Source organism: Podarcis vaucheri (genome assembly GCF_965113315.1).
Source record: "Podarcis vaucheri genome assembly, chromosome: 12".
Taxonomy (NCBI): domain Eukaryota; kingdom Metazoa; phylum Chordata; class Lepidosauria; order Squamata; family Lacertidae; genus Podarcis; species Podarcis vaucheri.
The window spans coordinates 9,002,057-9,074,145 of NC_138750.1; positions in this window are offsets into that span (position 1 = coordinate 9,002,057).

Consider the following 72,089-nt stretch of genomic DNA (forward strand, 5'->3'; position numbering starts at 1 on the left):
ACAATAAAAAGTATAGAGTTGACTAATGGATGTAGACCCCCGTATGACATTTATTATTTTAGTAGCTGATTACTTAACTACATTTATAAGACATGCAAAGCAACTCACCTGATGTTCATTCCATCCTCCATTTTATCCTCACACTAACTCTGTTACTGTGATCCGGCTGAGAGAGTGCGGTTTCGTCAAGGTCACCCCTAGGGAGCGTCATAGCTGAGTGGGAATTTGCACCAGGGACTAAGGCAAGGCAGACAAACCTAGACAGCATCTTAAAAAGCAGAGACATCACTTTGCCAACAAAGGTCCGTATAGTTCAAGCTATGGTTTTCCCAGTAGTGATGTATGGAAGTGAGAGCTGGACCATAAAAAAGGCTGATTGCAGAAGAATTGATGCTTTTGAATTCTGGTGCTGGAGGAGACTCTTGAGAGTCCCACGGACTGCAAGAAGATCAAACCTCTCCATTCTGAAGGAAATCAGCCCTGAGTGCTCACTGGAAGGACAGATCGTGAAGCTGTGGCTCCAGTACTTGGGCCACCTCGTGAGAAGAGAAGACTCCCTGGGAAAGACCCTGATGTTGGGAAAGATGGAGGGCACAAGGAGAAGGGGACAACAGAGGGCGAGGTGGTTGGACAGTGTTCTCGAAGCTACTAACACGAGTCTGACCAAACTGCGGGAGGCAGTGGAAGACAGGAGTGCCTGGCATGCTCTGGTCCAGGGGGTCACGAAGAGTCGGACATGACTAAACGACTAAACAACAACAAGGCAAGGCAACACCATCACAACTCTTTACACTGTTATATCAAAGAATGCCTAAGAATTCTGATGATGCAAGAAAATTGGGGGCAGGATCCACACAAGTTTCTGAACCTGGCTTTCTCGTGGGCTAATTCAGTTGCTCCAAGACACTCCCGTTTGTGGCACGTAATCTTCTGTATTCCACATCCTATCTTTCTCCACAGAGCTGAATCAAGGAAGTAATAACCAGAGGTGACCTAGGCGCAACCGTGGCAAAGAGAAAAATAGGATTGTATATGTGCAGCATTTATTACCACTGGGAAGTGGTGCCTGTCATGGAGGGTTGGACATTTAACAAGACAAAGGAGCTTTTTCATATAAGATCCTGATTATTTTTTGTTCTTATGAGGGCCAGGTGGGACTCGTTTATCTGGGAAGGTAGCCCATCTAGGAGAAGAAAAACTTTGATCCTAAACCTCCACTGTCTTACAGGATCTCTTTGGGAGAAGAAAAGGAGTAAACACTGCACAAATCTGGAATGGAGTCCCTAAGACGGTTGGATGGCGCATTGTATGCCTCCTTCTGGCAACTCCTGCAGCCAAGATGGTGCCAAACGTCTTGCTCTGCTTCCCTTTGGACCACATCAGTGAGACTGAGAGGCAGGCGCTTGTCATCTGGGCAGCCTAGGACCTCTACACACACTGCCCAGGCTTGCACTTCAAGGAGGTCACTTTGGTTCTGCTAACATGGTGGTTTGACTTCAACTCTGGAGGCACACTCCGTTGTCTCTCGAGACAGATGGATGCCAACACACAACAACACACCAAGGCCATTTGTCTTCATGATAGTGGTGATGGTGGAGAGTTGGGGAAGGTGCCCTGTCATCGTAGCTCCAACAGTCTGATTGAGACATTGGCTAACAGTTAAAGCATTCGGTTTTTCTGAGCAACTCAAGTGTTTTTAAGTTGAAAACTTGCGATTTAGTTGACTACCACTTCGATCCAGCTGAAATCGCTTGTGTTTCTTAAGCAAAGGATTCAAATACCACAACTGGTTACCTCTGAGTTCTACTGTGTTCAGTGGAGTTTCTCCCTAAAGTGCGCTTCATTTTTGCTCACTTTATTGGGAAGCAAGCACAATTGAGTTCAGTGGAACTTACTCCTGGGTAGACATGTACCAGACAGCACTTTTAACACACACACTGAAACTGTCCTTCTGTATTTTGAGCCAATGTTTGTCCCTTCATATGAACAAGGTGGACCTCTGATTTAAATGCACACTGATTTGCTTGCTAATGCACTTTCTCATAGCAGAATATTTCTCTTTAAGCACAAGTGCATGTGTGTGGGAGAGGATTTCGTTTCCTGATGGTTTAATCTGTGATAGGATTAAAGTAGAACGGCTCCTTTAAAAAAAAAGTGTTCCCTTTCTCCTTTCCCTCCCCCCTCCAATTACAACACTAATTTCAGTAATGGAGCATTAATAGAGTAATGGGCTGGCGAAGCCGGCCTGAAGGAACTGTAGTGCTCAGCACAAATTGAGTAAATAAACCATATATTAGATTTCTAAACAATACTTTTAGTCCAGTCCCTGGGGAAACAGAGTTGTCAAGTCTTACTTAAGTCAGCCCTGCAAAGTGTATGCAAAAAGAGCCATCCATTCATACTTTGAAAAACAACAGTGACTTAAAGCAGCAGCGTCGCTCTTTCTTCTGCATTATTCTAGGGATCCAGAGACAGGAAATGAAGAGAAAGGAATCGGCCAGTTACTCCAGCTTGATTTATTTGCCACTGGTATTCTGGATGCTTGCTTTCCTCTCTGTTGTCTTGGTAGGAAAGTGGTTGTATAGAAGTGTGCTGTCTTTTGGTAGAGAATTTGCTGCAGACAAATGGTGGAGGAGGTAAGGTCGGCAGGTGAAAAAGAAGACAGGGCTTCTGGACCTTTAGAAATACTTAGAGCTGTGACACTACTGTTAAAGGTTCAGAAGCCCTGTCTGCATTTGCCTCTGGCCACTCTGCCCAGGAGTACAGCCACAGCTGGAAACCATCATAGAATCATAGAGTTGGAAGAGACCACAAGGGCCATCGAGTCCAACCCCCTGCCAAGCAGGAAACACCATCAGAGCACTCCTGGCATATGGTTGTCAAGCCTCTGCTTAAAGACCTCCAAAGTAGGAGACTCCACCACACTCCTTGGCAGTAAATTCCACTGTCGAACAGCTCTTACTGTCAGTAAGTTCTTCCTAATGTTTAGGTGGAATCTTCTTTCTTGTAGTTTGGATCCATTGCTCCGTGTCCGCTTCTCTGGAGCAGCAGAAAACAACCTTTCTCCCTCCTCTATATGACATCCTTTTATATATTTGAACATGGCTATCATATCACCCCTTAACCTCCTCTTCTCCAGGCTAAACATGCCCAGCTCCCTTAGCCGTTCCTCATAAGGCATCGTTTCCAGGCCTTTGACCATTTTGGTTGCCCTCCTCTGGACACGTTCCAGTTTGTCAGTGTCCTTCTTGAACTGTGGTGCCCAGAACTGGACACAGTACTCCAGGTGAGGTCTGACCAGAGCAGAATACAGTGGCACTATTACTTCCCTTGATTTAGATGCTATACTCCTATTGATGCAGCCCAGAATTGCATTGGCTTTTTTAGCTGCTGCGTCACACTGTTGGCTCATGTCAAGTATGTGGTCAACCAAGACTCCTAGATCCTTTTCACATGTACTGCTCTCAAGCCAGGTGTCCCCCATCTTGTATTTGTGCCTCTCATTTTTTTTGCCCAAGTGCAATACTTTACATTTCTCCCTGTTAAAATTCATCTTGTTTATTTTTGCCCAGTTCTCTAATCTGTCAAGGTCGTTCATGGTGGGGCTCAGTCTTTCAGGGACCTACCAAGATCTGTTTGTCTGTTTGTTTAGCTATAACTGCCATGCAAGGGTCTCTGCAGAACGTCCTCACTTCACACAGAGCCTGGCCACATGCAGAAGAGTCGCCTGCGATGGCTTTGGGAGCTCTAGCCCTGCTGTCACTTCAGGCAAGGGGCCAGACAAACTTAAAGCAGTGCGCAATGCCCGTGCCTTGGCCAGATCCCCTGTGATGTGAGACCATGCCTACAAGGACCCTTTTCTCTTTTCAAACCCTTCTCCACTCTTCAGGGGCTGTGCTGAACATGCCGGATGAGAGGAAAGATGAGGTGTGGGGCTTGGGCAGTGGGACTTACTTCTGAGCAGTGACGGATTTACGTATAAGCTAAACCAGCTATAGCTTAGGGCCCCACTCTCTTGAGCCCCCCCAAAAACATTTAAAGGAAAAAAAACACCTGGATGTACATTTCCAAAATATAAGATAAGTTCAACAATTACTTTGATAAAATACATACAGTGGTTACATATGCTTCAGGCTACAGACGCTTCAGGTTACAGACTCTGCTAACCCAGAAATAGCACCTCGGGTTAAGAACTTTGCTTCAGGATGAGAACAGAAATCGTGCTCCGGCGGCGCGGCAGCAGTGGGAGGCCCCATTAGCTAAAGTGGTGCTTCAGGTTAAGAACAGTTTCAGGTTAAGAACGGACCTCTGGAATGAATTAAGTATTTAACCCATGGTACCACTGTATTTTGTTATGTGCAAATGGCTTTAGATAACTATTAGGTCCATAAATTACCATATATCATATATTCAACACAAAAAACAGCAGCAGTTTGTTGTTGACAAAGGACAGCTGGACATGTAAAGGGCCCCATTACCTTCAGTAGCTTAGGGCCTCGTCAAACCTAAATCTGGCCTTGCTCACACAGTAGAAGTCCGTCCCAATTTGACTGGGATCTGTTCTGCGGCATCGTTAGCCTTGTGGTCAATTCTACTCTGACTTTGCGCACTGCTTCTGATGCCCAGCAACTCCATGTGAATGAATGGTGCACTATTTGCAGCATATTCAACACTGCACTTTGGCTAATGGCTGCAGACTGCGAGAAATGTGAGTTGACATGCAGCATAACTAAGACTAGCACATGATGTATCGCTTACACTCTGTCATATGACGGGACCTCTGCTGCTCGTATAATGAGATTGATCAAACTGACACCGCCGAATTAATTGCTCTGGGTTTCTCTGCAGAGCCGAAGCCCTAGAATGCAACAGGTTTAGCGATGCCCTCTGTCCATTTGGGATATTTCAGAAAACCACCTAACTAACACATTGTTCTTTGGTCCACCTTGGCAGTTAAGAGGGGGGAAAGGCTATGGTGTACTTATGCAAGGATGCTGGTTTCTGGTAAATGGAAGCATTTAGCCCAGCTAAGCTGGGTTGATTTAGGAATGCAAGAGGTTTTATCTACACAAACACACACACATACCCAAAATCAATATTAAGATGTACAATTGCTACTATGGTATTAAAAGAATTAGTTGATCTACATGCCAAATGACAGCCCACTTGATAACAGGGATTAAGTGTCCTGGGTTTCCAGGCTGTGGGTCCTGGGTCTGCTCCTTTGGTCCCTGAGGCAGAGATAATCTAATTAGGACAACAAAGACCAGGTCGATTTAGAGAAAGCGGGTGGGGGGAGGGGGAAAGGTAGAGGGCTGTTAAGTGTGTGTGTGTTGAAGGAGAAGGGCGGGCTGGTGGGGGTACAGCTAGAGACATGCTCTGAAAAGTTCCAGGGGAGAGAGACGGACCCAAAAAACAGTTTAATCTCCCTATTTGGCTCCACAAACCCTGGGGAACAGATACACTGACTGCACCACGACCAGCCTAGCAAATAAATACATAAAAAACAGCGAGTGCTTTCAGCACACTTACTTGCCACCTAATTTTGAAACTGCACATTATGGAGCAAATGCAAGTTTCCTACACCTGTGTTTTGCTTTTAAGGAAAGAATGATGAGAAGTGCTTCAGCCCTGGCTATTTCCCCCAGTTCCCCGCCCAGAGTAAAAATTGCACGTTCAGTTTGCGGCTGTTGCTGGCTCTTCATTCATGGGTTTGGGAACGCATATTGACCAAGGCAATGTTTTTTTCACCCTAAGGCAGTCTTCCCTGTGTGTTTACTTGAACTTTAGCTCTGCTGAACTCAATGGCACACAAGAGGCAAGTTTTGCACAATAAGGTAGTAGAGTTTATTGGCCTGTGCCACCTTAGGCTGCAAATGGATGGCTGCATTTTCTGGCAGCCCCCCTCTATGAAAAGCTCCCTGTTTGTAGAAAATCAGTATATCAGGAAGAATGGCTTACAGAAGCCCTTCCTTTAGTGTGCTAGTTTACTGTATATAGGGGCATTTTTCCGCGGGGAGAATTCTTAAATATAACCTTTCACATCTGCAGTTTGAAGTGATAACAGTCTAGAATTCTGAAGCCTCAGCCTTCCTCCTCTTTCTGTGTAATGGGTAGAATGGTTCATTTTGAATTCCATGTGTGCATTTATAAGGGCAGGCTAGATGTTTCAGTGAATTGGTTTTGCTCTCCTGCATCCTTGTAATGTCTAGCTTAACACCGCAGGTGACATTATCATCCCGTGTGTTTCCCTGTCACTGTTGCTTACAGGAAGTGAGATGAAGTGCGGGCAAGGCAATGCACAGTGCAACTTACACGTCACACTTATTGTGAAACTTGATGTTTAAAGGAAGAAACACACAAAACAGGAGTTGCTCCACATCCTTTGAAGTGCTCAGTTTTACCCTTCCTGAGGCTTACTCAGAGTCAATGAATTATGTCTAATCACAATTAAATGGTGGCAGTAAATTGTGTAAATGTGAAATAGAGATGCTTATTTGTAAACGTGCAGTGAATATGTGCCATAGAAGCACTTCTTATTGGGGTTTCCACCCCACCTCCCCAGCCTGGTCCTCAGTGCTGAAGAAGCATGAGTTTCCACTTGGAGGTGTTTGCTGCATAAGTGACAAACATGTTTCACTTTGTAAAGTTTGAACTGAGCCTCAGAGATGCATGTGAAGAGAGGCAGCTGAGGAACAAATGGGATTTTTGTTCACTTTTATGATGTTAGTGACTAACCAAGGCAGCTTTGTGTTATTATCCTTAAATGGAATAAGTGTGATATTTGTGCAGTTGCTACTGTCACCGTATGCTCGCCATCTTCAGGCCTTCTGGTTCCTTCCATCAACGTTATAGAGTTCATAAGGTGAAAGGTTGATATAAAATGTGGCGACTGATTAGCTTGTTCACCTCACTCGATTTCTCATTCTTTAACTCTTGGCAAGTGAAATGACTGCCATGAGAAGAGCTTTGCCTCTGTGGTGACCTCTGATGAGAGGGACATTTTATCCCTGGTGCTAGATCTGTGATAGCTCATTCACACATGCACGTTGTCACTGTTGCAGGCACCAAGCTATCAACATGTATGTGGGAAGCAGACTCAAGTGAAGCCAACTTATGGAAAAATCAAATTTGGGATGAGGAACAAACTCCACCCACCTATTTCTGCATGTTTCCTTGCTGTGTCCACAACATCTGGTTGGCCTTGACAGTTTGGGGAAAACTGTCCCACAAAGCAGAAAACGTTTGAACAATGGTTTCCTTCTTGCGCTAACCCCTCATTCCTTCCCATCTCCTTCCCTGTTGCCTTTCCTACGGTCCAGAGACAAATGTTTGGAAAAGGCCGCAGAGATGAGGTCATTGCTGGGTGCAAAAGTGACAGGCAGGAAAGCTGGCTACATCACCCTCTGCTTGGTAAGCCCTTTTTCCCATGAAGCAGATGTGAGGTTATTTCCCTCTCCCCAGCAGCACAGAGACATCAGCACTTTGGAGACTGTGCTGTTGTGGTAAAGCTTCAAGAGTGCAGATAAGACCCCGAGACGTGGAGCCATCAAAATGCGAATGTCTCGCGCTGGGTTCACATTCCTGCCTTTCTTTCTTTTTTAACTATTTATTTGAATCAAGGCACAAGTTTATAAACAAGAATTCAAGAGGCGGCAGACCCCTGGACGCAGCGAGAAAGGGCACAGTGTGGCTCATTAGTTGCTGACCCAACATAATTCTTCATTTCATTTCTGGGGCTGAAACCATAGGAAGCATTGGGGAGGCAGTTTATAAATTCTTCAATAAAGAAACAAACAAATTATTTATTATACCCCACCCATCTGACTGGGTTGCCCCAGCCACTCTTGGCAGCTTCCAAGAAAAATGCAGAAGGAAAGTGAGCGAATCAAACATTAAAAGCTTCCCAAAACAGGGCTGCCTTCAGATGTCTATGAAAAGTCATATAGTTGCTTAATTCTTTGACATCTGCCGGGAAGGCATTCAAAAAAGGCCTTCTGCCTGGTTCCCTGTAACTTCACTTCTCGTAGTGAGGGAACCGCCAGAAAGCTCTCAGAACTGGACCTCGGTGTCTGGGCTGAATCATGGTGGTGGACATAGGTGTATGTCCAATGAGTTCTGTTTTCTTCCATATTACCCTTCCTTCCCGATTCTTCAGGGCATTCAAGCCAGCTTTTTGAGATTGGCTGAAGAACTCTGCTGCACCCAAAACTGGGTTTCTTCCTCATAACCAAGTAATAAAGTTGACACAAGCTCCACTAAGTCCAGTGTCTGCCTCCCTAATTCATTGGGTTCAGGGCAGATTCCTCTTTTTCTTTTGGCTATACATATTTCTCCATGCTGGCAGGCAAGGGCATTGAAAAAATTTGGTGAATGGTGTGGCTTTGGAAGAGGGGTCATGATCTGGGGAGAGTCCTGAGGACCAGATAGAGAGACATTTGAGCCCCAAGACTGAGCTTCCCCACCTCCAGTTTGTGACTTGTACTATGGTTGTGCTGCTTGGTTTTTATTCTTGCCCGGGTCGTATTCCTTGCTTTTGAGACTTTATTATATATATATTTTAAAAAAAACCTATTGGAAGCTTCTTTGAGCATGTTTTGTTGCAAAAATGACTCAGAGATGTGAAAGTCAAGGCAACATAAGTCGGTTGTTAGGGACATGGGTGGCGCTGTGGTGTAAACCACTGAGCCTTGGGCTTGCTGATCAGAAGGTCGGCGGTTTGAATCCCCACGGCGGGGTGAGCTCCCATTGCTTGGTCCCTGCTCCTGCCAACCTAGCAGTTTGAAAGCATGCCAAAAAGTGCAAGTAGATAAATAGGGACCACTCCAGCGGGAAGGTAAACGGCATTTCCATGCGCTGCTCTGGTTTCATCAGAAGCGGCTTAGTCATGCTGGCCACATAACCCGGAAAAACTGTCTGCGGACAAACGCCGGCTCCCTCAACCTGTAAAGTGAGATGAGCGCCGCAACCTCAAAGTTGTGCACAACTGGACTGTCAGGGGACCTTGACCTTGACCTTTTTTAAGTCGGTTGTTACAGAACACAAAGGAAGATGCTTTATATTGAGTCTGACCATTGTTCCATCTTTCTCAGCATTGTCTGCACTGACTCTCCAAGCATTTCAGGTCGGAGTCTTTCCCCAGCCTCCCTGGAGATTGAATCTGGGGTCTTCAACATGCAAGGCATAAAACCAGAATAAGAGCTTGCTGGATCAAGTGAATGGCTCATCTCGTCCTGGAGCTCTTAACAATCTCCTTTTGTTTGAATGACCCTGAACAATTTAGCATCATCAGCAAACTTGGCTGCCTCACTGCTAACCCGTAACACTAGATTGTTTAAAGCAGATGTTCTACACTGAGCTACACCCTTTTCCAAGCACATCATTCCTTGCTCCAGATTAATTCTAGTAACTATACGGATCTATGGTTATCTGTGGTTGTTCCTTCCTATCTACGGAAGGCCAGTAAAGGTAAAGGGACCCCTGACCGTTAGGTCCAGTTGTGGCCGACTCTGCGGTTGCGGCGCTCATCTCGCTTTACTGGCCGAGGGAGCCGGCATACAGCTTCCAGGTCATGTGGCCAGTATGACTAAGCCGCTTCTGGCGAACCAGAGCAGTCCACAGAAACGCCGTTTACCTTCCTGCCAGAGCGGTACCTATTTATCTACTTGCACTTTGACGTGCTTTCAAACTGCTAGGTGGGCAGGAGCAGGGACCGAGCAATGGGAGCTCACCCCATTGTGGGGATTCGAACCACTGACCTTCTGATCGGCAAGTCCTAGGGCATCCCTTTCGGAAGGCCAGTACAGATTCCTAAATTCCCTCTGTTTCTTATGTTCAGGTGTGACTGCCATTGTTTATGGAGCCAAAACAGTACTGTCCACCTATGGTAGGAGAAGCCAGTGGAGCTGAGAGAAGGAACTCCAGGTCTATAGAAGCAAAAACATGTCTTTGGAATTCTGCCCCCCCCCCCACTTAGGTTTGCAGGAATATGAAAAATCTTTAAGCAGGGCTGAAAAGAAATCAATACGATCCATTTGTGCTCAGTAGAGCAGGGTATAGCTGATTGACTGGGACTCTGAACACGCTGCTCTGTTTTGTTACATCTCCCTCTCAGATCTTATACAAAAGCAGTATCATTCAGGTCTTAATTTGTGCCAAGTGTCACTCCTGGTTTCTGTTTTGAACGCTGAACCTTAGAAAATATGGAGCAAGGATAGGCAGTTTAGCCCTGACATATGTGAAAGATAACTCCATCAGGTCAGCGGGTGCTGCTTCCAGGTAGACGCATGCCACCTTGATGATGGACATTAGCCAAGCTAGAGTGCACCAGTTCAGAGCTATTTACATGAGAATGGGGCTGGGATTTCATTCTCACAGACTACCCAGATCATTTCTGAAAGGCCATGTAGTAGCTGAACTTAGGCAACTTTGCTTTGCTTAAGAGAAACGCAAGGGGAATCAGCAAAACTAATTAGAGATAAGGGAGATAAGGTGTCAAAACAGAAGACCACCAAAGAACTGGGGCTCCCAGAGGAAGCGGGACAGGAGCCAACAGGTAACAGAAGTGCGGCTGATTATCACAACCTAATTCCTTTCGCTTGGACAAATCCTGTTGACACCTGTGGGAGTTTTGTAACAGTAAAGTTATGGCATTTGGCTGGCTGAATTGGGTGCTGTTGGCACGTCTACTTGCAAAGAAAATAAGGTTGCACACAGAAAAATCATTGCACATTAATGAATGATTTGAGCACACACTAAATCACACAGCATACATGCCCAAACTGGCTTCCCTTCTCATTTTGAGGGCTATTGTGAAAGGCACATGTGTGAAAATGATGGCAGTGAATGCAGTGCCGTTAAAAAATAAAAGCACTGAAAACTTAAATATGGAGGCAACAGATCTTGCTTCCCCTTCCCCTTTTGGCAACCAGCTAGAATGCCAAACACAGATAAACATCCCCCCCTCCTTTATCCAAGACCTGGAGACTTCTCCATCATTTGTCGTTGATGTATTCCAGTAGACAGAGTACTACAGAGTAGGGTGCCTGAGCTTACATTTACCTTTTCCCTCAGTAACAGTACCCTACATGGCTTTGTGCCATGCCTCTCAGCTTCAGTTCCCTGTCTAAAATGGAAATCATGCTGGCCAACTTTGTAAGATTGTTGTGAGGACCAGCTAGATATATACAGTGGTGCCTCACAAGACGAAAAGAATCCGTTCTGTGATTCTCTTCGTCTAGTGGTTTTTTCGTCTTGCGAAGCAAGCCCATTGACGGATTAGCGGCTTTTAGCGGCTTTTAGCGGCTTATCGGATCAGCTGATAAGCGGTTTAGCGGCTTAGAAAAAGGGGGGAGGGGAAAAACCCGCAGGAACTCACAAGACATTTTCGTCTTGCGAAGCAAGCCCATAGGAGATTCGTTTTGCGAAGCACCTCCAAAACGGAAAACTCTTTCGTCTAGCGAGTTTTCCGTCTTGCAAGGCATTCGTCTTACGGGGCACCACTGTAGTAAGTGGTCAATAACTTTGGCTTTGGGACCTGAAGGGAAGCCTTCCTCCATCATGGCGTGCATGGAGGATTGGCATTGTCAGGCACCTGTCAAGGTCAAGGCCCCTCCAATGTCCACCTCCTGGCCCTGCTCCCGCTCCTCTTAGTCTTTCCTGTTGCTACTTATGCACCTGCCCTCTCTGAGCACACAAGCAATCACACGAGTGAGATAAAAGAAGGGGGCATCCTCCACCTGCCTGATCTCCTCCTCTGGGTCGTTGAGTAGACTGGACCGAGGGGCAGAAAGCAAGTGAATTAGCAGTGGTGGAAGAAGTGAGGATAGATACAATGGGCTCACTGAGGGCATGTTGCTCAAAAGCCACCCCAAACTGGAATCAGCAATGGTTTCCATAATAGTCAAGAGGACATTTGAGGACCACCTCCAAGTTTCCGCTGCCATCTGAGACCAGAAAGAGGAAGAACCTTCTCTGTGGTGGTGCCTCACCTGGGTGGTTTGCCTAAATTCACCTCAGTTAGCTTTCTCATGTCAGGCTAATACCTTTCTTAGGCTTCTAGAGTTGAACAGTTTTTAGCTGCTTTGGTTATTTCTTACAGTTCTAAGTTTCTATTCTGTAGCACTTTTTAAAAATCCAGTTTTGTTTTTAAGTGTGAAAGTATGGCTGAAGAGCAGTATATTCGTTCCTAACGTAAATAAATAATATAGATAGTTAATAATAGAAGTTGCTGTAACAGGCACAATATTGGCAAGGCTGGGGCGTTACTTTTTTACAGTATTTTTGGATATATTTTTCATATTCTCTGCTTTTGCTCAAGACCTTTGCCCGACAGTGAAGCTTCAGCTATATAAAAATGCCACGTGCGTAACTTGTAGTAGGATCTTGGGTACAGGTTCTTCCTACCCGAAGGGCCCATTGACTGCTGAAATGACGATGTCCAGATCATTGTGGAAGAACCACTTATATGATAAGCAATGCAGATGATTCCCCCTTCTTTTACAGTTATCAGTTCATTGCGATAGGCCTGCTGTGAAGAACGGACGTGGGTAAAAGGAGGAATGTGACAGGAAGCGTACGGTTTTGCGGCCCATAGTGGAAATTGGGGCTCAGCGTAATTCGGCATCACTTCCTTTTCACACACAGGCAAAGCGATGTAATTGCAATTACAAGGCGCTAAGTTGAGCTTTGTCCCCCAGTTCCTATTGTTGACATCAGAATAAGCTGTAAGCAGAGCTATTTGCACAACCCGGTGACTGCTTGGCCTCCTGGAGGAAGGCCACTGCTTGCCAACACGGTTGATGCTCTCTCCCGCATGCAAATATGGCAGAGACCCATGTGCAACAGTGAGGATCTGAAGTTCATGACTCATGTGAAGCCACCAGTAAGGTGCTGTGGGTGGGCCAAGCCCCTCAGTTGAAGCGAATGGCAGCCCAAAGAGGGTGATGATGCTCTGGGCTTTCGCTCAGACAGGTTGAGATGCAAGCTGGCATGTTGACTGACCTGTTCATACTGCACTCAGGAGCTAGGGTAATAATGAAATAGCATAACACTATTGTGCCGAGATAGGGACACGGGTGGCGCTGTGGGTTAAACCACAGAGCCTAGGACTTGCCAATCAGAAGGTCGGCGGTTCAAACCCCACGACTGGGTGAGCTCCTGTTGCTCTGTCCCTGCTCCTGCCAACCTAGCAGTTTGAAAGCACGTCAAAGTGCAAGTAGATAAATTGGTACCACTCCGGCGGGAAGGTAAACGGCGTTTCCGTGTGCTGCTCTGGTTCACCAGAAGTGGCTTACTCATGCTGGCCACATGACCTGGAAGCTGTACGCTGACTCCCTCGGCCAATAAAGCAAGATGAGCGCCGCAACCCCAGAGCTGGTCATGACTGGACCTAATGGTCAGGGGTCCCATTACCTTTACCTATTGTGCTGAGACCAGGAAGTCGTTGATTCAAGTAACTTGCACCTTACCTGAGGGTTCAGTTCTGGAGGTCCACGCATAAATGCAAGAACATGTGAAGTCATGGAACCAGCCCCCCTCCCCCGCAAGGTGCAGGCAGGGGGTTGGACTCAATGGCCCTTGTGGTCTCTTCCAACTCTATGATTCTATGATTCTATGATTCTTGTTCAGCTTTGAGACGGAGTCGCAAGGGTTTTGGGATGCTGCCAGAGCCCTCGTGCCACCTCCCCAAAACTGGGAAAGCCCACAATTGGGAGGGGTGGAAATAAATAAGCGAAGTGTGGGTTTCCTCCACTCTCCATTTATTTATTTATCCCCCCCTCCTCACAAAGCTGAGATTGAGTGAGTTGCCAGTATAAACCCCCCCACACCCCATCTCCCATCAGCAACATAAAGTTATTAACTTCTCTTATGGGGCTGCTGTAAAGATTATTAAGATAAAGTATGTGAAGTGCTTTGACCACTTAGGGAAATGTTCTCTAAATGTTCATAATAATAATAATAATTGCTATTATTGCTGTCCCCTGGAAGTTCTTTTTTTTAAACAGAAAGTTCATTGATAAGCAAACTTGTTTCTTCTGTGGATTCCTTCTCCTTTCTCTTTCCTTGCAGTTTTCAAGCTAGGTTTTCCTATGTGGTGCACTCTGTAAGAGATTCTGAAGTATCCACCTTCATTGGCTTCTTTGCAGAATCGCGGCCTGTTGTCTGTTGACTAGAAGGGCGGAGTAATCCTGATGCACTTTCACTTGATCCCATAATGTCAACTGGCCCGTCACTTCTAAAGAAGCTTGTGTGGGATAAATCAGCTTGAACAGTAAAATAGAAAAAGTAAGGTGATGAATCAGGCCACACCGTGTTAATGCAAGCCTACACAAGAAAAGGTAAGTGAATACATGCAAAATCTCCTCCTGAATGGCAGTCACAATCTGGTGTTTCTGTTTGAATGTATCACTAAACCTTTTTTTCTCCTTTTCCTCCCAGCACCATAATTATTAACTGAAGCTAAGGACATCTCTAATAGTATTTAGAAACCGTCACCTCTATTATCATTACAACAGTCCTGCAAGATAAGGTAAAGGTAAAGGGACCCCTGACCATTAGGTCCAGTCGTGGCCGACTCTGGGGTTGCAGCGCTCATCTCACTTTACTGGCCGAGGGAGCCGCTGTACAGCTTCTGGGTCATGTGGCCAGCATGACTAAGCTGCTTCTGGTGAACCAGAGCAGCGCATGGAAACACCATTTACCTTCCCGCCGGAGCGGTACCTATTTATCTACTTGCACTTTGACGTGCTTTCGAACTGCTAGGTTGGCAGCAGCAGGGACCGAGCAACGGGAGCTCACCCCGTCGTGGGGATTCGAACCGCCGACCTTCTGATCGGCAAGTCCTAGGCTCTGTGGTTTAACCCAAAGCGCCACCTGCAAGATAGGTCGGATTTAATTAAACCCTGCTCAGATTTGGGGAAAGACACTGGGATTTCTGGACTATCCATCAGTGAAGTCATATTTGAAGCAGAGATTTTTCAGTGAGCAGATCATATTTGAGCTGAGCAATTCAATATTCTGGAGGGCGGAGATACACAGCCAGCACACTGGCAGAATGCCCACTTGGAAAACTCCCAAATGACAGGAAAGCTATAGACTACACATGGCCAGAGCTGATGGTGGCCATAGGCGTGGAAGACCCGTGGCACCGTCCATTAAAGCACAAATAAGTTCACTGGTTCAAATTCACATGGGTTTGGGGAATTATTCCTCAGGTGGAACTTTTTAAGATGTAGTGATGGTCTCTCCAGCTTTGATGGCTTTCAGGGAGGATTACATAGAGGACAAGGCTATCAATGGCAACTACTGGTAGCTATTACTCCAGTGTCAAAGGGGTTCTGTGGGCAATCACAAATAAGAAGAGTGCTATTGCACTCAGGTCTCGCTTGCTGGTACCTGCTTGGTCTAGGTTTGCCATGTGTCCTCTTTTTCCAGGACACGTCCTCTTTTTCAGGGGTAAAATTTCTGTCTGGGTGGATTTTTTAAATTTGCCAAAATGTCTCTGGCTATACTTTCTGGATGAGACATAGACATAACTGGTAAGACTTGCTTTCCTCTTCTCTTCTCCTATATCACAATTTCTATAGCCTACATATAGTAATTCTGTCTGGTGGCAGAATCGTTTTTTTGCAGAACTAGCAAAAATTTGCAGATGTTAATAGCTTATTGGGGTAACAGAATTCTTAAGGTGCTGAATTTGTATTAGCCTGATGCAGAATTTTGTTTCTTGATTTGACATTTAGTTCATTTTATTTTTTGCAGAGTGGTGGTATTCAAAGCAATTGTCTACTATTTGTATTTTTGTTGTAACAATGCATGCATCAGGCAACACATAATGCACTGAGGTCTAGTTTTTCCTGGCCACCCCACCCCACCCCGCCAGCATAAATATAGTAGGTAGGGATTTGAGATAGCTATAAGAGGGAATGTTGTGTTTTAAAAGTCATTGGAGACAGTGAAGTTATGCTCACTCTCTTTAATACTAACAAACCAAATGCTTATAACTCTTATCAGGCAGTCTCTGCAATGTCTGCATCCCTTCACTAATTTCAACAAACTGTCCTCCAGAGTGGGAAGATTAGCCTGTGTGTATGTTTATTCTCTGTGGAATTATAGCCATGTTCCCTTCAAGTGAGCAAGATACGAAAATAAAATCTTGTTTGCATTTCCTCCTCCTCCTCCTGTTGCAATGGTGGAAAGAAGCTGCAAGTGATTTAATGTGCAAGCCTACACAGCCCCCTTCCATTTTAGGGGTCTTTGCAAGCTTTGAGATGGCAGATGCTTTCTTTCTGAAGCTCCTGCTTTGGTGATCCATATGCAAGAGGCGCTTCTCATAATAATTGGCTCTATCTTCCACGTAAATCCAAACATTTGCATTTGGAAGAATGTTTTTGTATGCAAGTCTGTGTGCACGCTACCCCCCAAATGAAATGAAATAAAACTAAGGTTTCTGGGGCTGAGTAATCCTCTACAAGGCAAGCTGAATTCTGTACAGTGGTGCCCCGCAAGACGAATGCCTCGCAAGACGGAAAACTCACTAGACGAAAGAGTTTTCCGTTTTGGAGGTGCTTCGCAAAACGAATTTCCTATGGGCTTGCTTCGCAAGACGACAATGTCTTGCGAGTTCCTGCTAGTTTTTTTTCCTCCCCCCCTTTTTCTAAGCCGCTAAGCCGCTTATCAGCTGATCCGATCAGCAGATAAGCCGCTAAAAGCCGCTAATAGCGCTAATAGCGCTAATCCTTCAACGGGCTTGCTTCGCAAGACGAAAAAACGCTAGACGAAGAGAATCACAGAACGGATTCTTTTCGTCTTGCGAGGCACCACTGTACCTTGCTTGCAAGATTTAAGAAGTTCATCTTCATTTGCATAATTTATTTTGCTTTTGCCACGCGTGAGATGAAGTAGGAGTCATGAAGGATACTGGAGGCCTGCCCCTGCCATTTCAACAGAAATTCCCCACATACTTTAGAATATAAGAAGAGTGCTGCTGGGTCAAGCCAGTGGTCCATTAGTCCAGCATACTGTTCTCATTGTGGCTGAACCAGGAAGCAGGATTTGAGCACAAAAGCCCTCTCCCCTCCCTTGGTTTCCAGAAACTGGCTTTCTCCCCCCCCCCCTTTTTAAAATTTTATTTTATTAAAATATTTCAACATTAATACATGCATATTACAATTATACAGACAAACATGCATTTCATACAATCCTTAAAAATATTCATACATTCCCACACTCAATCCCACACATACTTCCTTTCCCCACCACCATCCCTCACCCCACCCTTGTGTTAGACTTCCAATCTACTCAATTGCAATTTCTTTCCACTTCTATTACTTTCTTTCACACACTTTTAAACCAACTTTCTACTTCTTTTTCTGTTACACATTGTTATCCGTCTTATTTAGTATTTCAGTATTTATAATGGAACTTCTTTATTCTAATAGGATTTCTGATTTTTCAATATGTTTTTGCAAATATCCTTTAAACACCTTCCAGTCCAGAAACTGGCTTTCATTTTTTTTAAAATAAGAAATTTATTAAGATTTTCAAAATATTACAAAATAAAGATAAAAAAAGAAAAATACAAAATAAAAATAATTAAAAACAACTCAGTCTTTCCATTACTTATTTTTCATTAGCTTGTTTCCCGGACCTCCTCACGCCTCCCTTTTTTGTATTCCAATTCAGTTTGTTGGTTCAGCAAATCCTTCCCCTCTTTATTTATCCTAATCTTTAATCTTAAAATATTGTAACATTAAATCTTTACCTATTAGTAATCCATTTTTCATATTCCCTTATAGTATTGCAGCTAAAAACCACTTAGTTTCTATCCAACATCATTCTAACATTCATTAATTTTACAATATTTCTGTAAATAGTCTTTAAATTTCTTCCAATCTTCTTCCACCAACTCTTCTCCCTGGTCTCGGATTCTGCCAGTCATTTCCGCCAGTTCCATATAGTCAATCACCTTCATCTGCCATTCTTCCAGAGTGGGTAGATCTTGTGTCTTCCAATACTTTGCGATGAGTATTCTTGCTGCTGTTGTGGCATACATAAAAAAAGTTCTATCCTTCTTTGGCACCAATTGGCCGACTATGCCCAGGAGAAAGGCCTCTGGTTTCTTCAAGAAGGTATATTTAAATACTTTTTTCAATTCATTATAGATCATCTCCCAGAAGGCCTTAATCCTTGGGCACGTCCACCAAAGGTGAAAGAATGTACCTTCAGTTTCTTTACATTTCCAACATTTGTTATCGGGCAAATGATAGATTTTTGCAAGCTTGACTGGGGTCATGTATACCATTTTCATAATATTCTCTCTTAAGGCATTACATGCCGTAAACTTCATACCTGTGGTCCATAACTGTTCCCAGTCAGCCATCGTTATATTATGTCCAACATCTTGTGCCCATTTAATCATAGCAGATTTCACGGTTTCATCCTGAGTATTCCATTTCAACAGCAGGTTGTACATCCTTGACAAAATCTTAGTTTTGGGTTCTAACAGTTCTGTTTCTAATTTTGATTTTTCCACCTGGAAACCAATTTTCTTGTCCAAATTATATGCCTTTATTATCTGATAATAATGAAGCCAATCTCGCACTTTATTTTTTAGTTTCTCAAAACTCTGCAATTTCAGTCTATCTCCCTCTTGTTCTAGAATTTCCCAATATTTCGGCCATTTTGCCTCCATATTGAGCTTTTTCTGTGCTTTGGCTTCCATCGGTGACAGCCACCTTGGGGTTTTATTTTCCAATAAATCCTTATATCTTATCTTATTTCAGATTTATTTCCCAATAAATCCTTATATCTTATCTTATTTCAGACGCACTGCTGCCTCCAACGGTGGCAGCAGAGCGCAGCCATCATGGCTAGGAGCCATTGAAAGCCCTTTCCAGTTTTGCCCACCCCACCTTATCAAAAGCTTTATTGGGAGTAAGTTCCGCTGAACACCACCATGTGGGCTGAACATGCATCAGACTAGCATGTAGATTTTTATGAGAATTGGGTTGGGGAGAGAACTATGCTACTCATGCAGTGGTTGACGTTTAGAAGATAAGATAAAGGTAAAGGACCCCTGACAGTTAAGTCCACGAACGACTCTGGGGTTGTGGTGCTCATCTTGCTTTACAGGCCGAGGGAGCCGGTGTTTGTCTGCAGACAGTTTTCCGGGTCATGTGGCCAGCATGACTAAGCCGCTTCTGGTGAAACCAGAGCAGCGCATGGAAACGCCGTTTACTTTCCTGCCGGAGCGGTACCTATTTATCTACTTGCACTTTGATGTGGCAGCCGAGTGGAACAGCTTTTGGTCAGGAGAGGAACCAGCAGCTAAACGCACCAAGTCAAGAGAAGCTGAAGAAAGTTCCGCCTTTGTTAATGAGAACTTTCTTTTTCTTTCACTGCTTTATCGCAGATAGAAAGGAAGTTTGTAGCCAGCATTGCGCATAGGCGGGATCTGCCAGAATGATGTCATAGAGAAAGGGAACAGAACCCAATTGTGTGTTGTGCATACTGGAAATCTCACTGGAATGGTCCACAGCGGCTCCTTTATCAATTAGGTAACGTCTGACCCAGATGGGTGGAAGTTCAATGATTTTGCACTTGACGGTGTTGATTTGTTACCAAGCAATCTTAAAAGGGCCATTAGGTCCTTTTATTTTTCTGAATAAAATTGAATGGTGACAGAGAGTACGATCCAGTCCACCTAGTCCATGGCTTCTAAAACGTACCGAATCTTTCTGGGCCTATTTGCAGGTTGGCTCCACCTTTCAAGCCTTGTTTTCCACCTCTGGAACTGAAAATTCAAGACCATCATATCAGTAGTTGACATCGGATAAGTGTTGGTGTTTAATGCTGCTATAGGTATATGTAGGCAGTACAGATCGGAATAGAATTTCAGCGTGACATAGAGGGGAGGGAGCCTGTCTCTTAAAAGAGTCCCACAACAGTAGCAATGTGCTGAGAGCAAGTGGAAGGAAAGCAAGCAAACCCCTAGAGTTTGTGAGTGTCAGGGGGTCAATTTATGTTTATCTCTATTTCTCATTTTCCAGTTCTGAATTCAGCTCCCAACATTTCTGCAGCAACCTGTGATTTGCTTTTGCTTTTCAAATCCTCCTGGAAAAAAATCTCAACTTTTTAGTGTGAATTTCTCCTAATAAACCTATTTATATGCAGTTTTGACTAATATACACATTCTTGCAAGCCAATTCCCTTACAGTGGTACCTCAGGTGACATACGCTTCAGGTTACATACGCTTCAGGTTACAGACTCCGCTAACCCAGAAATAGTGCTTCAGGTTAAGAACTTTGATTCAGGATGAGAAGAGAAAATGTGCTCCAGTGGCGCAGCGGCAGCAGGAGGCCCCATTAGCTAAAGTGGTGCTTCAGGTTAAGAACAGTTTCAGGTTAAGTAAGGACCTCCGGAACAATTTAAGTACTTAGCCTGAGGTACCACTGTACTATAATGCAGTTTTGCATGGGTTTTTTTGTGAAGATGTGATTTTTATGCACACCTTTGCCTAATATATGCATTTTTGTAACACATTGGTTGGTTGTAGAAATCCATCACAAAATTTGGAGGAGTGTGAATTTTGAAGATGGCGGTGTTTCTGTTGATGTATTGGTTTGAGAAGTGCAAATTAGGTAGTTCCTCATTAAAATGCAAGCAAATTTGAATTTCTTTCTGGTACTCTTCCACATAATTGCAACAGATTCATTTAGTGGCACATGTAGTTTGCCCCACAGTCTTCTTCTGGTGCCTTCATGCTATTGCCTGTGCTATTGCAGACATGTGCAATAAGAACATAACATTTGGGCTGTAATTTTTAGTAGCTTCTCATCTTCTGGGTCTGATTTACAACCTAGAACAGTGGTGGCAAACCTATGGCATGTGTGCCAGAGAGCGCACTCAGAGCCCTCTCTGTGGGCACGCGCACCATTGCCCCAGCGGGGCTGTAGCTTCTGTGCTGGGGGTGAGGGAGGAGGAGGGCTTGCACACGCATCCAAAACCTGTAGCCCTGGTGCCGTAGCAAGCGGGCAAGGGATTTCGCCGCCACCCCGCTCCCCAGCCTGCTCCACTTCTGAGAGATCCCCGCCTCCACTCCTGCTTGCAGGCAAGTGTGAAGTTAACATATGACAGAGTGCTGGAGGTAAAATAGTTAAACAGGTTACCCAATCAAGACCCAGGGGGGTGGAGTCAGAGGGACTATAAAACCAGCTCTGGGAGGGGCAAAGGGAGGAGTTCGTTGGGAGTTGGGTGGTTGGTTGGAGTGGGAGTGAATTGGGATAGAGTTTGTGGGTAGGTTGAGTTAGGGTAGCGAAATAAGTTGAGTCAGGAACAGTTAGGAAGACAAGTAAATATCTGAGAGGTGGTTTAGGGAGTGAGAGCAGGTAACGGAAGTTATAGGTCTGGATAGGCACCCCATGATTGTAATGGACCGATACAGTTTATGAAACCACATGCTTGTTAAACTGCAACAAATAAACAAAATTTTATGTTTCGATTTAACCCTGACTGGACTCAGTATTGTACCAGGTAGGGCCTGGGTGGTGACAGCGAGAAATAAAGTGGTGGAACTTTATTATATAAAACATGCCTAAAAGTATAGATAGTCAGCACTAATCTTGAACCAGTAAGCCAGGAGATTCAGCACAGTATTAAGGAACAAACTTAACAACACAGAGATGTCTGGGCGAACAACCAGGTTTTGAACTGGTACAGAAATGAATTTGTTTTTTTTTTAAATTATATTTTTATTAGTTTTACAAAAAAATTTTAAGACAATACTAACATATAAAAAGACATACAAACATGTATAATTTCATAAACAAATTTTCATAAACTTCGTTTCTCAGACTTCCCCATACCTCCCTTTTCTGCATCCCAATGCCCAAAGTTTTTCAGCAACTTCTAACAGTTCTGTCAAAGGTATGTCTTACTAGCATTTCCTTCAATCTAATATTATCTCGCTGTAACCCTTTCATTCTAGAAGCCTTGACATTTTAACCTTCATCAAGTTTATAATAGTCCTTCAAATAAATTTTAAATTTCTTCCAGTCTTCTTCCGTCGTCTCCTTCCGCTGATCCCGGATTCTGCCAGTCATCTCCGCCAGTGTCATATAGTCCATCACTTTCATCTGCCATTCTTCCAAAGTGGGTAGATCTTGTGTCTTCCAATACTTTGCGATGAGTATTCTTGCTGCTGTCGTAGCATACATAAAGAAATTTCTATCCTTCTTTGCCACCAATTGGCCGACAATGCCCAAGAGAAAGGCCTCTGGTTTTTTAGAGAAAGTACATTTAAGTACCTTTTTCATTTCATTATATATCATCTCCCAGAAAGCCTTAATCTTCGGGCACGTCCACCAAAGGTGATAAAATGTACCCTCGGTTTCTTTACACTTCCAGCACTTATTGTCAGGCAAATGATAGATTTTTGCTAGCTTGACTGGGGTCATGTACCACCTGTAAATCATTTTCATAATATTTTCCTTTAAGGCATTACATGCCGTAAATTTTATACCGGTGTTCCACAACCATTCCCAGTCAGCAAACATAATGTTATGACCAATGTCCTGTGCCCACTTAATCATTGCCGATTTGACTGTTTCATCCTGTGTATTCCATTTCAGCAGCAAGTTGTACATTCTTGACAAATTCTTAGTATTGGGTTCTAACAATTCAGTTTCTAACTTTGATTTCTCCACCTGGAAGCCAATTTTCCTATCCTGTTTATAGTTCTCCATTATTTGATAATAATGGAGCCAATCTCGTACTTTAGGTTTCAATTTCTCATGACTCTGTAATTTCAATTTATCTCCATCTTGTTCCAAAATTTCCCAATACTTTGGCCATTCGGCCTCCATATTGAGTTTCTTCAATGCTTTTGCCTCCAAGGGTGACAACCATCTAGGGGTTTTGTTTTCCAACAAATCTTTGTATCTTATCCAGACATTGTATAATGCTTTTCTGACAATATGATTTTTAAAGGCCCTATGCACTTTAATTTTATCATACCATAAATATGCATGCCAACCAAATGTATTATTGAAACCTTCTAAGTCCAAGATATCTGTGTTCTCGAGGAGCATCCACTCTTTCAGCCAGCAAAACGCTGCTGCTTCATAGTACAGTTTTAAGTCCGGCAGGGCAAATCCCCCTCTTTCTTTTGCATCTGTAAGTACTTTAAATTTTATTCTGGGCTTTTTGCCCTGCCAGACAAATTTCGAAATGTCTTTCTGCCACCTCTTGAAACAGTCCATCTTGTCCAAAATCTGCAAAGTTTGAAACAAAAATAACATTCTAGGCAATACATTCATCTTAATAGCTGCAATACGGCCTAACATTGACAATTTCAAATTTGACCATATTTCTAGATCTTTTTTAATTTCTGACCAGCATTTTTCATAATTGTCTTTATACAAATTCAAGTTTTTAGCTGTCAGATGAACCCCTAAGTATTTCACCTTCTTAACCAGGTACAGAAATGAATTTGGAGTGGGCAAGTCTCAAATGGGAGGTTGTTCCATAACCAAGATGCTACCATGGAAGAGGACCTATCCTGCATCTCCACATAATGAACAGCTTCAAAAGGTGGGGTGTGTGAGAGAGAGACTCCCCAACAGATCTTAATGCTCAGGCAGGACGGTTATAGAGAGAGTTTCCAAGTCCCAAGTTGTTGAGGGCTTGAAATTGGGCCAGCAGCAGCCAGTGCAATTATTTAAAACACAACATATATATGGCTTCTGCATATATTTTATTTCGTAGGCTGGCCTGCTGCATTCTGCACCAGCTTCAGCCATTTTCAAGAGACAGTTGTCACAAGTGGCGTCGTGAGGCCTCACCCTGCTGCCATTAGTTCTCCGCAATCAGTGTAATTAGACAAATATGAAGGCAGGAAGAGAGATCTGGCCCAATAGGACTTCAACTGCCAGAACACAAGTGATGTGTTCATTCCTGCTGAAGGCCCATTTTTTATCCCTTAAAAACAGAGCAACTCTCTAAAGCCCCTTTAAATCCCTGGTATGTTAAACTGATACCGGAGCTCAGCTGTTGCAGCGCCAGAAAGACAAATTCGGCTGAAGGGAAACGGTGTGTGTTTGTCATCCAGGAAGCTAAGTCCTTGCCTTCATCTGCAGCCCCCTTTTCCTGCTCTGTCCTCAGTCTAAGAGTGAAGCGGGGGGAGGAATTGTGAAATCTCAGAAGGAGAGTAAGGAGCGCCTCAGACTTAGCAGCAGCCAGAATGCTGCTCTGTCTCCACTCCCAGCTCAGTGGACGGTGGTATCCAGCCACTGTGTGCCACTGAGCCAGTAAGGAAGGGAGAGAGAGAGCAGGATGGAACTGCTGAGTGGAGAAAATGCCGCAGAGACCAAAATTGATTTAGGAGCTTTTCTTAAGTAAAAAAATTCATTACCAAAGAGCTTTCTTCCAAGAGGCCCTTTGAGAAACTCTGTGTTTATACATTGCTGTTTGCCTGACCCGGGCTGCCAATACTTAGAGTAATGGGTTCGTTTTTATTTATTTTTGTTACCCTCCCCATGGCAAATACATGGAACCAGAGCTGAGAAGCTCTCCGTTTCTTTCTGTGTCTGTCTGTCTGTCTGTCTGTCTGTCTCTCTCTCTCTCTCTCTCTCTCTCTCACACACACACACACACACATACATATGGCCTTCACAGCACCTTCAGTGACAAGCTGTGGAAATGGGAGAGAGGCAATATTCTGGCGCTACTAGTAGGGCTACCAGTTTGCTGCAAGTGTCACAAACGTGGGACACTGAGGTGCTTTGGCGCCTGAGTGCTCTGAAATCAGGAACTATATAGTATGATGAAATGAAACGTATTGCTGGGCTGCAGGACAAATTTCAAGGTGTTGTGGTTGTTTAGTCATTTAGTCGTGTCCGACTCTTCATGACCCCCTGGACCAGAGCACGCCAGGCACTCCTGTCTTCCACTGCCTCCTGCAGTTTGGTCAAACTCATGTTGGTAGCTTCGAGAACACTGTCCAACCATCTCGTCCTCTGTCGTCCCCTTCTCCTTGTGCCCTCCATCTTTCCCAACATCAGGGTCTTTTCCAGGGAGTCTTCTCTTCTCATGAGGTGGCCAAAGTATTGGAGCCTCAGCTTCAGGATCTGTCCTTCCAGTGGGCACTCAGGGCTGATTTCCTTCAGAATGGATTGGTTTGATCTTCTTGCAGTCCATGGGACTCTCAAGAGTCTCCTCCAGCACCATAATTCAAAAGCATCAATTCTTCGGCGATCAGCCTTCTTTATGGTCCAGCTCTCACTTCCATACATCACTACTGGGAAAAGCATAGCTTTAACTATATGGACCTTTGTCGGCAAGGTGAGCCCAATGATTTCAGTTAGCTTAAAGCAAGCCTATTGGACTTCATTTTTTTTTTTTATAAAATTTTTATTAGTTTTACAAAAGTTTTTATAACAAACAAACATAAAAGAAAAACAAACAAACAAACAAATATAATTTCAAAATATCCTTTCATAGACTTCTTTCCTCGGACTTCCCCATACCTCCCCTTTCTGCATCCTCATGTCCAAATTTTATAGCAACTTATAAATGTTCTTTCCCATCCTAATTCATCATAGTCCTTTCTTAATCTAATCTTATATTACTGCAACCCTTTCTCTCTGTAAAATCTCGACATTCTAAGCTTCATCAAGTTTATAATAGTTCTTAAGATAAATCTTGAATTTCTTCCAGTCTTCTTCCGCAGTCTCCTTTCCCTGGTCACGAATTCTGCTCGTCATTTCCGCCAATGTCATATAGTCAATCACTTTCATCTGCCATTCTTCCAAGGTGGGTAAATCTTGTGTCTTCCAATACTTTGCGATCAGTATTCTTGCTGCTGTTGTTGCATACATGAAAAAAGTTCTATCCTTTTTTGGCACCAATTGGCCGACAATGCCCAAGAGAAAGGCCTCTGGTTTCTTAAGGAAGGTATATTTAAATACCTTTTTCATTTCATTATATATCATCTCCCAGAAAGCCTTAATCTTCGGGCATGTCCACCAAAGATGATAAAAAGTACCTTCAGTTTCCTTACATTTCCAACATTTGTTATCAGGCAAATGGTAAATTTTTGCTAGCTTAACTGGGGTCATGTACCACCTATAGACCATTTTCATAACATTTTCCTTTAAAGCACTACATGCCGTAAATTTAATACCAGTGTTCCACAACCTTTCCCAGTCAGCAGACATAATATTATGACCAATATCCTGTGCCCACTTAATCATAACTGATTTAACTGTTTCATCTTGTGTATTCCATTTCAACAGCAAGTTATACATTCTTGACAAGTTCTTAGTATTGGGTTCTAACAGTTCTGTCTCAAGTTTTGATTTTTCCACCTGGAAGCCAATTTTCCTGTCTTGTTTGAAAACCTCCATTATTTGATAGTAGTGGAGCCAATCTTGTACTTTTGGTTTTAGTTTTTCATGGCTCTTTAATTTCAGTTTCTCTCCATCCTGTTCTAAGATCTCACAATACTTTGGCCATCCGTCCTCCATATTAACTTTCTTGTGGGCCTTAGCCTCTAAGGGTGACAACCATCTAGGGGTTTTGTTTTCCAACAGATCTTTATATCTCATCCAAACATTGAACAACGCTTTCCTTACAATATGATTTTTAAAGGCACTATGCACTTTGATTTTGTCATACCATAGATATGCATGCCAGCCAAATGCATTATTGAAACCTTCTAAGTCCAAGATATCTGTATTCTCGAGGAGCATCCACTCTTTCAGCCAGCAGAATGCTGCTGCTTCATAGTACAATTTTAAGTCCGGCAGGGCAAATCCCCCTCTTTCTTTTGCATCTGTTAATATTTTATATTTTATTCTGGGCTTTTTGCCCTGCCAGACAAATTTCGCAATATCTTTCTGCCACCTCTTGAAACAGTCCATCTTGTCAATAATCTGCAAAGTTTGAAATAAAAACAACATTCTTGGCAATACATTCATCTTAATCACTGCAATTCGGCCTAACATTGACAATCTCAAATTTGACCATATTTCTAGATCTTTTTTAATTTCTGACCAGCATTTTTCATAATTATCCTTATACAGATTCAAATTTTTAGATGTTAAATTAACCCCTAGATATTTCACCTTCTTAACCACCGTCAGACCTGTCTCTTCTTGAAACTTATTCTTTTCCATATCTGTTAGGTTTTTCCCTAAGACTTTAGTTTTTTGTTTATTCAATTTAAATCCGGCTACCTGCCCAAATTGTTGGATTATTTCCAACACTCTTTTTGTACTAGTGTTTGGCTCCTGCAAAGTCAATACAAGGTCATCTGCGAACGCTCTTAACTTATAGTGTTTAGTTCCGACCTGTACACCTTTAACTTGCTGGTCATCTCTAATCATGTTCAGCAACACCTCCAGGACCGAAATAAAAAGCAATGGGGAAATTGGGCACCCCTGTCGTGTTCCTTTTTCTATCTTAAGTTCCTCAGTTATTACATTGTTTACAATTAGCTTAGCTTTTTGTTCAGAAAATATTGCACCCATACCATTCTCAAATCCTTGTCCTACCCCCATCCCATGAAGATTCTTATTGGACTTCAGACACTGGCTCAGAGGCAGGGTGACCCAAAGATAAAGAGGACTGCTGCTACCTTTAATAATTGCATAGAAGGGAGAATTTCAGCAGGCAGGGCTTTTCTTGTCCTGGCAAAAATTCCCTTGGCTGCACAGCACAGAAGCTGCAATATACCAGATCTACCATTGCCTAAATATAAAACACGTCATGATAGGCATTCTTAGTGCAATCTGCACAATATCTAGGGCTTTAACAATAGGGAGTCACCTATCACCACCGCATGCCTCTTCCTGCTTGGAGTATTCCAAGGTCTGCAACTGCTGTTCTCTGTGGCAGTGGCTTATCAGTTGCTCAGATGCCAGCATGGAACTGGGCACAATGGGCATCTTCTTCTCAAGCAAAGCACTGCAACCACCAACCACATTTCTTTTTTTTAAAAAAGATATTTATTGAAGTTTCAAAAATTATATATAAAAAGAAAAAACTGTAATACACAATACTGCAAACAAAACAAAAATAAAAATAAAAAACAGGTATAATTTCAATCCCTTATTTTCTTACCACTTACTTCCAAACTTAAGACACAATTAAAAACACGTAAAATTTCATTTGCTTATTTTCTTTTAACTTATTTCTCAGACCTCCTCACACCTCCCCGTCTTGTGTTCCAATTCTAATTTATTAGCTCAGCAAATTCTTATTACTTATTTCTCAACTTTAACTTAATAGTTTATCTTAGATTTATTTTTACAAACCTTATTTTCATTTAATTTAGTTCATTTCAGAGATCCAATTTTACCTTATCCAAACTTAAACCTTGAACTTATACATCAATTCTAATTCTTAAAACGTTTTTTCCTATGGTCGACCAAAGTTCCCTTCCACGAATTTCTCATTTTACATATCAGTAACAAACAAAATAAAAACAAAATAAATTGTAGTTATGAACCCTTTGGATTCCCAAACTCCACCCCTCCCCTTTCCACCAACCACATTTCTTGTGTGGCTCCCATTGATTTCAACAAAAGATATTCCTTTTGGGTCTTGCCCTTTATGTGTTTTCCTTCTAAGTCATCTGGCCAAACCAACCAGCTCAAATTTTTATGCTTGTTTCAAATAAGGAACATGAAGGACATCCCACAGGAAAAGAAAACAATTTTTCTATACGCCATGGCAGCCGCCAGAATAGCCCTCACTAGTACAGTGGTACCTCGGGTTAAGTATTTAATTCATTCCGGAGGTCCGTTCTTAACCTGAAACTGTTCTTAACCTGAAGCACCACTTTAGCTAATGGGGCCTCCCGCTGCCACCGCGCCACTGGAGCACGATTTCTGTTCTCATCCTGAAGCAAAGTTCTTAACCTGAAGCACTATTTCTGGGTTAGCGGAGTCTGTAACCCGAAGTGTATGTAACCTGAGGCATATGTAACCTGAGGTACCACTGTAAATGGAAAGGGGAGACGATTCCCACAAAAGATGATTGGGCATGTAAATTAAGCGAATTTATAGAATTAGCAAGGTTAACAGCACCCACCAGACAAATCAAAAATTAAGATTAGAATGGCAGTGTTTTGAGGAATATATGGAAACACACTGTTCTAAAAAGAGTATGTTGATATGCATGGATTAAGTATGTAAAGTATAAATGAGAATAATAATTAGAAAGGGTTATAAGAGATGCATTATCCAGAGAATGCAATGACAATATTCAAATTTGCACCAAAGGAAGGTGAGTAGTGGTGGAGGGAAGTCAGGGGTGTATATAGGGCTTTGTGTTTGTAGTATAGGGGTATATGTATTTTTTCTTTTTGTAGCAGTATATGTTAGTTTATTTTATTTTCATTTTTTGTATCTTTTATTAAGAATAAATTCAAAATTATTTAAAAATGAAGAAAGAAAGAAACATGAATCTGTTTCTTCAAATTGGATCTCTAGACCACACAGCCTTATAACCAAGGGGCACCTTTGCTGTTGGAGATGGTCCATGAGTCTCAGGTGTAAGAAAACCTTGAATTTTCCTACAGTGATGCTGCACTGACCTTTCTGCAATATCCCTCCAGCATATTCTTCCATGCCCCCTTGGTACTTCTCCCTGCTTGCTGGCGTATATACCCTCTCTTTCCTTCCCTTTCTTTTTTCCCCCCAATTGAGCATATATTTATATCTTGCTGGTTGTGTTGCCAAGGAGCCCTGAAAGAAAGCAGAGCCGAGATAACTTCTAATCCACCTTTCTGTGATAATGTGGCGCAAGTGAAAAAAGCCAGGGTTCCTCTCTCGACGTTGTGGTAAGAGACCAGGGGCCTTTAATAGACACCGTAGACAGAAAGCTTCCCAAGGACAGTCCTGAAATGGAGGCAATGTTTCTAGAGAGACAGGAATCGTAAGTGTTTTCAGAAACTGAATGGAGGCAGGAGAGGTGTGGGTGGTTACTGATGTCTCTCATGGAAGAAACAAAGATGTCAGGGCAATTGACACAATAAAACACAGACAGCCGTTTAGAAAACTGTAGGCCTGCCATTTTATTTAATTTTTTAAAAAATACTATTTTTTTCCTGGCGATTAAAATTTTATTTTTTACCAACAACCAAAACACAAACAGTGAAACCCTCTGATACATTGGGTATACATAATCAATAATAACATATTCAAATCAACCATATGTACAATTTTATATACGTTAACACTCCTCCACCCACAAGGTTTATTTAACTTTTAACATTTTAATTGCCCCAGATTGTTATTTTATTTAATTAATAAATGTACAAGCTGCTTTTCAAGAGAAAAATCCTGACAAAAATGGCGTATAAATACAAAATTAACCAACCATCAAACGATATAAAAGTGACGGAAAAGTTTTAAAACATCCAAAAATGCAAAATATTAAAAGGCAGCACAGAGCCACAAGCAACATGGCAGAAAACTGAGCACACTGTAAGCAAAAAAAATCACAATGCAATTTTTACAGTCCAATGTAGATCCGTCATTAAAAGGTTAAGCAGAAAGGCTAGTTTTGAGAGCCCATTTAAACCTATCAGACGATGATGCTTGCCTGTGCTGAAGTGGAATTGAATTCTACTGATGAGGGGCCACCACTGAGAAGTCCTTGTTCAGCGTGTCCACCAGTCTAATTGTGGGCATCCAAGCAGGCCCCATGAAGTTTATATGTGATAATTGTGTGATTCTGCAATATTAGTTGATTCCTTAACACCTTGGTGTCATTTCGGGGGGAAAGTGCACATGTTTCTATTGAGAACCTGCACAGGATAGATTAGAGGCCAGAACCAGAAAAAACAGGTTCAAATCTTCACAATTTAGCTCCACCCTCACCCCCCCCTCTCTGCTTTAGCCAACCTCACAGGCCTGTGAAGAAAAATTAGAGATGTGCTCGTCTGAGGTCCTTAGAGCCTGCTAAAGATAGGGAGGCCATGGAATTTGTTATGTAGTGAAGTTCTCACTATGTAGTGATGTTCTCACCCCCTTCATGGATCACTGCCTTGCCGTGGCGAAGGGGCTTGAATAACTCGGAGAAGCTATGAGCTATGCCGTGCAGGGCCACCCAAGATGGACAGGTCGTAGTGGAGAGTTTTGACCAAATGTGATCCACCTGGAGCAGGAACCGGCAAGCCACTCCAGTATCCCTGCCAAGAAAATTCCATGGACAAAGACAACAGGCATATAAAAGTTATGACGCTGGAAGATGAGCCCCTCAGGTCGGAAGGCGTCCAACATGCTACTGAGGAAGAGTGGAGGACAAGTACAAGTAGATTCAGAGCTGATGAAGCGGCTGGGCCAAAGCCGAAAGGACGCTCAGTTGCAGATATGCCTGGAAGCGAAAGGAAAGTCCAGTGCTGTAAAGAAAAATATTGCATAGGAACCTGGAATGTAAGAACCATGAACCTTGGTAAGTTGGATGTGGTCAAAAATGAGATGGCAAGAATAAATATTGACATCCTGGGCATCAGTGAACTAAAATGGACGGGAATGGGTGAATTCAGTTCGGATGACCATCATATCTACTACTGTGGGCAAGAATCCCATAAAAGAAATGGAGTGGCCCTCATAGTCAACAAAAGAGTGGCAAAGGCTGTACTGGGATGCAATCTCAAAAATGATAGAATGATCTCGATACGAATTCAAGGCAGACCTTTTAACATCACAGTAATCCAAGTTTATGCACCAACCACTGAACTGAAATTGACCAATTCTATGAAGACTTACAACACCTTATAGAAATGACACCAAAGAAGGATGTTCTTCTCATTATAGGGGATTGGAATGCTAAAGTAGGGAGTCAAGAGATAAAAGGAACAACTGGCAAGTTTGGCCTTGGAGTTCAAAACGAAGCAGGACAAAGGCTAATAGAGTTCTGCCAAGAGAACAAGTTGGTCATCACAAACACGCTTTTCCAACAACACAAGAGACGACTCTACACATGGACATCACCAGATGGGCAACATTGAAATCAGATTGATTATATTCTCTGCAGCCAAAGATGGAGAAGCTCTATTCAGTCAGCAAAAACAAGACCTGGAGCCGACTGTGGCTCAGATCATCAGCTTCTTATAGCAAAATTCAAGCTTAAACTGAAGAAAGTAGGAAAAACCACTGGGCTGGTAAGATACAATCTAAGTCAAATCCCTTATGAATACACAGTGGAAGTGAGGAACAGGTTTAAGGATTTAGATTTGGTGGACAGAGTGCCTGAAGAACTATGGATGGAGGCGCATAACATTATACAGGAGGCAGCAACTAAAACCATCCCAATGAAGAGGAAATGCAAGAAAGCAAAGTAGCTGTCAGCAGAGCTCATGTCTTTTGCTTTCATAAATAAACCGTTCTTGCTTAGGATATTTTTCGAATTTATTATTATTTTAAATGAAAACAAACGTGAAGATATTCCTCACAAATCTTTTGCAGACCCTTTGCCAGGCAGTTTATTGTTCTTCATTCCTGACATTCACATGTGCATAAAATATGGTAAAAAACTGACACCTGATTCAGAATATGTTTACTTGGCAAGAAATCAAGAAGCTGGGTTTTAATAGCACTTAATTTTATGAGCATGTGCCACAAGCCTTATAGGCTTCTCTGCAACCTGTTCTTTGGGCAGCAGAACTTTTGTCAGCTTCAGTGGGAATTTCTTCTACAGAGATTAAGGATTGGGCCATTTACTGGTTTTCAAGTGATTCAGAGTTCAAACTAATTCTGCTTTTCTCACCCAGCCAGGATATATCCAGACTATCCTTCATAGATATACAATACGTTCCTCTCCAGCTCATTAGATTGCAGTGGTATTTAATGCATTCTCATGTGCTTTTATCCAGTGGCAAGTGGCCTCTTGCATATGTTGCACAAAAAGTAGCCAGCTGTTGCTACCAGTAAAATAATGAGCAGATATGATGAAAACAGGTTTGTTGCTCGACAGTAGGATCACCCAGGCGTGGCCTTTCCACCTACGCTCCTTGTGGCGTCCTTCTGCAAAAATGGCAGGTTGGGGGGGGGGGAATGTCAGCCAGACAACAGGAAAGCTTTCATTCAAGGATTTTATGGGAACATTATTTAATACTAAATATGTCTTAGAAAGATCATTGCAGATGGTGACAGCAGTCACAAAATTAAATGATGCCTGCTTCTTGGGAGAAAGGCGATGACAAACCTAGACAGCATCTTACAAAGCAGAGACATCACCTTGCCAACAAAGGTCCATATAGTTAAAGCCATGGCTTTCCCAGTTGTGATGTATGGAAGTGAGAGCTGGACCGTAAAGAAGGCCGATTGCTGAAGAATTGATGCTTTTGAATTGTGGTGCTGGAGGAGTCCCATGGACTGCAAGAAGATCAAACCTATCCATTCTTAAGGAAATCAGCCCTGAGTGCTCACTGGAAGGACAGATCGTGAAGCTGAGGCTCCAAGACTTGGGCCACCTCATGAGAAGAGAAGACTCCCTGGAAAAGACCCTGATGTTGGGAAAGACAGAGTGCACAAGGAGAAGGGGATGACAGAAGACGAGATGGTTGGATAGTGTTCTCGAAGCTACCAGCATGAGTTTGACCAAACTGCGGGAGGCAGTGGAAGACTGGAGTGCCTGGTGTGCTCTGGTTCATGGGGTCATGAAGAGTTGGACACAACTAAACAACAACAACAACAAAATGTTTTAGAAAAGAGAAAAAGGGAAGGTGATACAAAACTGATCTCAGAGAGGCCTTTATGTCTGGCCACTCCAGAGCGCACTAATTTTGGCTATGTCACAAGGTTCAGAAAGATGATGGTACATTTTGGCAAAACAAAGAAACCATCTTGCAATATTTTTATATGACAGAGGAGAAACCAGTGTTGTTGTTTTTCATCATGACAAAAATCCAGAGTATTTGCTGTCGGGGTTCATTTTATTAAATGAGAACACAAAGCCGTAACCCCCCTTTTTTTTTAGATAACCACTGGGGAATTTCTTGTGGTTGACGTTCCCTGCCTACAAATCAGAGGCGATTTGTACAGCAGGCAGAGAGTGCAAACAGAATGTTGTCACCAAAACAATTGACTCAGCTGTCCACGTTTGATGGACAAGATTCTTCCCCCCACTATTTAAAAAAAAATATTTGTTTTTTTGAAAATGCCCTCCTATTATTAGTATTATTATTATTTTGTTTCTAAGCCTTTGTTGACATTGACAGCTCATCCTTTGGCCATCATTCATCCCGGCTACTGCCAACTTTGGAGAAAATAAAAACCCTGCTCCCCTAATCCGATTAGAGGGCTGGCAAATTGAATCTCGCCCCTCTCAGTGTCCCCTCAGCTGGCTGTCATTAGGAGCATAGCCTGGCCTTTGGCGGGGCTCCAAACACCACCTAACTGAATTTGAGATGCTGGAGTCCTGACAGGCCAAGGAAGGTAATTGAAGAGCTGTGGGGATCTTGTAAAATTTCAGCCAGCAGGGATTACACAGGGGATCCAGGAGACCCATCTGTGTGGCCGATGAACACACATCTATCACTATCTGTTTAGAACCCTGTGTGTGCATACAGAAATCTCTCGCTGTCATTGTTTGAAAGCTATGCAAAACATGCTCATCACTATTTGTTCTCACCCAGCCAAATCTAGAAAAGCGCCTTCAACACATGGCAACCTAACCTCATCAGATTGTCACTTTCCTTTCTGACAAAAGGGGGACAGAATTCCGCTCACCTGCTCTGTAGGGACTGAAAGAATGAGACTGTGGAAAAGAAGGCAATCTCTCAGCCACTGCTCTGATGCAATCACCATTCATCTAAGAGCAAAGAGGGGTTCAACACTTTCCCAGTTAGTCTGGGAGCGCCTTCACCTTACTCAGGACAGGTGTGTATGTTCTCTCCTGGGACAAGCTCTGAAAAGCCAGTTGTGCAAAATTTTCAGCATTATGATTCCCCACCCTCCCACTCCTGTGCTCAATCCCTGGAACTGGGTTGCAACTTTCCCCAAAAAAAGTTTGGCACCCACTGTGTGGGGCCCAATTAGGGCCCCTGGCAGATCATCAGTGGCAGATCCCTGGCATCTCCTGGGTGACACCCCCACCCATGGCTCGGGGTTATATAGATGGGGTTATCTGGTTTAACTCACACAACAGTGACTCAGGTAAGATGCAGAGATTTTATCTTTTTTTTTAATTCAAAATTATAACAAGACATATTATCCAAAAACATATCATCCTTGTTCCCCCCATTTTTCCTCCCTCTCCCCCTCCCACACAAATCCATCCACCCCACCCCCACCCCACCCCTGACTTCCCTCAGTTCCAGTCTTTGATTTCTCTAAGAATGCTGTTTTCTGCATGTTAAAAAGTTGTATAGATCCTCAGACTATTTAGCTGATTATTATCAATAAAAAGTTTGTGAATGTTTATTCAAAACCTGCCAAGGAGTCCAGTTCGCTTTGTTGCGTCTTCAGATACTTTGTAAAGGGTTCCCATTCATCCTTAAACTCACAGTTATCCTTGTCCCGTAGCTTATATGTCAGTTTTGCCAGTTCTGCATAGCCTGTCAATTTTTCTTGCCATGATTCTTTAGTTGGGGTTTCTTCAGTCTTCCATCCTTGTGCTACCAGAACTCTCGCAGCCGTTGTCGCATACATGAAGACGTTTTTCAACTTTTTGGGCAGGTCTTTCCCTACAATCCCCAACAAAAATGCCTCGGGTTTTTTAACAAATGTTAAATGGAACATTTTCTTCAATTCGTTGTATATCATTTCCCAAATTTTTTAAATTTCCTTACAATCCCACAAGATGCAGAGATTTTATCAAGGCCTTGATGGCCGCAAGTGAACTCATAGCTTCGAAATCCAGCCTCCGTTCGTGACACCACACTGCTTCTCTGTACACAGCACATTGAGGACCATTTCCAAAGGTGGGCTGTGAGCATCTTCCGGCAGTAGTGTCAGGCTTTTGAAAATGTTCAGTTGGCTTTGGGTGGCAGGGTTAGGGTAGTATGGAAATATTTTGTTTTTGAGATTGGGATTTTTGCAATCAAATCAAGCAATCGGTTCTCCACCTGTGGGTCCCCAGATGTTGTTGGACTACAACTCCCATCATCCCTGAGCTCTGGCCTTGCTAGCTAGGGGTGATGGGAGTTGTAGTTCAACAACATCTGGGGACCCACAGGTGGAGAAAGGCTGAATCAACCAATTCTTGTCTGTTCCTTCCAAATCCACGCAGCATGAAAAGCAACGGTGTTTTGTTCCTAGTGGTAGACAGCTACCCGTTATTTCTCTTCATCTGGAAATCTTGCTGTTTCTCATGCGAGTTTTCACTTGGGGAAGACACATTCTACCCTGGAGCTCCCAGCCCCCAGAATCCATCCATGTAGTAGGCCTGCCATGTCACAGCAGTCTGAACATCTGGGTTTGGGGGGGGCGGAGGAGAAATCCACTTCTTCACTGTGTGGTGGTTGTTTCAGAGGACATCAAACCCCTTGCCAACTCAAAATCTGATGGAGGAACCTTTGGGAGTCATGGGTCTTTCCCTCCCACAAGCTCAATCTCCTTGTTAAGCTTCGCATGGGGTTTCCCAGGAGAACAAGGACTAGTCGTCACCTGAATCCTGCCGCATGCGCTTCCCCTCCCTCCCTCCCTCCCTCCCTCCCACCCTCTCACGGAGGCGTTTTGCACTTTCTGAAAACGGCCTCCCATCATCTTCTTTCAAGCTGCAGCCCTTCTGGACTTGTTAGCTGTACGGGCAAGCACTAAGGCCCCACTTTGTATAATGGTTTAATTACAATGTCAACGTGGATTCATTAGCATGACAGCTGTCACTGTAAAGGGGCGAGTGGGGAGGCTTTCAGAGCCCCCAGGGTCAGGGTAATTGATGTAGTGAACAGAATACTGTATTTGCCAAACAAAAGGATGGGGCTCTATCTTGACCCGAGAAGGGCAATCAGTGTAATCAGGGAATCGATAGCAGCTGCATTTTCATCAGTGATCAGAGCGATTCAGCCACCCACCCACCTGATTATGTCCTGGCTGCTATAGCCTAGGTGGCAATCACAGACTTCGTACGATTTGTGCACTTTCTCCTATGGAAAGAATTCCCCTTACTATTGCCAGTTTTTTCTGCGGTTAAGCAGAACACCCCCCCACCTACCCCCCACAGATTCCCCATTTTCTTAATTGGGGAATGATAGGTGTTTTGCTGCTATTAGGGGGTAAGTATTGCTTCATGCCCCAAATGGTATTTTTAAGAGCAGAATGTTGGAAATAACTAACATAATATTTCATTAATTGCTTACTACATTAATATCCTAGCTTTCCTCCAAGGAACCGTACGCAGTTCTCCCCCTCTTCATTTTCTCCTCACAACAACCCTGTGGGGCAGGTTAATAATAATAATAATAATAATAATAATAATAATAATAATAATAATTTATTTATACCCTCCCATCTGGCTGGGTTTCCCCAGCCACTCTAGGCGGCTTCCTAAAAAATATTAAAATATAGTAATGCATCAAACATTAAAAGCTTCCCTAAACAGGGCTGCCTTCAGATGTCTTCTAAAAGTTTGGTAGTTGTTTTTCTCTTTGACATCTGGTGGGAGGGCGTTCCACAGGGCGGGTGCCACTACCGAGAAGGCCCTCTGCCTGGTTCCCTGTAACTTGGCTTCTTGCAGGGAGGGAACCGCCAGAAGGCCCTCGGCGCTGGACCTCAGCATCTGGGCAGAACGATGGAGGTGGAGCTACTCCTTCAGGTTATGTGATTAGCCCAAGGTCACCCTGTGACCTTCTTAGGTGAGTGGTGATTTGAAGCCTGGTTTCTCAGGCTCTAGCCTGGCATGCTGACCTACACTGGGATTTCTCTGATAGCTCAACTTTTCTTCTTGTTTCTTAGTGTAAAGGTATAGAACAATGTATGTATACACACTCACAATTTCTTATACTGATAATACATGGAGTCCAAGTCCTCATTCCCCCCCCCCAAAAAAAAAGAATCTTGAGGCATTGCTTGCCATCATGCAGTCAAACATATTCAGATGTTTTAGATGTAAGTGCTTATTCTCCAAATCTTAAGGAACCATTCCCAGTTGTTGGCAGTTTATTCATTATTAAATAAATGATTAAATTGAATTCCAGACTAACAGGTGGTGATCCTTGAATAGATAATCTTTCATATATCTTAGTCTACAATTTAATTAACCTTTTGGAAAGAACTGGGTGACAAATACCAACTGTAAGTAAGTAAGTAATTTTTTATTTATACCCCGCCCTCCCCAGCCAAGACCAGGCTCAGGGCAGCTAACATCAAATATCAAATACATTAAAACACAATCAAACAATTGATTAAAATACAGCTTAAAAAATAGAATCAGGATAAAATTAAATGTAAATGGTTTTATAATGCTTTTCTTTTATACTCATGCAAGGCGAAAAAGCAGAAGCAATGGTAGAAGCAAGCAGATCTCCTTGAAAACCGCCTCAAATTCTGCAAAATTCTGTTTTGAAGAAGATTTCGGTGAAAAAGGTAGGGGAGAGTCGGGTTCCAGGAGAGAACAAGTCAGGCTAGTCTAGGGTTGTCCAAGAAACACTTTGTTTAATCAATGTGCCGCTATTAACAAGAAACTTTAGAGGGGAAAACATTTTCAATTCCTAGGATACCCAGGTTCTGTCCTTAGTGCTAGATTTGCTGCTGATCACACACAGCATGAAGTTTATAAAGCAAATTTGTCCTGGTTTGTGGTGATCTAATGACTTCATCCAGTCACTTCATGCCTTATGAACCAGATTTACATAATATCTTCACTGCAGCCACAGAAGTTCATTCTGCAAAGAGCCTGAATGTAGAAATATTCTGTGACTGTAGATCCTCATATCACCATCCTGTGACTGGTTCAAAATATAAAATAAAACTATTAATATTGCTAATGGATAGGGGATGAAGCAGGTGGAAGGAACCTGACTGAATCTATTTGACTGAAGAAGAGACTTGCACCCACATGCACACACACACACACCCCATTTGTTGTGTCATCTCCACTGGTTGCATAAGTGCTTTTAAAATAATGAAATTACTTCCATCAGAAAAAAGAGAGATGCCTGTGTGATAGGTTTGAGGCGGGGGGAGGGGAGTAGGGAGTAGGGAAAGAAGGATAACCTGCTCAAAAAATAAATAAATGCCAAACACTATTTATTGTCACAATAATTGCAACATCTAAATAATTGTAAACTCCCTCCTGTCCATACACTTTGTTCTGCAAGTCCCCAGGAAGATGAACTGTCAAACTTTTTCCAGTATTAAGGAGGAACGTGCACAGCAAAAAGAAAAAGAAATATCTGCCCTTCCATCAGTCTGAAAGGTTTATATGGGTATCTTGTTTATATGACATGGATCAAAGAGAATCAACTGGCTGCCTGTGCAGTCGCAAAGCAATTATATTTGGCCTTTGATTTCCCCAAGTTTTAATCGAGAGAGGTTTAAAAGCAATGTTTGGAGTTTCACTTCCAAGGAAAAGAAAATATCCCATTTCAGGTTACATGAATGTGTGGACAGGAGGGGTGGGGATTATGTACAGTGATTCCATCCTTGACAGCTATGTGTTCATCCAGAAGTCTGTAAAGAGCCTTTGCTTATGCTCTGTAAGTGTGAGATTGTGTGGAGAGAGCTTATGCGCCTATAATTTATGCACGTGCAGGCTCTGTGCAGATCTTCAGGTTAAAGCATGGGGGTCAGGTGTAGAGCTTCAGGTGTAGTCCCACTCCACCTTGTTCACACATGCATTTTACCTGAATTGATGTCTCAATAGGGAGAATAACCCTGTGGGCACATTTCAACCAAATCTCACTGAAATAAATGGGACTTTCATGATTGAGTCTCATTTTATTGCCAGATCTCTTGACTAACCTTTGCTAGATTGTACCCTTTCATATAAAAGGGACGTGGGTGGCACTGTGGATTAAACCACTGAGCCTCTTGGGCTTGCTGATCAGAAGGTCGGCGGTTTGAATCCCCGTGACGGGGTGAGCTCCCGTTGCTCAGTCCCAGCTCCTGCCAACCTAGCAGTTCGAAAGCACGTCAAAGTGCAAGTAGATAAATAGGTACCACTCTGGCGGGAAGGTAACTTCCCGTGCACTGCTCTGGTTCGCCAGAAGTGGCTTAGTCATGCTGGCCACATGACCCAGAAGCTGTACGCCGGCTCCCTCGGCCAATAAAGCGAGATGAGCTCAACCCCAGAGTCGGTCACGACTGGACCTAATGGTCAGGGGTCCCTTTACCTTTACCCTTTCATATAAATGTGGTGCATCTTCTGAGAAAGCAAACCTGCCACTTGAGGAGACCCTTAAGGAAGTCTTCATTTTTTAGCCTGCCTTCCTGCACAGGGATGACCACACGCCACCTGAGGGCAGTCCACAGCTGTGAAACCCTTCTATTATTGCTCAGTGATGCTAACTGCCTATAGAAGGTCAGGTTGCTGAACTAGTGTCTGGAGAATGGAGCAGTCCCTGGACACACTGGTTCATCATCACTGCCATGGGCAGTGACCTCCCTGGGGTACAAGCCTGGGCAATGTGTTTGGGGGTTCTGGGCAGCTCAGGTGACAAGACCCCCTCTTGGCTTTGCTGATGTGGTCCCAAGGAACAATATGTTTGGCACCAGCATGGCTGTAGGAGTTGCCCAAAGTACAAGGTGCCACCCAACCATATTAGGAACTCCATTCAGATTTGTATAGGGTTTACTCCCGAGCCTTTTCTTCTTCTGAATATATCTTGCAAGGCAGTGGAAGTTTAGGATCAGAGTGTGATGGCCTGGGATTCCGATTCAGAGGTGGAACCGGAGGAATCCCAGCCTGCACAGGAGTCCCCGCCTCCAGGGCCGGCTGAACTGGGGCAGGGCCTTGAGTCTGAGGCGCCTGTACCTGTGCCGGATCCTCAGGAGCAGGCACCAGGTGAATCCACTCTGGCTCCAGAGGTGATTGAGGACTCAGTGCCTACAGGTGAGTCTCCTCCTGGGTCCATTAACCCTTCAGCCTCTCCTGAACTGCAGAGGCGAAGGGCAGAGAGGCGAAGGGAGCTGGTTTCTCCCAGGAGGAGTGCTCGCCTTAAGGCCAGGGGAGGCGGGTCTCCTGGGAGCCGGGACCGCCCCTGGCCTCAGAGAAGATAAAGGCTAGTCAGCCCGGTCCCAGGTTGCGGGAGCAACGTCGTCGTTGAGTACCTGCTCCTACCCGGACCCAGACCTGACCTTCCAGTGTTCCTGTCCCCACCCGGCTTCCTGCTTCGGACCTCGCCCCGCTCCTTGTGAACTGTTTCCAGGCTAGTGACTCAGGACTGATCTTTGACTACGATAACGGTAACCTACCCCCCGGGACCAGCACACAGAGTTTTCTTCTCCTAGATGAGCTACCTTTCCAGGTTAACGAGTCCCATTTGCCCCTCAATTCCATCTACAGCACAAGCAGAAACCACATTCTTTGTGCCGGGCCCAGGGGTAAACCCAAGCAACGCGGTCCAGGTCCGGTCCTGAATCCAAGGGTTCTGCAAAGAGTCAGTCTGACAGGCAGGAAACCAGGCTAAGTCAGGCACAGAGTCACAGGCAAGTTCTAGCAAACAGCAAGTTCTGTGCTCCAGCCACAGCCTTTCACCTCTGTCGGGGTAACGGCCGGTCCTGATCCCCCGGTGCCTCACCTCCCTGTTTCGCCCGAAGGCGAGCGCTCCTCCTGCGAGTACTCAGGTCTCTCCTTCTCTTAGACCTTAGTCTCTGCAGCTCGGGAGATGTTGGTGGGTTACTAGACCCAGAGGCCGCCTCAGCCTCTCCTGACCCAACTGGTAGTGGAGCAGCTGTAAGTGATGGTCCAGCTGAAGGCAACGAGGTCATCCCCGCATCTGGAGCCAGGACAGGCTCAGGCCCCTGACTCGGCCCAGCTGGTGCTTGTTGTAGGGGAACCTGTGCAGACTGGGGCTCTTCAGAATCAGGCCCCGGACTTGGTTCAGATGCCGCCTGAGGCAGAGGATCCGGTGCAGACTGAGACTCCTCTGGTTCTGAGTCCGAGCCCCAGTCCCAGGCCATCACATTATTGACTGTTGGACCCACTGTTGGTCTTGTCCGCTCAATCTGTCAGAGCCTATATTCACATGCAGGCGAAGTCTTTAACTCACCAAGGGTTGGAGACCTATCGGCTACCCTCACCTGGTTTAGCTTGCCAGTTGAATCCATTTACCAGGGTGTGGCTGCTGTCACATGCTGACAGCTTCTAGCAGCCTCAGGTGAGAGCTGAGTGCCAGGTGGGAGCCTAAGGTGGACAAAGGAGCTCAGAAGGAGCATGACGTGGTCTCCACCAGAGGTACTACTCCTCCTTTAACATCTCATACACCTCACACTGACATGTGGGTATGTATATATTTCTCTGTGTGAGCATAGCTGGCCTAATTTACACGGCAAAATGAACATGCTGATAACCAAGACTACTAGGTAGATCAGTCAGAGTTAGTCTGGCAGAGAGTGAAGTGGTGGGGATGATTTTTCTTAGCCTGTGGTGACCTCAGAGACGAAACAGCCTGAAGTGGAATTTGGGAGCAAGTCTTGGTATTATTTTTAATTTATTAATTGCCTACCCTTCACAGTAAGGTTCCAGGACAGATTACAACATTAAAAACAGTATCAAACAATCCACAAGGTGCGTCCCAAAAGCATAAACTTCTGGTGTCGAGCGCCAACGAAAAGCTGTACAATGAAGGCACCAAGATGCACATCTGTGGAAAGAGTTAGATAGCAGTGGACAAGGAAGGAAAGTGAGACAAGAATAATTCAGGAAAAGATGTTGGTGAATACTTGGGTCTCCAAGAATGAGGACTGGAAACTTTTCTTTCTTGAACTGATAAAACTCAGAATCTGAGGAAGCCTTTGCTTTTTTTGCTTGTGGGGATTTTTTATTGTTTCATTGTTTTACTAAGCTTGCAGCTTGAACAATATGAAACCTCAGAGCTTCGATAATCCTGTCCTCATTTGGCTTTTGAAATAGCACTGCAAATGGTGTAAAAAAAGAAAAACCTATTGCAGGAAACTTTGCATGCCAAGAGCTGCGCCTGGGCTGAACCATGCATGTGCTATAGGAGTCTCCTGCCCATAAATGGATTTAGGAGGTGACATCTAAAAATGGACTGGGTAATTCAGAGAGAATCCCAGGCTGCACTTCTGTTGAGCCAGCCACTCCACTACAATAGCTTCTGATAAAGATCCCTGTGGTGATCCAGAGAGACAATGTCCCTGGAATGTGTGGAATCTGTATTCAACTACCACCACTTTCATGTCTCATTGAGGGTCATTTATGAGTACAAAACTAATTATTTTTAAAACCCACAAATTACAGCACTCAGTTTGCATCACTGTCTTTCCCAGACCATATACATCCCAATATCTATAGATACAGTCAGTGTATTAGCACTGGCCAAGAAAATTTTCTCAAAGCGATTGAAGGCCCCTTTCCTTTCCCCTGTAGATTTTGAATTCTCCCTCTAAAGAACTGGGGTAGGGGGGGATTGAGTGTGCTGGAAGTGATTTGATAGTGTCAAGTCAAATCTCTGCCATGAGCATTCTAGGTGGCATTTTAGATAAGTCTCAATAGCTTAGTTGGTAGAACATGAGACTCTTAATCTCAGGGTTGTGAGTTTGAGCCCCATGTTGAGCAAAAGAGATTCAAGTTGCAAAATTGGGCTCCATCTGTCTTTACCTTAAAATTTCCTCCTCCTTTCCTTCTGTGTAGAGACCATCCTGAAACCCTGAGGACAGTCAAGGACACCCCTGTTCATGCAAGCCAAGGGTCTGTGGCTGCTCACTTTGAGTGGACTGTCTGGATCTTATCTGAGTTTTACCACTCGTTCAGAGATAAGGACCAGATCTATTCTTGTGCATCCCAGGCCACGCTCAGATCTCAGATGCTCTTAGGGTGGGACAGTAAGAATATTAACAATAAAAACCCATCAATCCTAATTTAAATGTACAGTGGTACCTCTGGTTGCGAACGGGATCCGTTCTAGAGCCCCATTCGCAACTTGAGCAGAACGCAACCCATGTCTGCACATGTGCGGGTCGTGATTCACGGCTTCTGCACAGGCGCAAGACATCATTTTGAGCATCTGCGCATGCGTGAGCGGCGAAACCTGGAAGTAACCCTTTCTGGTACTTCCGGGTCGCCACAGGACGCAACCTAAAAAGATTTAACCTGAAGCAAACATAACAAGAGATATGATTGTATAAATTAATAAAGGCAGTATCGAAATGAGATTAACAAAGGCAGTATCGAAATGAGATTAACAATTATAAGCCATGCGTTCAAACCTTGAAGAGCAGTGAGATTGTCAGATCATTGAGCAGTAGGTGGTGGGTATTTGTCCTTCCAGTCTAAAGCCCCATCTGAACTATACAATTAAACATTTTCATATCACTGTAAACAGTCATGGCTTCCCCCAAAGAATTCTGGGAACTGCAGTTTGTTAAGGGTGCTGGGAGTTGCTAGGATACCTCTATTTCCATCACAGAGCTACAGTTGTCAGAAAACAGTCAATCCCTTTTCCCAGGGTACCCTGGAAATGGTAGCTTGGTGGGTGGGATAGGAATCTCTTCACAACTCCCAGCAGAACCTAACCATTTACATCAGTAGGATGGTATTCACCTAGAATAAGAAATTTGACAGTTGTGTTTGAGTCTAGCACATTGAAATAAACCCATGTGCTATTGGAGGTTGCAGAGCTTAGAAAAATTAAAGAATAAGGTGCAAGATTGGTTGCATTATGCTCAAATCCAAGAGGTCTTTAAACTGGATAAAAAAATAGGATTCCAGGTGGAAAAATCGAAACTAGAGACAGAATTGCTTGAACCAAAGACTAAGGTACTTTCGAGAATGTATAACTTGCTGCTTAAATGGAACACTCAGGATGAGACAGTCAAATCAGCCATGATAAAATGGGCTCAGGATATTGGGTATAACATCATGTTTGAGGACTGGGAAAGGTTATGGACCACCGGAATGAAATTCACGGCATGTAATGCCCTGAAGGAAAATATTATGAAAATGATATATAGGTGGTACATGACCCCAGTCAAGCTGGCAAAAATATATCACCTGTCTGATAATAAATGTTGGAAATGTAAGGAGGCTGAAGGGACATTCTTTCACCTCTGGTGGACGTGTCCAAGAGTGAAGGCCTTCTGGGAAATGATCTATAACGAGTTAAAAAAGGTATTTAAATATACCTTTGTTAAGAAACCAGAGGCCTTCCTCTTGGGCATTGTCGGCCAGAAAGTGTTAAAGAGGGACAGAACCTTCTTTATGTATGCGACTACAGCAGCAAGAATACTCATCGCAAAATACTGGAAGACACAAGATTTGCCCATACTGGAAGAGTGGCAGACGCAATTGATAGACTATATGGAACTGGCTGAAATGACTGGCAGAATCCGAGATTTGGGAGATGAAACAATGGAAGAGGACTGGAAAAAAATTTAAGGACTATTTACAAAAACAATATAAGTTGTATGAATGTCAAGAATTTGCACGATTCTGAAACTTTAGCTCCAGCAACTAGATTTTGTGAAACAGGAAATTAAGCTATAAGTAAGAAAAGGTTGAAATTTAAAGTAATATTATGTTTAATTTAAGGTATAAATATTTGATAAAAAAGTACTTTAAATCCAGAAGTACAACATCTGGAAAGCACAAAATAAGGTATGAAATAAGGTAATAATTTGCTGATATTTTTATTATAAAGAATGCAGGGTTGGGGAGATGTGAGGAAGTCCAGTTAGTTATATAAAAAATGTTTTGAATGGTTGGGTTTTTTCTTCTTTTTTTTCTTTCTTTTATTTCTTTTTTATATACTTCTTTTTTCTGTGTATATTTCTAACTTTGTATTTGAAAATTTAATAATTTTTTTTTTAAAAAAAGAAAGAAAGAAACCCATGTGCTAATAAATCAGTCGGTTCTGCAGAAATGTTGACTTTGAGTCCCTTGCTTCTACCTAACAAACTGTCGGCTGTCCTTGAAACTGGCTTGGCTTCCGTTTTCCTCTTCAGCAGACCAACCAACTTGAGTACTTCTTCTGTAATTACCATTACCGTATTCAGTATTAACTGATTGCTTCTACGTATCTTTTTTGACATTATTATCTCCTAGGGTCTCTCTCTCATTCTGTTTTATGTTGTGCAGGAAAATGAAAATGAAAACCCTAGGCCCAGATTTATCCCAATGGTACACTTAATCCCTTTGTTGATCTATTATTTCACTGCATAGAGGAAAAGCAAGATTAAGTGACAATTTTTTGAAACCTCAGGTCGGCATTATAATATTGGTTTGGTGACCTCAGTTCACTTTCTGCTTCATTTCTCTCTTGATCTCATGTCATACAATGTGTTGTTTTCTTGGGTTGTGTCACTCTGGCTGAGCTGTGAGCTAAGTTCAGCTTGGTTGAAGAAATTGGATCCGTGTGACTTGAAATATTCTAGGATCCTATCCCTTTCAGCAGAAGCCATGCCTATGCACCTTCAGAGTTTTACATGTTATTTGGACGGAGGTGCAAGTCATTCTTCAGAGGGTTGGTTCTGTCTATGTAACAGAGTCATCATTTTTGAGGAAGGACAAGAAGAAACACTTTGAGAGCCCTTTTATTTTGCCAGCTTTCTTATACGAATGTTCAGTAAAAACCATAAATCTGTGCTCTTGTTTAGCGTGGCATGTACTCTGCCTCTAATCCAATTTCTCCTCAGTTTGGTCTCTGTACAGCCTCATTCGGCCTGACAGCTATTTAATAAACCTATTTGCTTTTCTTTGACATGAGGCAGAAGTGGTGGGTGTTGAAGAGCTATAAGGCCCTGGTGGACCATGAAACCTTGTCCAACTCAACACTCTTCCAACTCAGCACAAATAGATTGTGTAGAACTCAAATTTAACCCATCCAAACCGCCTGCAGTTTTTTCTTTTTAATTTCTTAGCGTAACCCACATGAACTGGTTTCTTCCTCTCAAAGAAAACATTTATTTATTTCTTGCCTCTAATCAAATTTACACATTCAGAGATCAGGGAGCTTCTTCACAGACTGTCAACAGAGCATTATGGATGCAACCCATCTCTCTTTGAAACATTATTTTTACATAGCTCATTGTTGTACACGAAGCTGGTTTGCGCCCTTTGTTTTTGAAAGAACAGTATCTAAGGATGCATCCAGACAGGTATAATTTGAACAGTGAGCTTACTGTGGAATCTCACTGTGTTTTGGGTGGATGCACAATCTTTTCCAAATATTAAGTTCAGGAGAAATCCATTCTTAACTTAGCTTTGTGCAACACTGATTGGGTGACTTTCTGTGACATCATGGGGCCACTTCCTCTTCCGTCTCCAGAGCAACTTTCAAATAAAAAAACTGATTTGTGTTTCTTTGTTTGACAAACGAAAGGTAATGAACAAATATTCATTGATTGAACACCTATAATGCACTTTCAAAAGCAAGAAACATGGAAAGTCCTCTTGTAGCATGGGGAGAGAGCAAGTGAGAAAACTGGATGAAACAGAGTTTGATGAATTGATTAGTAGATAAATAGATAGATAGATCGCATCACCTTTTTTAATTTAAATAATACAGAAAAAACAAAACATCCACAGAAAAGAAAAAATGAAATTGAAAGAATGAAATTGAAAAAACACAGTTCAAAAACATTGAAAACAAACATACTTATTGTATAGTACTCCTACCCACCCACAGCTTCCCTTCGCCACAATTCAACTTCTTTAAATCTCTATCTCTACATTTGTCCTTGCATTCTCCAAATGTATCGTTATTTGTACTTCTTTTATCTCTTCTTTTCCAGTCCATACATAATAATAATAATAATAATAATAATAATAATAATAATTTTATTTGTATCCCGCTCTCCCCAGCCAAAGCCAGGCTCAGAGCGGCTAACATCATATAAATAAGACAATATGCATAATACAATATACAATATGCAAATAAAATAACATTCAACATTCAGTAAAATAATATAAAATAATACATATACTTTACATTTTTATTCTAGGCATATTAGCATATCTTTCTTAGAACAATACTTTAACATATAATTTTCGAAACATTTCCATTCCTTTTTAAATTTTTGATTTGACTGATATCTTTGATTAGTATATATTTCAGTAGCATTTCCCACATGGCAGTGGCTGCAAAAGAAAAGTTATGGAAAGGGGTGCAGAATGGGCAAAGTACATTTCTGAGGTGATTGTCTTTGTCCTATATATATCTCTAAAAATGATTCGTGCTTCCATTCTAAACATATTTTCCCTGTAGCGAGTCCAGCAGATTTTGATGGAGTTGTGTTTCAGATAAACATGCTTAGGATCACTTTATTTTGATTTCCAGATAGGTAGTGTCAGGGAACTGACATCGGAGGAAAGGGAGGTGGAAGGGCTCACAGAGGCTGGGAGGGAGTCAGCAGCGAAAGCAGGGACCAGCAGGGGGAGTGAGGGTACTCTGGAGGAGGGTCTCAGGAATGCTGAGAGAGACGCAGCAGCCAAAGCAGGAACTAGCAGGGAAGAGGGAGGGATGAGGGACACGTCCAGTGAGAACAGCGGGGAGGTGTCAGAAGCTCCCATAGGGAGACCCATGCTTCGCCGGAAGCTGCCACGTCGTGAGTCCAGAAGACGCGTTTCCGTTAAGGAGCTTCTTTGCTGGAAGCGCTTCCGCAGACAGCCACTGTCGGAATCTATGAGTGACTAGAGCAGACATGTTTGAGGAGCTCTGTCACACACCGAGGTTTGTGGAGCTGCACAAACTCTGAGGGAGCACGATTTTACGCACAAGCAGCTAATCATCCCATCATAGCATTCCGACAGTCTCTGTACGCTGCCTGTGCAGGAGAAAGCATCATGAGCGACCCAGCCGGAACCGAAGGAGCAGGGGTTGGAGCTGGTCCAAGCTTGGAAGAAAGATACCGAGGGTTGGAAATCCAACTTGCGCTGCAGACGGCGAGGCTTGAGGAGAGAAGGGCTCAGGATGCAGACAAGAAGGGGAGAACCACTCAGTTCCCCAGAAAGGTACCAGGATTGGTGCAGAAGTTTGGGGGGGACCCCAAGGATTACCATGCCTTTAGGACAGAGATGCAATATGCCCTTAATGTGCAGTTTGATGAGTTCCCTGATGAGGAATCGCGAGTTGCGTTCGTGATTGGGCATCTTGAGAGGGGGGCGAGGGACTGGGTTAGACCCCTGATGGCAACGCACAATGACGTCCTAAAGGACACTATGAAGTTCTTTCGTGCAATGGATATCATGTTTTCCAGCGATATTGAGGAAGGGGTGGTGCGCAGACAGCTAATGGCTTGCAAGCAGGGAAGTACTGGACTGAGTTTACCATGCTGGTTCACAGATTGGGGTGGGATTTATCGGCGGCACCCATTCAGATGCTATTTGAAGAAGGTCTTTCTTCGGCTGTGAAAGACGAACTGTCCCGGAGCCCCAGGGCGGTATCTATGGATCAGCTGACCAAATCTGCGCTGACCATAGGAGCGCGCCAGGAGGCAAGAGCCTTGGAGAGGCGGGAAGGGAAAGGGGAACGTTGGAAGGAGTTCCACATTCCAGACATTCCTGAGCCAGCTTTCCCGCCGGCAGAGCCGATGGAAATCGGAACAGCGCGCACGCGCGCAGTTTCAAAGCCCAGTGAGGGGGGGAAGAAGGAGGGAAAAGGCGCCCGGAAGTGCTATCTCTGCCAACAGCCAGGCCACTTTGCCAGAGTCTGCCCTCAGAGGAAGGAATGGCAAGGGATGGTGGGAGCTGTTGAGGGAGGAGAGCAGGGAGAAACGGAGCAGGTAAAAGCCAACGCCTGGTTGCCACAGTCTGGGCACAGCAGCCAGGCCAAAGAGCAGTGAAAGTGCCCGTGCCAGAAGCTCCTCAACCTGCTCTAGTGATTGAAGTGTCGCTAGAGCTGCAAAATGGACACTCCCTAAAAATAAAGGCGCTGTTGGACTCAGGCAGCTCCTGCAATTTTATGAGCAAGGAGTTTGCTGCTGAACACCAGATACAGACGATCCCTTTAAGCAACCCCCTGCAGGTGACCACGATCGATGGCAGGGAGTTGTTGGGAGGAGGAGTCAGCTTGCAGACCGTCCCAATGATAATGAGGGTGGCAAGGCACACAGAACTGATAGCGTTTAATGTGGCCACCTTGGGAGGCGCTCCCATTATTTTGGGAATGAGCTGGCTAGCGCTACATGATCCGCTGGTGGGCTGGCATCAAAGAGTGGTTTCCTTTGGTTCAGCACATTGCTCAGAACACTGCAAAGGGGAAAAGGGTTCAGCAGGGGCCCAAGCCACCCTGGCAGGGACTGAAGTAATGGAGAAGGCGAAGGTACCACCACAGTATGCAGATCTCAGCGACGTGTTCAGCGAGAAGGAAGCCGACCAACTACCCCCGCATAGGCCCTTTGACTGTCAGATCAATTTACTCCCTGGAGCACAGCTTCCTGTGGGCAAGTTGTATGCCATGTCAGACAGGGAAATGCAGGAGTTGCGAGAGTTCATTGACAAGAACCTGAAGAGAGGCTTCATCAGAGAGTCCAAAGCAGCGGGGGGTAGCCCAGTGTTTTTTGTGGATAAAAAGCACACGGACAAGCCGAGACTTGTATGTGATTTCAGGCGGTTAAATGCAGTGACAGAACCAGTGGCTTTCCCTATGCCCAGGATTGATGATATTTTGACCAGGGTGCGGAAGGGAAAGATTTTTACAAAGCTGGATCTAAGGGGGGCGTACAACCTGATACGTATAAGGAAAGGGGATGAATGGAAAACCACCATGTTCACCCCTTTGGGGGCATTTGAATATCTCGTTATGCCTTTTGGATTACAAGCAGGCTCAGCGTGCTTTCAATCGTTTATGAACCACGTACTGGGGCCTTTGCTCTACAAGAATTGCGTGGCCTTCCTAGATGATGTGTTGGTGTATTCGGAGAATGAGGAGCAACATGTGAGAGACGTCAGAGAAGTGTTGAGCAGGCTGCAAGCCAACAGGCTGTGGGTGAAACTGGAGAAGTGTCAGTTTCATACCAAGGAGGTGGAATTCCTGGGGTACCGCCTGTCAGACAAGGGATTGGCCATGGATCCCGGCAAGGTCCAGGCAGTGCTGGAATGGAAAACACCCAAAACCAAGAAGGATGTGCAGAGGTTCCTAGGGTTTGGAAACTTTTATCGTAAATTCATCCGAAACTTTGCCCACCTGACGGCGCCCATTACGGACTGTCTCAGCAGTAAAAAGAAGTTTGTTTGGACTGCGGAGGCGGAGCGAGCGTTTGAGGAACTGAAAAGGGCCTTCGCCTCTGAAGGACAACTTCTGCATGTGGATTTACAAAAAAAGCTGAGGGTCGAAACAGACGCATCTGACAGAGCCATAGGGGCGGTGCTTCTTCTTCTGCAGCCAGGGAAGGAGGGGTCAGAGTGGCGACCGTGTGCCTTCTTTTCGCGAAAGCTGAACAAATCCGAGAGGAACTACACGGTGTACGACCGGGAACTTCTGGCTATTCATGAGGCTTTCCGGAGATGGAGGCACCTGCTAATTGGTGCACAACATAAGGTGCAAGTGTGCACGGACCATAAGAATCTAGAGTATTGGAGAACTGCGCGAGTGCTCAACCAACGGCAGTTGAGATGGGCCCAGGAGTTTTCCAAATTTAACTTTGAGATTTGTTACGTGCCAGGCCCAGAGAACGTTAGGGCGGACGCTCTCTCACGCAAACCTGAATATTTGGAGGGGGAGGGAGCACCCGAAGAGACCCATGTCATTCCAGAGAACCGCTGGGTGTGTGGGGCGGCATTGGTGGGGCATGTTGAGGTTGGAACTTAACGGGTTAAGTTCTTCCCATGATGCCACACCATTCTGACGTCAATTTTGGAAGCTTGGGAGGAGCTTGGGAAGAGTATGCCAGTCCCACTCGGTACTTTGTGGGGAAAGGATGCAGTTTTGTCATGGCTGCAAATAGTCCTGGAAATTCCTGAGAAATGTTGGAATAAAAGCTGTAAATAGACAAACCTGGACTGTGTGTGTTTGTCTGGAAGCCAAGCTACATGACAGTTTTACACCGCTGTGTAATCTCTGCTACGGCGTGACTGAGAGATCGGAGCAGAGCGTGCGGCAGGAGAAGTGTGCCGGGCAGTAAAGAGCTAATTGAGGATCGTAAATCAATTAGCGGGGGTCGCGCCAGATCAAACAAATTCCACAGGTTATGGGTAACCTAAATCACCTATCGTAAAACTGTCACGGAAGAGCTGCCGGGAGCTGAGAAATCTGCGGTGTCTAGCAGAGGAGCACGGGAGCAAGCAAGCAAGCAAGCTGAAAGACGCTGTTGCTGAATGCTGTGGAGCTGTGAGCTGAGAGCAGCAAGGAAACGTTTCTCCACGCCAGAAGAGCTGGTGCTTTTGTAAGTACAGCTTGGGGCCAACTTGGGAGAACGGGAAAACATGGCAGATGGCCAGGAGGTGATTCAAGCTCCGTTTGAACAGCTTGAGGAACTCACCGCCCAAGCGTGGAATACCTGGGCAAGATAGGTGAGAGCGTGGTTCATAGCCACGGAAGTTTGGGACATTTCCCAGAGGGAACCAGTGCAACTGGTGGACAGAGATGCAGGAAAGCTGAAGTCTGTTTCTCTGGAGGAGAAAATGCAGAGGGAGAAAGCTATGAGAGCTGAGGTCTGCATGTTGAGAGCAGGTGTTGATGCAAATTTGCAACATCACCTGGATGGCGTTGAATCTGCGTGTGAGGCCTGGAGTGTGCTGAAACGTCTGTGTGAAGGCTCAGCAGAAGGCCAAGAGCAGATGGAAGCTGATAGCCTAGAGATGGCTGGAGCCCCTGTTCCTGATGATTTAGCCTCAAGGAGTGCTAGTGAGCAAGTCGGGGGGGCGGAAAGTTCCAAAGGCAAGTTTGAAAAGTTTTCCACTGAATCTGCTGGAATGGAGCGGCAGTTCAGGGGGGGCGGATCTGGCAAGGAGTGCTTCTCCGGAAGAAGGAGAAGGAGGCCAGCTGGGAGGAGCCCCAGGCAGTGTTTTTCCACTGGATTTCGTCGGTGCTACGTGTGTGGATCTCACGGTCATTTCAAAAGAGACTGCCCACAGAAAGTGAGAGCAGCTGCACAGGAAGGCTTCAAGGACACCTTCCATGGAAATCAGTCGGGTTTCCATGGGAACCAGTCTGGAAGGGGAGGTCAGCGTGAGAACGCACGAGAAGGACGAGGAAAACAACGTCAGGAGACTTATCAAATCACGGCTAGTCTGGCGTTGGCTGAAGACAGCCGTGGGACAAGCCAAGAGCTAAGTTTTGTTATTGACTCAGCAGCTAATCGCAATTTGATTCCAGAGACACCTGCTGTCGAGAGGTGGAACTGCACGGCAATTCCTGCCGGGAAGACTGTACTGTTTGCAAATGGACAGAAAAGAAATATGACTAATGCTGTAAATTTGCATTTTTGTATTTTACAGGAAACGTTGGAGTGTTGTACTGTTCCTGGGATGCAACACTGTCTTTTATCTGTGCCTTATTTACTGAAAAAGGGATTTACGGTTTGTTTTCAGGGTGATGTGTGCACAATCTCCAAAGGAGGGAGGATGCTTGCCAAGGTTAAAAAGGGGCAGAATGATCTCTTCATTCTTAAAACGTCTCTGGAGGGTGGTGGGAAGGTTGAGAAAGCACAAGCACTGCGTGCTACAATTCCCAATCATGATTCATGCGTACATGCTTGGCATACACGTACAGCTCATAGTTCTCTTGAAGAACTACAGGTGCTGCCGGAAGTTTCCAATGGTTGTAAGATCTCAGAATGTGGACATGCTGTAAGTTGTGAAACTTGCAAACTGGCAAAGGTAAAAGGATGCAGTTATCCAAAGGTTGAAAGGATAACAACAAGGCCTTTTGAACTGATTCACATAGATTTGTGGGGTCCTGTAAAGGAACCAAGTCTGGGAGGGTCAAGGTTTCTGCTCTCGATGCAGGAGGATTTTACTCAGAATTCCTGGATACATGGCCTCAAATCCAAGGATGATGCAGCACAGCTGATCAAAGGGTGGATTGAGGGGGTGGAACAAAGGTTTTCCACCAAAGTGCAAGCTGTCACAAGTGACAGAGGAGCTGAGTTTACAGGTTCTGCTTTGCAGAAGTACTTTCGCAAGAAAGGGATACGTCACACAGTGACTTCACCCAATCAGGGGGGGGTGGCAGAGCGGAAGTGTCAGGCTCTGGTTAAAACTGCACAGGTGTTGCTGGAAGACTCTGGGTTACCTCCAAGGTTTTGGCTGGAGGCAATCAAGTATGTAAGCTTCACCTGGAATCGCACCTACAATTCCATGGTAGGGGACACACCGTTTGGGTTGTTGCATGGCAGGAAACCCCAGATTCATTTTTTGCGTATGTTCGGGTCACGTGCGTCTGTGCCAGTACCTGCTGCTTTGCAGGGGCCAGACAGATCCAAGTTCCGAAAAATGATCTTCTGTGGGTATGAGCCAACAGCGAGTGCATGGAGATTTGCATTTCCATCAGGTGATCAGAGTAAGTTACTGATCAGTAAACACGCTGAGTTCTATGAGCAGGATAAAAAGACACAAGCTGCTGTCAAGCGTGATGTTCTTTCAGAGTGTCTCTCTGATTCAGAACAGGAAGATTATGAGGGGGAGGAAGAAGAAGCTGAGTCTGATGATGACGATCAGGTAACTGACCAAAGTCAGGAACAGGAGGAGGTATCGGTAGTTTCTCCACAAGTTGTAAAAAGGGAGGCCAAAAGCGAGCCTAGTTCTCCTGTGAGTGTAATGGAGAGGATTCGAAAACGTTTTAAGTCAGAGGGGGAATCCCGTGATGCTGAGGACACATTTCCTGGTGGCAGTGAGTCAGAGGTAACATCTGAGTTTATGCCCAGAAGGTCTAGTCGCACAACAAAGGGCATTCCACCTGAAAGATACCAGGCAACATGTGCGTGGGCGAGATTCGCACAGTGTGATTCTGGGAGTGTTGAAAGGGTTCAACAGGTGCCTGGGAAAGATGCTGGGAAGGAGCACAAGGCAAAGGGTAAGGTGTTGAGCTCAAAAAGGTCTTGTCAGAAGGTGCAGCAAGGGGGGGTGTTGAGGTTGGAACTTAACGGGTTAAGTTCTTCCCATGATGCCACACCATTCTGACGTCAATTTTGGAAGCTTGGGAGGAGCTTGGGAAGAGTATGCCAGTCCCACTCGGTACTTTGTGGGGAAAGGATGCAGTTTTGTCATGGCTGCAAATAGTCCTGGAAATTCCTGAGAAATGTTGGAATAAAAGCTGTAAATAGACAAACCTGGACTGTGTGTGTTTGTCTGGAAGCCAAGCTACATGACAGTTTTACACCGCTGTGTAATCTCTGCTACGGCGTGACTGAGAGATCGGAGCAGAGCGTGCGGCAGGAGAAGTGTGCCGGGCAGTAAAGAGCTAATTGAGGATCGTAAATCAATTAGCGGGGGTCGCGCCAGATCAAACAAATTCCACAGGGCAAAGGGAACTGGTAGAGGGAACGGTGCATGATGAATACGCCCAGGACAAACTCAGGGGTCTCAGGAGGGAGGGAGACAAACCCGGGGGTTTTGAGGAGAGAAACGGGGCGTTGTACTACAAGGGAGCGTTATATATACCTGAAGGTGAATTGAGGGAGAAGGTACTCAAGCAACTGCACGATAGCCCTACAGCAGGGCATTTTGGGCAACACAAAACCATGTGGCTGGTTACCAGGGAATTTTGGTGGCCCAAGGTCAGGGAAGATGTGCGGGAGTATGTGAGAGGGTGTGACCAATGCCAACGAGCCAAGGGGGAGAGGCGGGCACCGGCAGGGTTATTAGAACCACTACCCACACCTGAAAGACCATGGGAAACAGTGGCAATAGATTTCATGACTGATCTGCCAAGGTCCAGAGGGAAAACAGCCATCATGGTTGTGGTAGACCTGTTAACCAAAATGGCCCACTTTATAGCCTGCTCACATGCGGTCACGGCAGAAGAAACTGCTAAATTGTTTGTAGAAAATGTGTTTAGGTTGCATGGCGCCCCCTTGAGGGTGGTTTCAGACCGAGGGAAACAATTTACTTCCAGGTTCTGGAGGAAGCTCATGAGCTTACTGCATGTAGAGGTTAATTTCTCTACTGCCCGGCATCCGGAAACCAACGGGCAGGCGGAAAGAGCTAATGGTGTCCTCCAGCAATATTTGAGGTGTTATGTGAATGACAGAGAGAATGATTGGGTGGAGAAGCTGGCGTTGGCAGAATTTGCCTACAACAATGCAGAGAACGTGTCCACGGGGATGAGCCCCTTTTTGGCTAATCACGGGTGCCATCCCCGAGCCTTCCCAGGGGGGGAAGGGGAGAACTGGAGCGTTCCAGCTGCAGAACAGTTCGTTGAAGAAATGGAAGCGATCCATCGCCAGCTCCAACTTAACTTAAACAGGGCTAAGGAGGAATATAAGAGGCAGGCAGACAAAAACAGAAGGGAAGGTGAAAGCATTAGGGTGGGGGACCAGGTGTGGCTGTCAACCCAAGGGTTACCATTCAAAGGGGGTTGTAAGAAGTTAAGACCCAAAAGGCTGGGCCCATTTGAAGTCACGCAGCAGGTCAACCCAGTGGCTTTCAGACTCCGGTTACCGAACCACATGAAGCTGCACCCAGTTTTTCACAGGTCGTTGCTGTCACCGTATAAAGGGGACAGAGAAGGGAGGGTCAATAGGGGACCAGCAATGGAGGAGAAGGAACACAGCTACCATGTAGCGGAGATCCTCGATTCCAGGTGGAAGGGAGATCAAGTAGAGTATTTGGTAATGTGGGAAGGGGAGCCGGAGTCGGAAAACACCTGGGTCATGGCAGAGGATGTAGATGACGAGGTTTTAATAGAAACTTTTCATCAGAGATTCCCACGTAAACCTCAGCCAGTGGCGAGGTTCCGGAGGGAATACTTTGCCACCACCGACGAAGAAGAAGAGTTGGAGGGGTTCTCAGATTCCGAGGAGGAGGAGGATTCAGCGAGCCGGAACGAAGACCGATGGAGGGAAATGTTCGAGACGTCTGAAGATGAAGAGGATTCTTTTCGGGGTTTTATCTCCTCACCGCCCAGAGGAGAGAGTATGGGCGGGGGGGAAGGGGGCCCTGGAGGGGAGGTGGATGTTAGGGAACTGACATCGGAGGAAAGGGAGGTGGAAGGGCTCACAGAGGCTGGGAGGGAGTCAGCAGCGAAAGCAGGGACCAGCAGGGGGAGTGAGGGTACTCTGGAGGAGGGTCTCAGGAATGCTGAGAGAGACGCAGCAGCCAAAGCAGGAACTAGCAGGGAAGAGGGAGGGATGAGGGACACGTCCAGTGAGAACAGCGGGGAGGTGTCAGAAGCTCCCATAGGGAGACCCATGCTTTGCCGGAAGCTGCCACGTCGTGAGTCCAGAAGACGCATTTCCGTTAAGGAGCTTCTTTGCTGGAAGCGCTTCCGCAGACAGCCACTGTCGGAATCTACGAGTGACTAGAGCAGACATGTTTGAGGAGCTCTGTCACACACCGAGGTTTGTGGAGCTGCACAAACTCTGAGGGAGCACGATTTTACGCACAAGCAGCTAATCATCCTATCATAGGTAGATATTTACATCAGCCACCAGCCATTACAATTTGTGTACAAAGCGCAGACTTATACAACAACTAAGCTGATAAAATTGCCAAGCTAAATTAAATATGATACCATTTAAAACGAAAGAGAACATCGATTATGATTGGTTTATAATTTGTATATAAAAAGTTCATTTCCATCAAGTCACCACAGGAGTCCAGCAACAGGGGATGGGGCAGAAATATTTGCTGGGAGGTGGGCGTTGGTTCCTTTGGGTTGCCTGGGCAAGAGAAATGGATTAACAAATTTAAATCATCATCGTCATCATCAGTTCCCCTTCCCCCTGCATCATTCCGTCCAAAGGCTTAGTCCTTTTTACTGAAGGTCCAGTTTACATGCTTAATGGACTGGGCTTCTTGTACATGTAGCTGCAGTAAACACGTGTGACTCCTTTGCATACGCATACTTCATTCACATAAAAAAGCAGTTTTGTCACTCACACATGAAAACAAAGATCACCAGAGCCAATCACAAACGAACAACCACACCCTAGGTCAACCCCAACCTCTCTCACCACCAAAGGAACACAAGAGAATAGCAGAGAACCTGCACAAGCGACACTGACACAAAATCCCACACATACATTAAGTAAAATAGCAATATCGCCACCCGGCCCCAACCCCACCCACCACGGCCCCCTCCGCCTCTTTCCCCCCTTTTCTTCCTAATATAACACTAATGTCTCAGCAAATGAAACTGATCTGTAAAAATGTTACTTGGAAAAGAAAAAAGAGAGAAGCTCCTCATATATTTTTAAACCAAGAATTAAAAAAATATATACATTTAAAAAAGCAGTTTTGTAAAGTGCTTTGACAGTTCGTTTGTTTTTACAGTCAAGCAATCTATAAGTTTATTGAAATAAATAAAGTAAAATGTAACACAGTCGGTTTGCAGATACATGCACACAGTCACCCCTCTTCTTTGTGTAGAAGGGCTTTGCTAATGACAGTTGTATGTGGCCCACATGTAGGAACTAGTGCATATCTCCCCAACTTTCCATAAAAACAAAATCAGTGAGTGCATGAACCGCAGGTTATTGGGCTTCCCACACTTTAAATAAAACCCAGGGGAAGAGATGGTGAAGCTATTCCTCCCATGAGACTTTATCCAAACGGGAAGTGTGGCAAGCTCTGGAGGCTTCAGGACTCTAGAAGAGTGTTTAACCGTAAGATGAAACACAGAACGTCCTCGGCCACCTTGCAATGATAAGGAAAACTCAACTCCACACCCACTGAAATTATAAAGAAATTCTAAATCACTGTAGGAACGAGGCAGGAAAAAAAGAAAGCTCTTTCACAAGCAAGAAAAACCTTAGAGAGGGTGGGGGGACGAGTTTTGGTACAGCTCTGGTGTTAACTGGCCCAGGGGCAACATTTGAAGAGACAACTCTGTAGCACATCAGTAAAGGGTTTTGTCTTTTGTAAGTTTGTGTTGATTCAGTGAATTTGGTAAGTGAGAGGTTCTGCCCTTGCTGAACCGTGCTCAGTTGTAGCAACCACTAGCACTGTTTGTTTAGAAAGCCCCGATTATCACAGTGAGAAAAGCTTGTTAAAACCACAACCTCTAAACAAAAGCTGCATTAACCGAGTATCCCATGGGCAAAGCAGGGGCTAATCTAAAGACCAGCTGATAAAAATGGAGCAGTGTTAATTAAAAGAATATGGTAATAACTGTAACTGGGTTTTAAAGGGACACTCTTCAGATTATTTCTGTGGTGAACAGTAAAGATAATTAGCATGCTTTATTAGCTTCATAGATATGTGCAACCAGTACACACATTTCCCTTGCAAGGAAGTCCTACACATGTCGAAAAATCAGTAAGCAGGGGACCAAACGAGTTATTTGTCCAGAAGGTATTACTAGTGTGGCATAGCTTGACCACCTTTTCTGTCCTTGCCATATGGACAACAACAACAACAACAACAATTTATTTATACCTTCCCCGTCTGGCTGGGTTTCCCATACACAACCCTTGTGTGAGGCAGGAGATTCTGGGAAGCAGGAGAAGCTTGATAATGGCAGACAAGCTGTCATTTGCACAAGCTTCTTTAGCACTACTGATCTTGTCATTGAGGAACCGTTCATAGGGTTCTGAGGAAGCACAGGGTTCTCAAAACCCAATTTAAAAATAATTAGCCTGGGTGAGTATGGAGCCATAAGAGCACCAAACTTGGCTCTCCAGATGTTTTGGGACTACAATTCCCATCACCCCTTACCACTAGTCCTGTTAGCTGGGGATGATGGGAGTTGTAGTCCCAAAACATCTGGAGTTTGGCCATGCCTGCTGAAATATACTCGGAGTCGAGAGTGGATTTCATGCTCTTTATTCAGCTCATGGTGGTGAGGATGAATGGAAGTTCCCCCAGAATGTCTGCTTTATATACATTATTTACACAAAGGGCCCCACGTGATTGGCTAATTTCGTGATTCACCTGTAGGCCAATCAGGTTGCGGATTCACTTCCACCTGGAGCTGGATTGGGTGGCTTCTGTGGACCAATCAGACTGCTGCATTCTGAATCCTCTTGTTCTAGGACCAATCAGACTGCTGCATTCTGAATCCTCTTGTTCTAGGACCAATCAGACTGCTGCCTTTTGGATTCTATTCAACTCAGTACAGAACACCTGCATAAGAGGCTCCCATCCCTCCATTCTTCTGAAGTGGGAAGCCTCCTTTACTCGTGAGAGCTCTACTGTGGCTCTGTTTAACTAGACTTTTAAATTGTGGGGAGCAGAACCTCACAAGTACATGAGTCTCCCTGCTTCTGGAGAATGCGACTCAGCATGTGTGTGACTGTAAATAGGGGGGCTGTGGTGTGCTGGAGGGGGTGGGGCTTGTCAGCACCCTCTGTGGTTGTAATTGTGTGAGGGAAATGAACACTTGAATAGGGCTAAGGTCAGATCACCATCAAGATTCCAGGTAATCGGAGCCGGCCCACCCATGAGGCAGGGTGAAGCAGCTGCCTCAGGTGGCAGAAACACAAGAGATGGTGCCCGGTCCCTGCTCACTGGAATGGCCCCCTTTCCCTAACAAGAGAGAAGCGTTACAGCATGGGGCATTGCTGCTCCTCTCCCCCACTTCGGGGTCAGAGAAGAGGCATGGTGGGAGGGCAGGAGAAGGCACATTCCCATTTCGCCTCAGGTGACCAAATGGGACGGGCTGCCTCTGTAGCAATTTTCAACCTTATTGTTTTCTGCACTCTTTCCCCCTCTCCAGCACTCCACCCTGCTGTTGCAGATTTTTGATCCCTTCTAAATGTGGTCATAGTGTTGCTGGTGTGGATTATACAAGCTGAAGACCATGTGCAACAGATCCCTTGAAAGGGCAATAAACAGATCTCTTGGGGAACACAAGATTACAGAGCATAGTATACTATAGTTAAGAGTTTGACTTCATTTATAGGGTTGGCTGAGGAGCAGGGCATCTGAAATTCATGGGGCAGCAGTATCCCCTCCAAACTGCTTAGGTTGTGTTACACTGGCATGCGTATAAATTTTCAGAGACAGAGTGGATTTCGGTAGATTTGTATTACCATGTTTTAAATTAGAGGCTCTCTGGGATTCAAAGAAGTCAACAAGTTTGCTCTGCACGTCTGAAAAGCACAATTTGTTTTTGCTCTCTAACTCATTGCTTTTAAAATGGGGATGGGAATTTAATTTTGTAATGAGTACGATAACTTAATTTACATGCTTTTAAAATTATCTACCCATATTAGTTGCCCGTGCTTGCTGTCAGTTTCCTAAAATAGGACAAGGACTTTTCTTCTTTACTTTGAGTCTTTGCATTTGGGGTTGGGCACCAATCAAGGAATCCCAGAGTAGAGATGAGTAGCAGAAACTTGCCAATCATCAATTAAGAGAATGGGGGGGGGGACTACATATGAAGAAAAGTGAACGCTGGCTCCCTCAATTTCTTCCATTCACTGTTTTTCTGCTTTATACATAGATCCAAAGATTGGCTAATTATAGATTAGATTCCTCTTGGAGACCCCACCCCCACATAGAAAGCCTATTTGAGCTCTGATGGTGATATATTTCACATCTTGGAATCCCAGAAGTAAATGTTTGCTTTCAAGGTCATAAATAAGGAACAGAAGCGTCCTCTGTTTCACCCACACACCACTTTGTTTCTCTACACTTGCTCATTGCACAAGTGCCGGGTGAGATCCCCCTGGCTCAAGTTAGATTGGCTCAGGGGGGCAAAAGTGGAGCTACATTCCTGGGAATCACTCCAAGTCAATCTGAATTTGGATTGAACTCATCCCCATGGATCCACTAGCTTCCTTTCCCTGCCAGGGCTGTAGCTCAGTGGAAGAACATCTGTTCTGCATGCCGTAGATCCAGTCGATTGAGTCCCTGGGATGTCCACGTGGGGCTGGGACAAACCCCTGGTTGAAGCCCCAAGGCGTCTATGAAGACAATACTGAGCTGGATGGATGGACCAATGGTCTGGTTCAGTATAAGACAGTTTCCTATACTCCTATGTTCCCTTCCTCATACCCACCAATTCTCCATGCCTCCTTCCCTTGCTCTGCACTTTCCTGAATCTTTGTTGGAGAAGAATTTTGTGTGTGTGTGTGTGTGTGTGTGTGAGAGAGAGAGAGAGAGAGAGAGAGAGAGAGAATGCTTTCCTAATAGTTGAGATACGCATTATGTGTGCTGCATAAAGGTAAAGGGACCCCTGACCATTAGGTCCAGTCATGGCCGACTCTGGGGTTACGGCACTCATCTCACTTTATTGGCCGAGGGAGCCGGCGTACAGCTTCCAGGTCATGTGGCCAGCATGACTAAGCCACTTCTGGCGAACCAGAGCAGCGCACAGAAATGCTGTTTACCTTCCTGCCAGAGCGGTACCTATTTATCTACTTGCACTGGTGTGCTTTCAAACTGCTAGGTGGGCAGGAGCAGAGCAACGGGAGCTCACCCCGTCGTGGGGATTCGAACCGCCGACTTTCTGTTCAGCAAGTCCTATGCTCTGTGGTTTAACCCACAGTGTCACCCACGTCCCATATGTGTGCTGCATATATACTGCCTATTTCCCCATTTTATCCTCACAACAAATTTGTGAGGTAGGTTGGGGTGCAAGGTAGCAATTGCTCCGAAGTCATTTGGCGAGCTTCATAAATGAGTGTAGATTTGAAACTGAGTCTTCTCAGCCCTTGGTCTTACTCTTGAGTGACTGTGCCACACTGACTCTCACACAGCTGCAGCATCACTCGGTTGTGCTTCAACACCCAGCTGATATTCATCTATTCTACAGATTGTGAAGAAGAGTTTGGATTTGATATCCCGCTTTATCATTACCCTAAGGAGTCTCAAGGCAGCTCACAATCTCCTTTCCCTTTCCTCCCCCACAACAAACACTCTGTGAGGTGAGTGAGGCTGAGAGACTTCAAAGAAGTGTGACTGGCCCAAGGTCACCCAGCAGCCGCATGTGGAAGAGCGGGGAAGCGAACCCGGTCCCCCAGATTACGAGTCCACTGTTCTTAACCACTACACCACGCCGGCACTCTTAACCACTGTTTGTGGAGATGCTGGAATTTCACCTGGTCCTGGTCTAAAAACTGGGAGAAGTCAAACTGAGGAATGCTACTTGACCATGTTTCAATTGAGTGAGCATATTAGTATTGAAAATTGGTGGCTTTTCTTCCTGAACTGATTTGGAGCATCTTTCAGGGGATCCTTCTGGGCAAGCCTCAGTGAGCGCCACATTACCCATGATGCCAATCATATGCTTTGTCAGTCCCCCTCCCTGCTCCCCCGTTGTGGTCCCGATTCAGATCTGAGCTCCCAGGACCTACTATTTGCATGGAGAAAATCTCCCATTAGATTCAATTGGGCCTTTCTCCAGATGCAAATAGTGGGTACCAGGAGCCCAGTGCAGGATGGGACCACAGCAGGAGTCAAAGGGTTCATCCTTCCATCTCCTACTCCAGGGTCCAATCTGGATCAGGGCCTCAGCTCTGGCTATTTGCGAAAGAAAAAATCTTGCACTTGGGGGCAAACCACGTTATCAACGCCACAAGTAGTTTGGCTTTGAGATGAATCTGGGGTGCAGGAGTGTGCAGCGATTTCAGTGGCGCTTCCCAAAGAACCTCATGATGGATTGCGCCTCTGAATATCTGAATATCGTGTTGTTAGAACAAATCCTGAAAACACCACCCTAATGTATAAATAATGCATTGAATGCTAGTTTTATATTGTACACTCCTATTTTTGTGGTGATGGATTTACTATATAACAAGCCAGTCGTATGGACAGAATCAATGGAAAGGCAATTTTAAACAATATACAAGTGCAATCTTGCCAAGCCACGATACAGCAAGAGGGCAGATTATTAACATATGTCAGTATGTGAAAATGCAGCTCGTCTTGTTGTGGTTGTGACCAGTGCTCTGTAGGTCTTCCCTGTGGTATGATCCCTGTCGTTGCCAGAACTATGAGGGACAGCGTGCTTTTTTTCCAACCCTCTGGATGAAGTAGCCAAAAATCTGCGTCCCGAGATCTGTAAGGAAGTGTCTTTTTTCACTCCTGCAAGTACTCCCAAAATTAAAACACGAGAGTGGATTTTACATGTTTGCCCAGGAGTCAGATACAAATATGCCAAGCCACCTCCTGATTCTTACTGCGTCCGAAGACCAATATGTTGGATACATGACATGGATTACAGTCAAACCTTATTCTGCGTCCGCCTCCGCTTGCGTCCGCTTCGGCAAATGTCCGTGGCAAACCTGGGAGTACCGGAGCAGGTTACTTCCGGGTTCACCGCTTGCACATGCACAAAACGCTAAATCGTGCTATGCACAGATGCACACTTTTTGGGTTGCAGTAGGGCCTCCGGAACGGATCCCCGCCGTAACCCAAGGTTCCACTGTATATGGCTTTTTACAGCCCATGTCTCAGGGGGCTTGGGCACTGCCATTTTAGGAATATTTGGCGCCGTGGTGCAAAGATCCCTCCAGCGCTCCCCCTTTCCCAGAGTTGACCTTTTTTAGGGAGAACGACGCTGCCAGCAACGCACCCAGCTTTGTGGGGCTGGAGGAGGTGGGCAGCGGCTGGAGGGCATCTCCTCCGGCGGGGAAGAGGCGGAGGCTGGACGCGGCAGCTCCTGCCTCAGCTGGCCGCTTTGTGCTGTGGTGGCCATGGCAGGCGGAGGCTCTGGGCATGGCGCTGCTTCAGCGTGGCATGGCGCAGGCAGGCAGGGGTGGCGAACTGATGCCTCCGCGTCTTCCCTGGCCCCCTTCAGAACTTGGTGCCCTGGTGCCCTGCGCCACTAGCCTCTATGGGTAAGATGCCCCTGGGCTTGGGGTCAGTTGGCCCTAGATCTTTGAACATTGGGATTTGACATTTGAGTTTAAAGGTTTTGAGTAGAGGAGCAGGGGCGTCATGTCCTGTTTCACCGATAGAGGCAAAACAGGGATGTGCCGCTCCACTCCCACCGCTGCCACCGAAGCTTGCCCGACCTGCGTTGTGCAGCGGCGCATGCAAAGCACCAACAGCAGGACCATCTTATGGTGAGATCGCGCCTCGCCTCCTGGGCAGCCTAGCCCGGTGTTATGTACCGAGCTGAATCCTAGAACAATAGGATCCAGAATGCAGCAGTCTGACCCACCCAATCCAGCTCCAGGTGGAAGTGAATCCGTGACCTGATTGGCCTGCAGGAGCAGCCAATCAGGCTTCTGGAGGAAGTGAATCTGCAACCTGATTGGCCTACAGGAGCAGCCCGGAATTAGCCAATCATGTGGGGCCCATTGTGTAAATAATGTATATATAGCTAGACATTTTGGGGAAAGTTTCATTCATTGCTACTACGAGCTGAATAAAGAGCATGAAATTCACACTCAACTCCGAGTATATTTCAACCTGAGATCAAGGCCTTCAAGGTTCCCTTGAACCTTACTCTGTTTTTGCTTCTGTGAGGGGTGCTTCTTAATGTCCAGGCACCCCTTTCATTTCCTAATGGGAAAGGCATCCATCCAATGAAAAGAGACCCTGCACCTCAGTGAAAGTTGCTTAAGTTGGTGAGTCACATGACCCTTCCCCACCTTGTAGGGTAGTCTTCTGCTGGGAAATGATGCAAAGTATCAGAGACTTCTGCAATGACACAAAGGTCTATAGCCAACTTCTCATTTCAGCAAGAGACTGGTGTATCTTTCAGGTTACAAATAGTGTGCCCCCTGTCTCATGTACAGTGGCCCCCACTCCAGGGGGCTAAGGCTCTTTGGGCCCCCTCATCTCTCTCTTTTTTTGAGGGGGCTGGGCATTTGTTGAGAGCATACGTGGAGCCAGGTGCAGAGCGACATCAGGATGTCGCGTGATGTCGGGGTGTCACATTCGGTCCCCTCCATGTTCTTCGGAAGATGGTGCCTCTGCTCATGCACTCTGCATCTTAACCAAATAAAATTCCAAAATCCACATTGGAGCAACATGGCTTCCTTTGCGTTCTATGAGGCTTTACTGACACAGCGCTAACGTCTGGCTTAGGAGCAGTATGTGAGAGAGGCAGAACAGAAATCTTCCAAACAAGTGAATATTAGCAGCAAAGCTTCATGTTTCACTAAAACCTAAATTTCTTTTTTAAAAAATAATTTTTATTGAATGATTTTATGTTTCAAAAAAGAATACAGCCATACTACCACTAAATATAATTAAGAAATAAAAATTACATATATCCATATTTAGTTTGTTATTTGTTATTTACCATCTTATTTCCTCCCAGACATTGCATACAACAACACACATATGTGCAGACACCCACATACCCACACCCGCACACGAAATGATAATAATGAAAGTAAATATTTTTCCAATTTTTATCTTCCAAAATCTTTTCTTCAACTTTGACTTCCTGTCAAGTCCCTTTGCATATATTTTATCTTACATTTGAATGTACACGAAACAATAAACCTTTCTATATAATTTTTCTAATACATTCTGAAATCATAATAAATCCTTAATTGTTGTCCACCTCCTTTTAGTTCCTTTATCACTCTAATGCTAGCACGGAGTCAAAACTATTTTTGTATTTTTGTACTAAAACCTAAATTTCACCAGGGTTTTTTTTCTTCCTGGCACCACTATTCCCCATGAGGTCTTAAGCTCTGAAGTTTTGAACTCAGAATTTGTGCATTTCCTGCTCTGTCTGGTTTGCTTTCAGTATTTTTCTGTAAAAACACCAAAACCAAAACAGATTTCTACCTGGTTTTATTATTTCTGCGTCCAGCTTCTTATTTGATTTCTTCATTTTTGGTAACGAAAGGGGAATTCCACATTACAGTTTGCACCGCAGAGAGGACGAATATTGCTTGCAGTCAGTCTGTGAATGTGCCGGCGGGGGAAGGGGAGTCAAGGCACGGGACACGATAAATTTAATTTTGCCTGCCTGAAAGGGCCATTCTCCACCAATGAGATTAAAATATCACTGGCACTAGAAGTCAGTCCCAAGTATATTTCTTTTCTGTCAGCAAAACATTCCCCTCTTGCCCTCTCTTATCTAATGGCTTCTCTTCATCCTTGCTCCTCGCCTCATTACCGCTGGAAGACTTGTTGGTTTGCTCAGACTCTTGTCTCTCGGGCCAGAAGCCCTTAGCAAGAGCAGCTCAGAAAGTCTATCAGTGGCAAGTGGAGCTGCCCTTTGCTCAGAACAGCATTCAGTTGCTTCAAGAGATTGCCCTGCTAATTAGATGTATTTTGTTGTTGTTGTTTAGTCGTGTCCAACTCTTCGTGACCCCATGGACCAGAGCATGCCAGGCACTCCTGTCTTCCACTGCCTCCCGCAGTTTGGTCAAACGCATGCTGGTATCTTCAAGAACACTGTCCAACCATCTCGTCCTCTGTCGTCCCCTTCTACTTGTGCCCTCCATCTTTCCCAACGTCAGGGTCTTTTCCAGGGAGTCTTCTCTTCTCATGAGGTGGCCAAAGTCTTGGAGCCTCAGCTTCAGGGATCTGTCCTTCCAGTGAGCACTCAGGGCTGATTTCCTTAAGAATGGAGAGGTCTGATCTTCTTGCAGTCCATGGGACTCTCAAGAGTCTCCTCCAGCACCAGAATTCAAAAGCATTATCAAGTTGCAAAACTTGGTCAGTGCACAAGCATCTCTGTTAAATGTCTTGGTCAGTACCAGGCCTGGCTGCCTTGTCCGGATCTTTCTGGGCCGGTTTTCTGAAGCCCTGTTGCTTGATTTTCAGTCTAGAACCGTTGTGTCAAAGGCTGCGTACGTTCCATACTTGTAAAGCGCCCTTCCAAAGAATCCTGGAAACTGTAGTTTGGTAAGCGTGCCAGAAATTGTAGGTCTCTGAGAGGTGGGAGGGCGTTCCACAGGGCGGGCGCCACTACTGAGAAGGCCCTCTGTCTGGTTCCCTGTAGCCTCACTTCTCACAATGAGGGAACTGCCAGAAGGCCCTCGGCGCTGGATCTCAGTGTCAGGGCTGAACTATTTGGGAAGAGGCAAATGCCAATGTTGATTGCCTCCTCCTTCATATCTGGAGAATCAAAATGGCTAATGTATTACAGCCCAGCAGCATCTCATAGTGGCCTCCTCCTCCTGAAGACTATTTGTTGAAGTCTTGTGACTTGGAGGTCAGCAGCAAGCAGAGTGTCCTGGGAGATGCTAGAGTTCTGCCACTGGTTTCCTAACACCGCTGCATCTTTTCATGTCAGATTTGTGTCCATTTTCCCCTCCTGCATGGAGAGCCTGAGCTATCTGTCCTACATAAACAGCAGAAGCATGTTGTTGGCAGGTGATGGCAGATGTCTTGCCAGAGGATGTCCTGCTGATGGTGCAGCTGATGTGATTTGGTTCTGAATTCATAGTGGCGGAATCAGTCTGGAGATAAGAGTTGACACCAGGGTTTGTTGCAAGGCCATTCCCAAGGGATTGGGCCTCCTTTTGGTGACCTGCTGGCAAGTTGTAGTAGCCTTTATCTATTTCCTTATATTTAAAAGATCTATATATGCTGCTCCTCACCAAAGCATCTGGGAACGATTCACAAAAACAAGATTAAAACACAATGGAATAAAGGTAGCAGCAGATTTAAAAAAATAAAATAAAAACACATTTGTCCAATGGGAAAAGGATAACAAGGTTGGTCCCAGTTGGGTCTCTTTTTGATGGTGCAATAGTGACTCCCTGCTGCCTGTGTAGATTGGTGCATAACCTAAGCCCTTTCTCACATATGTGGAACTGCAGATGGCAAGGCTATCCTGTGTAGCACCGTGTGACACACACACAAACAGAAAGAGAGAGAGAGAGAGAGAGAGAGAGAGAGAGAGAGCGCATTCACTAAACATGGGTGAGGGGTCAACAACAGGAGCTCCCTTAAGGTTGTTCTGAGATCATATATGTGGCATGGTATGAACATCACAAAAGTGCTGTATAAATGCTAACTACTACAATCCACTCTGCTTTATATCTTTTCCTTTGGCCCAAGGACCACTCGCTCACCATTTGGTTAAAGGTCAGTTTTGCATCCCTGTTTCCTGTTCAACTGGGTCTGCAATGTTTTGCCACTCAGCACAGACGGGGTTTTCCTTATCAAATGGCAGGATTCTTGCAGCCTTTTTCCTGCCTGGCAGTTGCAGACATGAGTGCTGACTTACAGATATAACTAGTCTGAAACTTCTCTTTTGGAAAGACACCCCATAGCTACCTTGTCTGCCTGCACTTATAAGCCATGAGTGTGTGTGTGTGTGTGTGTGTGTGTGTGTGTGTGTATTTTCACTCTTTCTCTCAGCCCCAGGTCTCCAGATTTCTGGGGGACTCTGAAAGGGAAGCCATTTGTTCTCTTTTCCTATTTCTTTCTTGCCCTTATCCGAAAACAGCCACCCTATCTGTAAGCGACAACTGTGGAAAATGTGCCCTGGCCACTTGGCGCGAAAGATAGGCGAGACTCCGAAAAAATCTTCTCCACAGCTTATCACCTTTTTGCTGGCTCCACAACAGGCCAGCGTCCCAGCTTAGGAGGAAACTGACTGTCTGTAATCCTGAGCAGGGCCTCATCAACCACTGATAAGCTTCCCTGTGAACTTGCAGGCACTTCTGGGTTTATTATCCTTTCAAATGCTATAGAAGCTATTGCATGACAGATTAGATATATACACACATGCATACACGAGGTGAGTGCATTTATTAATATGGTTTTCAAATGTGATGGGTGTAAAGGTAAAGGGTAAAAGGACCCCTGATCATTAGGTCCAGTCGTGAACGACTCTGGGGTTGCGGGGCTCATCTCGCTTTATTGGCCGAGAGAGCCAGCGTACAGCTTCCAGGTCATGTGTCCAGCATGACTAAGCCGCTTCTGGTGAACCAGAGCAGCGCACGGAAACGCCGTTTACCTTCCCGCCAGAGCGGTACCTATTTATCTACTTGCACTTTCAAATTGCTAGGTTGGCAGGAGCAGGGACCGAGCAACGGGAGCTCACCCCGTCATGGGGATTCGAACCGCTGACCTTCTGATCGGCAAGCCCTAGGCTCAGTGGTTTCACCCACAGTGCCACCCACGTCCCAGGTGTAAGTTGCTGCAATTCTGCTTCACCCATTCCTCACTGACAGGACCTAGTTCACATGGTCCCCTGTCCCTGCATGCCATCCCACTCTGGTAACATATGAAATGAGAAAAATGCATGGGAGGAGTAGAAGACACGAGATGTATTGGGGAATTTTTATCGTTTGACATTTCATTGTGTTTTTATATGTGCCAGAAGCCGCCCAGAGCAGCTGGGGAAACCCAGCCAGATGGGCAGGATATAAATAATAAAATTACTAAGTTAATATATCACCACACCTGAGGCTTGTGCCTGGATAGGATGGGAGGAGAGACGTAACTGTGTTGATACATATCCTAGTGTTTGGTGGTGATACAGCTTAGCTGCTATTGATCGCTGAATTACTAGCCAACTTTCTCTGCCCAAATTCAGGACTAAATACAATGATGTGAGGAGTGGTTAGGCGGACATGTCAGTGATCTGGTGGCTGGCTGGGGATCACTGCAGGCCTTCCAGAGGATTGGCCAATGGCATCAGGCCTGGGTCCAGAGATTCCCCAGGGTCGGGCCCAACCAGCCAATGGGCATGCTTGGGTCTGCCCCCTGGGGGAATAAATTGAGGCTGGCCCAGCACTCCTCAGCGTAAGCCTAAGTCTTGACTGGAGGGGAGGTTGTAGCCTCTGCCAGCCCCTCCTTGCTTAAAGGTACCCTGTTAAAGGTATCCCTGAGGAGTTGCTTCTGTCCAACCCCCAGATGGGGGCTAGAGTCATAGCATTCCTCCAGCGGAGACCGCTATTTGATGTAGGTCATAGGACACCCCCCTCCACCATGGTGTGGTTTACCCTTAGATACACTTCCATCAGACGGGCTGGAGTTCATTAAATTGCTTGTTCCAAACATTTTCCATTTGTAAGCAAGTTGCAGCCTGTTTGAACCCCAAATCTATATGCTGCTTTCTTATCAAGTTATTTCACTACATAGGGAGTGACTGGGTCACATGGCCTTGACACACAACTTCTTAGTTGTGCTGGGCCCAGGGGTAACCCGTGAAACGCGGTCCAGGACTGGTCCAGAATCCGAAAGTTCCTCTAGGAGTCAGTCTGACAGGACACCAGGCAGGAAACCAGGCAAGGACAGGTACAGGATCTCAGACAGGATCTAGCACACAGCAATGTTGCTCCCGCAACCTGGGGCGGGGTCCGACAGCCTTTTATCTTTGTCAGGGTAGCAGCCGGTCCTGATCCCCTGGCAACTCACCTCCCTGTTTCACCCAAAGGCGAGCGCTCCTCCTGCGAGTACTCAGGTCTCTCCTTCTCTCCAACCTAAGGCTATGCAGCTTGGGAGATGTCGGTGGGTTACTAGACCCAGTGGCCGCCTCAGCCTCTCCTTGACCCAACTGGTAGTGGAGCAGCTGTAAGTGATGGCCAAGCTGAAGGCAATGAGGTCATCCCCACATCTGGAGCCAGGGCAGGCCCAGGCCCCTGACTTGGCCCAGCTGGTGTTTGTTGCAGGGGAACTTGTGCAGACTGGGACTCTTCAGCATCAGGCCCCAGACTTGGTTCAGTTGATGCCTGAGTCTGATCCTGAGTCCCAGGCCATCACATTAGGTAAGCCCATCAGTTTAGCCCAGAAAGGCATGGCATGCCACAGGGAAGGTGAGACCTGTTCCCCGGGGGTAATTGATTGACGTTTACCAGACTGCCTTGGGACAGTCACTGTCACTCAGCCAAACCTACACCGCAAGACTGTTTGGGCAATAATGGGAAGGGCTCTTGAGCCCCTTGGAGAACAGCAAAATAAAAATGGCATAAATGGAAAAAACCTGGAGCCATTTAATTTTGTGTGGCAATAGCCTCTTGGTGTACAAAACTAGATTGTGAGTACAAACTGGTGGGCAATGAATCTTGCCCTTTGTATGACGCTGTGCCAAAACCAACAC